The sequence below is a fragment of the Anomaloglossus baeobatrachus genome, chromosome 6 (assembly GCF_048569485.1).
Source record: "Anomaloglossus baeobatrachus isolate aAnoBae1 chromosome 6, aAnoBae1.hap1, whole genome shotgun sequence".
Lineage (NCBI taxonomy): Eukaryota > Metazoa > Chordata > Amphibia > Anura > Aromobatidae > Anomaloglossus > Anomaloglossus baeobatrachus.
In genome coordinates, this window is record NC_134358.1 from 548,524,959 (window position 1) to 548,595,596 (window position 70,638).

General features: G+C 46.7%; 1 protein-coding gene across 1 annotated transcript; it reads right to left on the minus strand.

Moving 5' to 3' along the window:
- Window positions 1-24,310: 24,310 nt before the first annotated feature.
- Window positions 24,311-60,596, minus strand: LOC142243980 (uncharacterized). The gene is made up of 11 exons (XM_075316167.1): window positions 60,521-60,596; window positions 58,885-58,999; window positions 58,657-58,791; window positions 54,952-55,072; window positions 53,759-54,719; window positions 51,784-51,958; window positions 42,676-42,798; window positions 42,450-42,584; window positions 40,986-41,106; window positions 40,018-40,806; window positions 24,311-25,165 (listed from the first exon to the last, which is right to left on the minus strand). The coding sequence occupies exons 2-11, from the start codon at window positions 58,960-58,962 to the stop codon at window positions 24,369-24,371; spliced, it is 3,435 nt and encodes a 1,144-aa protein (XP_075172282.1). The 5' UTR covers window positions 58,963-58,999; window positions 60,521-60,596; the 3' UTR covers window positions 24,311-24,368.
- Window positions 60,597-70,638: the final 10,042 nt, after the last annotated feature.

Sequence of the window (70,638 nt, forward strand, 5' to 3'; positions counted from 1 at the left end):
TGGGGGTCGGAGCACAGTCTAAAGCCTTTGCTCCTCCGTGGCCGAATTTATCCAAAACAGGTATGAGGTTATGTAAGCTGAAGTGCGCCGGAGTCCGGCCTGGCACAACGCTTTGTTTTGGAAGTTGCTAATAGTTATGGTTAATTTAGCTGTGACAGACCTACCTCCACAAAAAAAGAAAAGATGAGAGTATATAGGCGTTTTTGATAAAGCTCTCCCAATAAAGGTTTATATTTTTGGTTACATCTGTGTGTTTAATCGGACATGGGAGGGTTTGTTAGGGGAGATATCAGGGCCATATTACAAGGTGTGTGGGGGCCCATGCTGTGCTGCATGTACAAGCCTCATACTATGCAGAGGGGAATTATATTTGTGAGGACTCAGGAGACCTTAAGTGGGCACCTAAGCAGCTTTGTTATAGGTACACTTGTGAAACGGTTACACTTTTCTAGTAGGCAAGATGTGGTGACTGTTTTCTAGGGGGCTCAAAGGAGGCAATTTACTTTTCAAGAGGCACCGTGGTGGACATGATGTGGTGCAGTAAGGACACATGACAGCAGTGGTTCAATGTTCGTTTATCAGTAGGATGAGACAATTTTGCAGGTTGGGAATAGAGGTGGATGGTGCTGTATGTGTGAAGTCAAATTGTGTTGGGGGGGGGGGGGGACCTCCTGGTATAGTAATAGATGAAGCTATACCACCAGTGGGCAGGGTCTACTGTGCAGTGATGGCAGAACTGCAGTTGGTGGCACAAGGCCCTACTGAAACCCAACAGTGACCCGGTAACTAAGGTACTCTATGTTACAGGTCACACAGAGGTACCGGCAGATGTAAAGAGACTCTGTCCCGTCACAGAGGACCTGTGTATGCAGTAACCGTGTTCTAAGCCACACGATACTGCAGTGTGTATACTGAACTCTATTAAATGACAGAATCAGATAAGGAAATAATATTATAGTAAATAAACAGAACTCTTAACTCAGTCTATATGGCGCATTACACTTCTGTTCCTTCACAGAAGGTAATATATGTAGCATACACTATGTATAGGAACGGACAAGCAGAACACTAGCCGTATTCCGCTAGCAGGGCTCAGGGTATATGCAGTGGTGAGTGTACAGGGTACTGCTCCTATATCAGCTTGCTATATGGTACAGCTGGTTAGCCACCGGTCCCAAAGCCGCCCAAGCCCGATATCACTGGAGCCTAGCTTCGCGAGCTACTGACCCGAACTGTCCACGGATATGACCGCAACGCCTCACCCTAACCTGCCTTCTGACCCTCAATCAGTCCGGTGGGACTTCGCCGCCTAACCCTATCTAAGATGTGTACAGCAGTATGCACAAAGACGAGTGCACACCTCCATGTGGGCGTCAGGGCTATTTATCACCACTGTACCGCCCACAAGATGGAGGAACCACATGTAGCCAGCCCCTTTGGCCAATGAGAGCCCTACACATCACTGATTTCACGGGGGCCAAAAGAACGTGCCACATCACTGATAACGTCACTGACCAATAGGAATGTGCCACATCACAGATTATGTCACGGCGGCCAATGAGAACGTACTACATCATCGACATGTTCAGATAGTGGCAAAAGACCCATAGGAATCCCGCACATGGTCAGTAGGCTCTTTTTTTGACAGTGTCAGAATGCCAAAAAGTCCTGATCAGCATCCGTGGCTCAGAAGACCGGACTGAGCGACTTCGGGTACGGGGAGGAACTGCTCCAGAAGGCAAACGAGGAGCCCCTGTACCCCGGTTCGTGACAAATTGTTTGTTGTAATCTCTACAGATAAGTTGTGACAGAGAAGTTGTCAGTCTGTACCAGATTGGGAGGAGATCGATCCGCTCCTTTCTTCAGCTCAAAGCTACCTTTCTCTGCCAGCTGCCATGTCCTTGCCACCTCCACTAGCCTGAAGTGTGGTGAGGTCACAGTGATTACCTCATCACACTGCTCCGTGCTGGGCCACATGATGACATGCCAGAACCCTGCTCCACTGACCTTGGCCTTCAGCACATGGCTAATTTGCATGTATGACTTATTCAAATTAGCCATGTGTAGTGGCCAAAGCAAAAGGCTGGGCCCCCACTGCTGCGACTGGGGCCTGGTGAAGAGGGGGACCCAAGCCAGGGCTTAATAAAGCTAAGTATAATAGCAAATCTGCCAAGCAGAGGAATAATGCCCAATAGTCCAAAAAGCATCAACAATAATAATAGCAGGGACTAAAACATAACTTTTAATCTAACAATAAAAACAGTGATAAAGTGCTTGTGCATAAGTAGTGCAAGAAACAAAATGCCACATGGTTTGATCTCACCCAAGCTTCATCCATGGGCTGGACTGCACACCGGTGGCAACAGTGGTGCAACTGTTTGCCCAGTACACATAGGTTAATCACAGTTATTGGCCTGTGCTGATCCCTGCCATTGCAGGTTGATCTCCCCATTTTTTTTTCCCTCCATCTCCCCTGAGGAACTCTTGATATTGAGAGGGAAACGCGTCGGGAGGCTTCTCTCTCTTTTCTTTATGGTTGCGGGGCAGACATTTATTTGGGTGCTGCCCTTGTCAGGGCGGAAGTCCATCCACGGGGCACGACAGGGGTCATTTACCACACTTGTCCACCCTATCCTTCCAGCCTGTGACCTCATTTTGGGACCGGTGTGCAGTCCAGCCCATGGATGAAGCTTGGGTGAGATCAAACCTATGTGTTGCCATGTGGCATTTTGTTTCTTGCACTACTTAATAAAGCTAAGCAATTAGCCCGGGCCCCATACACCAGTCATTGTCATGCCCGGATTGTAAATAAACCATTGTGGAATTGCACAGCACTTTTTTTGCCCTCCCACCTCCCTCCTATGGCTCTTGGAAGAAGATGAGAGAAAGCCTCAATCCACTGTCAGCTCTCCCACATATTAGATTGTAAACAGTTCACAAAACGTCTGGCTGGTTCTGCCAACATTAATGTTTATGGGAAGCCTAAAATAATGACAACACTAGATTACGGTGTGGCCACACGCATTACCAGATGAGGTGGGTCGGTCTTTTTTCTTCAGAATGTCAGTGTAATAATCTGTGCGACCTTCCAAGTATTTCCATTCTTCTGGTGAGAAAACAATAGCGGACTCTTCACAACGCACGGGAACCTGTTAATACAATACATTCATCATTTGCTAACGAATTCAAGAACCATAGCTGAGGGAATAGATTCTTTCAGTAAAGTTTGTGCACCCCTTATCTGAATTTATGGCCACACGAGCAGTGTGCAATTAGAGTTCTGTGCAGATTGAGATTCTGAAAAAACACACAAACACACAAACACACAAACACACAAACACACAAACACACAAACACACAAACACACAAACACACAAACACACAAACACACAAACACACAAACACACAAACACACAAACACACAAACACACAAACACGCCAAGGGTTTCCATAATTGCAGGACCACTTTCCATATATTTAACCCGTCTGTTCCGATTGTTTCGTACAGTACAGAACGCCATATGGACACGTGGTTCTTGCAGCTTCGTTTACATGCCCAGTTTAAAGTATCATTCTAATACCTGGACTACAAAGGAAGGGAAGTTCAGGTAAATTTCTATTAAAAAGCAGCAGTTTTGGGGCTTGTCCTGTGCAGGGCTGAAATAGTGGAATTTGATTTTTCATGTCCAATCCCCATATAGTCACCTCTCCAGAAAGAAGTTGAGTTATTTGATTGTTGACTTCTCGAATCTTATCTGTGTGATCCTGTATTCGTGGATAGAACTGAGGCGCCGCGTTTGGGGTCCCTGTACCTCCACTTGAGCCATGAAGGTTTCTCATAAATAATTCTGCACTGGACACCTTCTTCACCAACATGTACTCCTGTATATTAAGAAGGGCAAAAGTACATTACTATTCAGGAGTCCGTTGATAGGTGTGGGTTGGGGGAAGTCAACAACTACAGCTCTCCCCATTACAGAAATAGGAGATGGCAATTGGTGCTTTTAAACTTCTATGGAGAACTAACTGATTTCAAGACAATGAAGCAGAATATAACATCTGCCTCCTTCCCCCTTCATAACATTTTTAAAGCACCAACCAAATGTTCTCATTAATATGGAAATATGTCTTCACCGACAACAGATTTTACTTGAAGATTTAAAAATCAATTTGAGAAGAAAGAAGCAGATAACTGATAAGATATGACAACACTGCGCATTTTCATGCCTATTCAATAAAAAAATAAAATTGTGGTTACCCTTTAAAAAAAAAAAAAAAAAAAAAAACAAAAAACAGTGAGTGGCTCATAGTACGGGGATTTTCTCACCTCTCCAGTCAGCAGGTAGATTATGTAGAGCGATCGGTTTAATATCTTTTTAGCAATGTCACCTTGGGCACTGGCCATCGCGAAGCACTGCTGAGCCAAATCTCCAGGTTACTTCTCTTAGTAAAAAGATCTGGAACGAAAAGGAGGAGGTGTGGAATTCCATCACCATGTCATTTACCATACTGAATGGTTGATCAGGCGATGGCTGTTCTCTCCTCTACGGGCCCTGACCTTCAGGAGTGATGGCTGATATTGGAGAGGGCTGTTGTACACCATTGTGGCTAGTGGTGGAGGCCAATTCTGCACATAAGCATATCTAGTTGTCCAGGGACCATCCTGTATCCAAAAGTCATGGACAGTGGCAGGAGTTGAACACCTGGAACCATAGCAACCCGGGATCGGCCATTGCAGCAGGATATTGGGGCATACAGATAAAATAAAGGAGCTCCGGCTCTGGGCCTCTTAGCTGGGGCAGAAAACCACTACTCAGGGTGCACTTGCTCTAGAGAGGGGCATCTTTAGCTCCCCCAACACGATCGGAGTTATATGCCATAGAGCAGAGATGTCAAATACAGAGGGCTAAAGTTAAACTTGGACAGAATAGTGAGCCAACATAGCCCCGGGCTACCTCCATACAGCCTAATGGGCCCCACATAGCCCCCGGTCCCCTTCCACTCCATACAGCCTAATGGGCCCCACATAGCCCCCGGTCCCCTTCCTCTCCATACAGCCTAATGGGCCCCACATAGCCCCCGGTCCCCTTCCTCTCCATACAGCCTAATGGGCCCCACATAGCCCCCGGTCCCCTTCCTCTCCATACAGCCTAATGGGCCCCACATAGCCCCCGGTCCCCTTCCTCTCCATACAGCCTAATGGGCCCCACATAGCCCCCGGTCCCCTTCCACTCCATACAGCTTAATGGGTCCCACATAGCCCCCGGTCCCCTTCCTCTCCATACAGCCTAATGGGCCCCACATAGCCCCCGGTCCCCTTCCTCTCCATACAGCCTAATGGGCCCCACATAGCCCCCGGTCCCCTTCCTCTCCATACAGCCTAATGGGCCCCACATAGCCCCCGGTCCCACCCCCCCTCCATACAGCCTAATGGGCCCCACATAGCCCCCGGTCCCCTTCCTCTCCATACAGCCTAATGGGCCCCACATAGCCCCCGGTCCCCTTCCTCTCCATACAGCCTAATGGACCCCACATAGCCCCCGGTCCCCTTCCTCTCCATACAGCCTAATGGGCCCCACATAGCCCCCGGTCCCCTTCCTCTCCATATAGCTTAATGAGCCTCACATAGTCCCCGGTCCCCTTCCTCTCCATATAGCTTAATGAGCCTCACATAGTCCCCGGTCCCCTTCCTCTCCATATAGCTTAATGAGCCTCACATAGTCCCCGGTCCCCTTCCTCTCCATATAGCTTAATGAGCCTCACATAGCCCCCCAGTCACCTCCTCTCCATGCAACTTAATGGGCCCCACATAGCTTTGTGCTCACATTGCTTTTTTTCCTTGCCTCTTTTAATCAATAAGAGACAGGAAAAAGCAGCCCACCAGTCTGAGAATCGTGACTTGCTGTGCACACATTGCTTCCTTTTTTACTTGCAGTTTTTGTTGCTACGGCTATGTTCACATTTCCGTTTAGTATCAGTCACAATCTGTCGCTCTGATAAACAACGCAATCAGTTTGGCGGATTCCGTTGTTTCCCATAGACTTTTATTTATGAGCGGCGGATTGTGACTGATGACCCTGCGTTGCATCCACTGCGCAGCGCATTGGTCGTTTACTGAAGACCGTTGGGCAGGAGGGATGCGGCATGCAACGTTTTTTGCAAAAAAAAAAAAAATATATCGCACCCCGCAGGATTTCGTTGGAATTAGTTAGGAGGCATAATGCAAGTCTATGATGCAGGATTCCGTTATATGACGCAAAATTCCAGTGCAGGAATGCGTCACGTTTTACTGAGCATGTCAAACAGAACGTCTGAAATCATGTAAAATCAGTTCCTCTCCCCCGCCCTTCCAGATTTTAAACTGAATTTATTGGCTTTTGAGAGCGATCAGTTGATCGTTCTCTCTCTCAACAGAATCCGCTTTCTCATTACAAGAAATTCCATTTCTTGTCACCCATTGTACAACGTATCAGTCACAAGCGTTAAGCATCGCAGGTGACTGATGCAAAAAAAAAAACAAAACCCCAAAAAACGGAAATGTGAACATAGCCTAAAAAAAAATAAAAAAATAAAAAAAACACAGCATGTCAGTTTGTTGCTCTCCTGCATTTTCCCCTATAAGCATAAAAAAAAACCACAACACACACACACACACACACTTTGATTTTTCAGCAACACAAACTGCAAGGAAAAGAAGCAGCGTGTGCACAGCAGGTCAGGATTCTCAGACTTTGCTAGGATGGCTTTTCATTGCTTTTATGGATTAAAAGAAACAAGGGAAAAAGCAACATGGGCACAAGGCCACTAAATATCAAGTGCTGAGTAACATTTAATTTTTGCATGACACAATGCACACATTTCTACAGTGTACAATGCATGCTCCCAGACATGCAAAGTTACCGCATACAATTATATCCCCTTCCCCCCTCCCTGGCAGTCTCAGCATGCAGCCCCTCCTATACTATTGAGTTTTGCTAAATTTCCAATATAATTTTTCCAAACATATTACTGACATTACCGCAGCCATTCCTCTTGCAGCTCCCAAAGCTTTTTCCCTACCTTACTGCAATGGTGCACTGCTGGGAGGCCTGCATGCCGGGCGTGCCTACTTTTAAGAATGGCCCTTAATTGATGCAAATAGGTGTAAAGTTGTGAAGTGCACTGTTCAGGCTGAATTCAGACCTGTGCAAAATTGTCGGATTTTCATCCATAAATAACAATATTTCATCCGTATTGTCATCTGTGTGTCCATTTTTTATTGCCATATGACATTCGTTTCATACATCAACAATTTAAAAATTTACTAAAAGACCAAATACCGTTTCCTATTTTAATAATTATAATGTATCTGTAAAAAATCTGAAGCCGTATGGATGATAACCGGAATGTGATCCGCATTTTTGCACACCTATTGACGTATAATGGGCAGGTCTGATCCGAAATACAGATCTAAAGCGCCGCTCACATCAGCGGTATTTTGCCGCGGGGCCGGATCCGGTTCAAATGCATTTCAGCTCAATTCACCTCCAATGGAGTTGCGGCGGGATGTGGTCACATGCACTACATGTGACCGCATGTTGCCGCAATTCCATAGGAAATTAATGGAGCTGAAACGCATTTGTACCGGATCCAGCCCTGCGGCATAATACCGCTGATGTGACGCGGACTAAGTAGTGCAGACTATCACTGTGCATGACATCTTCATGTGAACCACCACATTGACCTCCATTGTTCCTGCATTGTCCGTATACTATTTGTTTTGCACACTGACCAATTATGCACTCATCTGAACACGTCTAATGCCAGTATCGCACTTCTTTATTTTTTTCGGTGTGTGGGATCCATTTTTGGTTCATATGCGTCAGTTTCAATCCACATTGACTGTTCATTCATTCATTCATTCATTCATTCATTCATTCATAGTCGTATCATCCAGAAATTTCTCGTATTGATATAAGGCTAAGTTCACACTTCCGTTGTTTTAAATCGGTCAGGTCCGTCGTTGCGACACAATGACGGATCCATCGTTTTTTGGCCGTCAACTAACGCAACAAATGTGTTATTTCACAGGATTCCGTTCACAGGAATCCTGTGAAAAAATTGATCCGTCGCGTCCGTTACATCCGCTGTGCGTCTCTTTTTTGACGGATCCGTCGTGATCCGATTGTGTTTGGGACAGCCCATTGGGTATGCCAAACATGCTGGGCATGCTCAGTAGAGCATGACGGAATCCAGCAATGGATTCCGTAGTGTGACAGTTTACGGCGGAATCCAGCACCATAGACAACCATTATACCTCTTGACGGATTGCGACGGACACCTGCGGAGTGTGATTTTTTTTTTTGCCGCTCCTAAAAGCTTTACATGCAGCGTTGCTCGCACCTGACGGTCAGTCAGTAAATGACTGATCCGTCACGCGGCGTATGCAACACAAGGCTATCAGTCACAATCTGTCACTAATAGAAGTCTATGGGGAATAAACGGATTTCTGCAAAATATTTTATAGGATACCATAATTCCTCAAGGCGACGGATTACGACGGAAGCAAAATAACGGAAGTGTGTACTTAGCCTAAGGTTCACTATATGACATGTTGCTTTTTTGTGTCTGGAAGCCCGTGTTCACATGTTGCATAAATCCTGTGTCCGCACCAAATCATAAAATAATAATCTTCTCTGGTTATTGCATTTTTGATGCATTTTTGATGCCTTTTCCCCATTCTTTGATGTGTATTTAGGCGGGGTTTTTTTTTTAGTACAGAAAAGCTTGGATTTTGCACTTAAAAAGTATCTGCAGTTTTCTCCTTTCGTTTTTTTAAGCTACACTTATAAAATAAAAAAGCACCAAAACTGCAGATTTCAGCGGCGTCTTTTCAAAAATTCTCATCCGCTTTCCTTGGACAATTAAACACAGCAGAATTTCTTTGCAAGAAAAGCAGCAGAAAAAAACAGCATTTATACTTCATGTGAATACGGACTAAATGTCCAAGTGGATGAGATGTCATGAACTCTCCGCCCACTGAACATCTAAAAACGCCGCTGAACTGTGCAGATTTGGTGGGTTTTTTTTTTCTCTATAGGCTTCTTTGTGGAGACTTAAAAAAATACAAGCAAAAAAAAAAAATGCCGTTGTATTTTTAAATGCAGAATCAAACCTTTTCTAAAGTATTAAAATGCATTAAAATCCCAGATTCACATCTGCAGCAAACATATATCAGATATGGGGAAAAATGCATTATAAATGCAGCAAATACACAATAATCAGAGAATATTGTTATTGCGTTGTGTGGGGCGGACACCTGCAGAAAAAACGTAGCATTTATGCTATGTGGGAACACGGCCTCAGCGATACATTATTACATTTTTTATGGGTTTTAATAGAGAAAAATAATCAATTGCGCCATGTTTTTCGCCATTTGCCAATTCCCATAAATAATCTGATCACTGTGTTTTTCGTTTCGTTCCGATTACAGGGACGCCAAATATGTCCATGTCATTTGCTGAATTGTGATGTTTATTATTTTTAAAAAATATGCAATAAAAATGGCATTATTCTATTTTTTTTTATTTTTAGTAATTTTATTAGAAAATAAATCTTTTACTCTCCCTCTAGAATACAGATATATATATATATATATATATATATATATATATACAGAGAGAGAGAGAGCGACAGAGAGACAGAGAGAGAGAGAGAGAGAGAGAGATAGATAGATGCTGCTCTGTAAAATAGAGCTCTGTGTCCAGTGTAATCTGCTGTGAAGTCAGAGGCTGCATTGCAGGCTCATCTATATAAAATCTTTTCTCTGATTGCAGCAGAGCCTGTGGCTCCACAGCTAGAGGCGCTTTAATGTACTTGAAAGTTGTTGGTTTGATTCCCAAGGAGGGTGGAAAATAGAATCATATTTTTGTCAATTTTCTCATTTCTTTATAGTAGTTTTCTAGGAATCAAAGAAACTGACTTCTTCCTTTACCTACATAGAAATGCAGTATATATCTATCTATATCCCTATGTAGCTAAATAATTTGCTTTTGGCTTCTCTGTTTGCAGTACAGGTCTTTCAGTACAGGCAGTGGCTCAATGCTAAAACTGCTTCCTATGGACAAAGAGCTCATGAGTTCTAGTCCCGTTGTGGGAAAACAGATCAGATGTGAAATTAATTTATGCACTGCTCTTCTTGAGTTAATTTATTCAATAAACTGCAAGGAGGAGCCGGGACAAAAGCAGTGAACACCGGGAAAGTGGGAGTAAGCCCTCGAATCGGGACAGTCCCACTGAATTCGGGACGATTGGGAGGTATGTCTATATATTGTATTGGGTTTGTGATCTATCTGCAAAAATAACACATAGCACATGTTAGGGGGCTTTCACACTGTGGTGCTCTAGCCATTCAGCGGTTCTGTCTGCTCTTCCGTCCGAATCCCTGGCAAAAAGGGATTCGGACGTATGCACAGACGGGACCATTGACTAAAATGGTGCAGGTGGAGTCACCGTGTGTGTTTCCAGTGTTTCCAGTACGTGTGGCGTCCATTTTCACATGTAATGGGGACATGTTCACACTCGTACTAATTAAAAGGTGATCCTCACACTGTCAGTGTGAACCACACGTGTCAATTTTTCCTGTCAGATTAGACACATGGACCCATACAAGTCAATGGGTCCGTGAAAAGCACCAGAATAAAATACATCCAAGAAATTAATGTTTTTATGTGTTAAAGATGTGCACAGAAGATAGACAGAGAGAGATAATTGATAGGTAGATAGCTATATAGATTTTACAGTGATGGGTGGACCCGGACTGTAAAAGTCCGGATCCACGCGGTTTCAAACGTACCCGAGTGCAGGGTATGGAAATAATAATCAGGATGGGGCACTCGGAAAAAAAAGGGAAAATGAGAATGAAGCAAGCGCTTCATACTTAACGAGGCTCCGACGCGGCTGGAACTGCACCGTGGCTGCTCATTCTTCTTCCGGGGCTACTCATTATCGCTAATGTACTAATGCATATGTACTGCTTTTCCTCGCCCACTGGCCGACATGGCGTTTGTGATTGGTTGCAGTCAGACGCGCCCCCAGCATGTGTGACAGTGTCTGCCTGCAACCAATCACAGGCTCTGCGTGTCACGATCATGATGTAAAAAGAAATAGATAAAACAACTGGCGTAGGTTCCCCCCATATTATGATACCCAGCACAGATAAAGCATGTGACTACAGTCTGCATCCCCCAGCCGTGAGCTTATCTTGTCTGTGTTTCAAAATAAGAGGGACTGCATGCGGCTTTTTAAGAAATAAATCTTAAAAAAATAATTTAAAAGACAGCATGTGGTACCCCCCAATTTGGATACCCAGCTAAAATAATGTCTGACAGTTGGGGGTTGGTATTCTCAGGCTGGAGAGACCCATGGTTATTGAGCCCCCTCAGCCTAAAAATAGCAGTCTGCAGCCACCCAGAATTGCCACATCGATAATCCCGATGCTTTACCTGGCTCATCCCGATTGCCCTGGTGCGATGGCAATCAGGGAAAAAAGGAGTTATTCGCAGCTCACAGCTGCCACTAGGTCCAAGATTAGTAATGGGCGTCGTCTATGAGACCCCACCATTACTAATCTGTAAGTGAAATGAAATAGACACAAACATCCAAAAATCCTTTATTTGGAATACAAGACAAAAAAGTACCCTTTTTAACCCCCAGAACACCCCGTAATCCACACAAGGTCCCATGATGATTCCAGCTCTGCTACATCTGAATTCACAACGAACAGCCATAGAATATGACCGCATGCTGTGAGTTTCAGGCAGAGACTGAGTGAGCTGCGCGATCACCGGTGACATCACTCAGGTGATTTGCGGTCACAGCTGGACGTTCCCACAGTGTTGGTTTTACATGGCTGTGCATTATGTTCATTTTGCTGCGGTGGATTTGTGGTGCTTTTTTCAGGCAGAATCCAGTTGAAGACTTTGTCCTGTAAACTTAGCCTAAAAGTTTTGCATCTTATTCGGATAAATTGCAACTGGAAATCTGCTCCTGGTTGAACCCGTCCTAAAGGATGTAGGATGCCTTCAGGTAGAATTAGGATTTTTTTGTGCATGTGGATCTTCCTCTTGTCTGCGGCACTGCGCATTTGTTGCTGGTGACATGTAACAGTGTCAATCCTATTTTATTCATGGAATTTTTGGTGCATCTAGATCAGGGAGCTATGGGGTCAATTGTTTGGTTTTGATTACTCCTTTATGAGGGCCCTGGATGTGGTTATCTGCTATTTAAGTGCCTAGGCCTCTGACTTCCACTGCCAGTCAATGAGTTCTGCTTTCCTGGGTTGTAGCGCTAGTCCTTGTGTGACGCCCCTGGACTATCAGGTCGACACAGGGTTTTGCACAATCTACCCTCCCATGCAGTATCCGCCTCCCTTTTAGTTATGGGTCCCTAACCAAATGGGTTTTGCCTACATCAGCTAATCAAATCCTAGATACACCCTGCACCACACGCACCAGACACACAAGTGGACGGCTTGAGTGGAATAGTCACCCACCTGAGGGGTCAGGGAGGGAAGGCGAGGAGTGTAGTCAGTCGGTTAGAGAGTTGGTTAGTGAGTGGAGGTTGGAGAGTACCCCTCGAGCTGTGAGGAGCTCTGAGGAGGCCGGGAGCGGGGACTCCCATAAGAAGACTGTCTAGGTGGCAGACAGTGGTCTGGGCCTAGAGGAGCTGGACCCCCTGTCACAGGGGATCGTGGCAAGGTGCACGGATGTGTCGAGCAAGACAGCCGGCGGCCTTGCACCATCACCGGGCTGGGACCAAGGCACTACGGGGTACGTGGACCCTAGGTCGGGTAGTAGCTGCATGCAACCCAATAATTTACCCGTGGAGAACGGAGCCTTTAAGATTCGTTCCCAACCGCTCCAAAATCAGGGTACTAGCGCAACGAGGGAGATATGACTTTCCACCCAAAACAGTCCAGAAAATCCCAAGCGTGAACCCTGAGAGCAAGCTCCCACACTTAACCGTAGTGGGGAGTGGGACCCGGCAAGTTTCACACTACCGGGACCACCAAAGAAGTAAACTTAGTGCCAGGAGGAAGGTCACGGATCATCAGGCAGCACCATTGGGGACGGGACCTGAACTAGCTCCCCTCAGCGGCAGCGGTGTCCAGAGATTTGGTTTACTTGGTTGACGGTGTCTGCTTAATGGACTGAAGGAGTACAAGAGTGATCCCTGCATCCTACGGCCTTATTCCTCACACATCGAGTCCCGGGGCATTATCCCTACCCGTGGAGGGTTTTAACACCTTGCTGCCCCGTTTCATCATCCCTGGGTACTCCCAAATGCAGCGGTGGTACTCCTAATTACCACACACCACGGATGGCGTCACAAACGCTATAATCCCTTGTAAATACCCCCTTCATTTGAGTGGCTGCATGACCCCGAGGTCCGGAGACCCTTGAGCCACTGAGAACCCGGATCCGAGCAGCTCAGCTGCTGGCACGGGGCGGCACACTCTCACTTATGTTGCTTCCTGATTTCTCCTGTTTTCTGACTTTAGCTTGAACTTTAATCTGCTTGATTTACAATTTTGTACTTCCATGTTCTCACTCGGCAATCTAACTAGTCTTGGCAGCTTGCACCACTAAACAGCACTGACTCTATTGGCAGGACTAGGGGTCCCTGTGTAAGTCCCTATACAGGGGTTAAAGGGTAAAGGACAGGGCAGCCCCTGGAATCTGAGAAGTGGAGTAGTTATTGCCAAGCCTGTTTGTCGTAGACATTTTAGAGCTACCAGGTGACTATGAACAAGGCCCTCGTGAAAAGCAGGACATGTTCATCATACACGCCAATCATGAAATTCTCTCGCCAGGTATTTGTAGGCTTGACATCATTGGCATTGGACATGTGGAGGATAATTTCCAAATGTGTAGGAGTCATGGCAGGTATGTCTAGATGCAACATCATCGGCAACGCTTATCTCCAGATAAAGAAGTGAGTGATGGCAGGCAAATTACATAAGAACTTTTCAGTTTGGACCAATGCTATTAGCTGATGTGTTTTCACATGTAGAAGACACGCCTGTTATGATGGAGTAAGAAATGACAGGACAGGGGCTCCTCAGCTGGCCCTCAGACTTGAGACCATGCGCTGTCCCTTATCTCAGAGGTAGGCTCGATAGTAGCGAGGTCTGAGCCCCCACCATGACCCTGTCTCCTGTCTGAGCCCTGATCTTACTCCCCCTCTCCCCCACCCATGAGGCGGGCTGGAAACACAATAACAAAACTCCATAGAAATGACACGGAAAAAGGAGAACAAAAACGAGTGTGGAATTGAACACCACATGACACCTGGGGTGCTATAAATAATTGTAGATGCTAACACCACTATGAGCACACTGAAGGAGTATGCAGAATAGATAGTAGCAGCACCTTTTACCTGCCACATTTACTTGTTCGTAGACCAATACAATCAGGCTCCACAAAAAAAACTAAATTAAATTCACATTTTTGGAGTATGGTAGGAAACTAAAGAGCCTCGTGGAAACCCACACAAATGCAGGTCAACTTTAGAGGCAATGGAACCAGAACGTCTCTGATCCGACAGGGGCAGGCACAATGAGTTCAGCATGGCCGTCGACAGTCGACGGAACCGGGGATTTCTAGCCAATCTCCCACATTGGTACTTTCCAGGCAACGTTTGCGATCTGACGAGGGCAGGCACAATGAGTTCAGCATGGCCGTCAACAGTCGACGGAATCGGGGATTCCCAGACAGTTTTCCACGCTGGTACTTGCCAGACCTCAAAATAATTAATGTCTGTGATCCGACAAAGGCAGACACAATCAGTTCAGCATAGTTTGAGGCCTGGCAAGTACCAGCATAGGACACAGTCCGGGAATCCCCGGTTCCGTCGATGTTCGATGGCCATGCTGAACTCATTGTGCCAGCTTTAGAGGCAAGGCTGCTATAACAGCAAATGGAGAGCACAGTGTGGGCCACCGGTGAAACCATGACGCTGGTCTGAACTATCAATCAAGCACAGGCGTCTACCTTGTCCCCAACAAGCAGGAAGCTGGGATGGATGGGACAGTCAACTTCAACTTTCACAGCTGGCTTCAGATGGGCATATTTCACAATCCGTACATGGACCGCTAGGCTGTGGGTCTCCCAACCCACACATATAGGCATAATAAGTCAGGAGATTCATGGTCAGTATATGGACAATGAAATACAACCATCTGAACACCCACATATTTGATAGGAAGCCACTTAACATACAAAGCTAGAAATGTCACGGCTTGTACTAAATTATTGTATATCTTTCTTTATTTACCCGTGTTGCACTTTTTTGAGGATTTTTAGAGACCAGTTTACACTGGAAGTCGCTATTCGTACTCTTTAGGACGTTGAGATTGTTTAGAGAAGCCTTTACCAGCCATAATGTAACATAGCCGGACCTCTACACTCAGCATCTGTGATCTCTTTCTTTGGCCAAGTTCACACGAGCGTCTAAAAAAAAAAATAATATGGAAAAAAACGGATGATTTTTACTTCTTATTGTGTTTTTTTGTTACATCCGTATCGCCTAGGATTTTATACGTCAGCAGCCATTAAAATTACCAAAACTAAATGCAGTTTCCTGTATTAAGGCCGCTTTACATGCTGCGATATCGGTACTGATATCGCTAGCGTGGGTACCCGCCCCCATCTGTTGTGCGACACGGGCAAATCGCTGCCTGTCCCGCACAACATCGCCCAGACCCGTCACACTACTTACCTGCCCGGCGACGTCGCTGTGACCGGCGAACCGCCTCCTTTCTAAGTGGGCGGTTCGTTCAGCGTCACAGCGACGTCACAGCTGCATCACTGAACCGCCGCCCAATAGAAGCAGAGGGGCGGAGATGAGCGGGACGTAACATCCCGCCCACCTCCTTCCTTCCGCATAGCGGCCGGGAGGCAGGTAGGGGAGCTTCCTTGTTACTGCGGCATCACACGGAGCGATGTGTGCTGCCGCAGGAACGAGGAACAACCTCGTTACTGCTGCAGTAACGATTTTTGAGAATGGACCCCCATGTCACCGATGAGCGATTTTGCACGTTTTTGCAACGATGCAAAATCGCTCATAGGTGTCACACGCAACGGCATCGCTAAAGCGACCGGATGTGCGTCACCAATTCCGTGACCCCAACGAGTTTACATTAGCGATGTCGCAGCGTGTAAAGCCCCCTTTAGCCCTTTAAGGACAAAGATTTTTTTTGTTTTTTTGCGCTTTTGCTTTTTCTTCCCTTTTTTCAAGAGCCACTTCTTTTTAACGATTCCATTGACATAGACATATGAGGACTTGTTTTTTTTGCAAGACAAGTTGTAGTTTTGAATGGCTCCGTTCTTTTTACCGTATAAAGTACTGAAAACCGAAGTGTGGTGAAATAGTGGAAAGAAATTGGGTGGTGGTAGAGGGGTTAGGGCATTCACTTTGTGGTAAAAATTACCTGCAAACATGATTGACCGCATCATTGTTTTCTATTAAAGGTACGTTACCACCATGAGCTTTTGTGTTTTTGATGTTGCATATTTTCCGCACCCATTATGTAAATTAGGTTACTTGCGTTTTCGTTTTTTACCTACGTTTTTTAGCACATTTTTTTATGCTGCAGTTTTTGTCTCTTTTTGGTATATCATTTTAATCAAGGCTACTTTGTTTTAGATGCCATCATGTGTGGATACAGGCATTTATAAAGTAATTCCGCAGTGGAACAGCACTTAAAACTCACGTGCATTTCTTCCCTGCAGATTTTCCGCATCTAATGCAAGTCTATAGGGAGAATCTGCACAGAAAGAAGGGAATTTTGTTTACTTACCGTAAATTCCTTTTCTTCTAGCTCCAATTGGGAGACCCAGACAATTGGGTGTATAGCTATGCCTCCGGAGGCCACACAAAGTATTACACTAAAAGTGTAAAGCCCCTCCCCTTCAGCCTATACACCCCCCGTGCTGCCACGGGCTCATCAGTTTTGGTGCAAAAGCCCGAAGGAGGAAAAAATTATACACTGGTTTAAAGTAAATTCAATCCGAAGGAATATCGGAGAACTGAAACCATTTAACATGAACAACATGTGTATACAAAAACAGGGGCGGGTGCTGGGTCTCCCAATTGGAGCTAGAAGAAAAGGAATTTACGGTAAGTAAACAAAATTCCCTTCTTCTTTGTCGCTCCTTATTGGGAGACCCAGACAATTGGGACGTCCAAAAGCAGTCCCTGGGTGGGTAAATAATACCTCATAATAGAGCCGTAACGGCTCCGTCCTACAGGTGGGCAACTGCCGCCTGAAGGACTCGCCTACCTAGGCTGGCATCTGCCGAAGCATAGGTATGCACCTGATAGTGTTTCGTGAAAGTGTGCAGGCTCGACCAGGTAGCTGCCTGACACACCTGCTGAGCCGTAGCCTGGTGTCGCCAGGCCCAGGACGCTCCCACGGCCCTGGTAGAATGGGCCTTCAGTCCTGAGGGAACCGGAAGCCCCGAGGAACGGTAAGCTTCGAGAATTGGTTCCTTGATCCACTGAGCCAGGGTTGACTTGGAAGCTTGTGTCCCTTTACGCTGGCCAGCGACAAGGAGAAAGAGTGCATCCGAGCGGCGCAGGGGCGCCGTACGAGAAATGTAGAGTCTGAGTGCTCTCACCAGATCTAACAAGTGCAAATCCTTTTCACATTGGTGAACTGGATGAGGACAAAACGAGGGTAAGGAGATGTCCTGATTGAGATGAAAAGTGGGCAAGGCAAATGGCCAGGGAGAAAACCCCTGAGCAGAGCACCACGACCGGAATATTTTCCACGTCCTGTGGTAGATCTTGGCGGACGTTGGTTTCCTAGCCTGTCTCATAGTGGCAATGACCTCTTGAGATAATCCTGAAGACGCTAGGATCCAGGACTCAATGGCCACACAGTCAGGTTGAGGGCCGCAGAATTCAGATGGAAAAACGGCCCTTGAGACAGCAAGTCTGGTCGGTCTGGCAGTGCCCACGGTTGGCCGACCGTGAGATGCCACAGATCCGGGTACCACGACCTCCTCGGCCAGTCTGGAGCGACGAGGATGACGCGGCGGCAGTCGGCCCTGATCTTGCGTAACACTCTGGGCAACAGTGCCAGAGGAGGAAACACATAAGGAAGCCGAAACTGCGACCAATCCTGAACTAAGGCGTCTGCCGCCAGAGCTCTGTGATCTTGAGATCGAGCCATGAATGTTGGGACCTTGTTGTTGTGCCGTGACGCCATTAGGTCGACGTCCGGCATCCCCCAGCGGCAACAGATCTCCTGAAACACGTCCGGGTGAAGGGACCATTCCCCTGCGTCCATGCCCTGGCGACTGAGAAAGTCTGCTTCCCAGTTTTCTACGCCCGGGATGTGAACTGCGGATATGGTGGATGCTGTGGCTTCCACCCACAGCAGAATCCGCCGGACTTCCTGGAAGGCTTGCCGACTGCGTGTCCCACCTTGGTGGTTGATGTAAGCCACCGCTGTGGAGTTGTCCGACTGAATTCGGATCTGCTTGCCTTCCAGCCACTGCTGGAACGCTTTTAGGGCAAGATACACTGCCCTGATCTCCAGAACATTGATCTGAAGTGAGGACTCTTGCTGAGTCCACGTACCCTGAGCCCTGTGGTGGAGAAAAACTGCTCCCCACCCTGACAGACTCGCGTCCGTCGTGACTACCGCCCAGGATGGGGGTAGGAAGGATTTCCCCTTCGATAATGAGGTGGGAAGAAGCCACCACCGAAGGGAAGCTTTGGTTGCCTGAGAGAGGGAGACGTTCCTGTCTAGGGACGTCGGCCTCCTGTCCCACTTGCGTAGGATGTCCCATTGAAGTGGACGCAGGTGAAACTGCGCGAAAGGGACTGCTTCCATTGCTGCCACCATCTTCCCCAGGAAGTGCATGAGGCGCCTCAAGGGGTGTGACCGACCTTGAAGGAGAGATTGCACCCCTGTCTGTAGTGAACGCTGTTTGTCCAGCGGAAGCTTCACTATCGCTGGAAGAGTATGAAACTCCATGCCAAGATATGTCAGCGATTGGACCGGTGTCAGATTTGACTTTGGAAAATTGATGATCCACCCGAAACTCTGGAGAATCTCCAGAGTAACGTTGAGGCTGTGTTGGCATGCCTCTTGAGAGGGTGCCTTGACCAGCAGATCGTCTAAGTAAGGTATCACTGAGTGACCCTGAGAGTGGAGGACCGCAACTACTGTAGCCATGACCTTGGTGAAAACCCTTGGGGCTGTCGCCAGGCCGAACGGCAGTGCCGCGAACTGAAGGTGTTCGTCTCCTATGGCGAAGCGCAAGAAGCGCTGATGCTCTGGAGCAATTGGTACGTGGAGATAAGCATCCTTGATATCGATCGATGCTAGGAAATCTCCTTGGGACATTGAGGCGATGACGGAGCGGAGGGATTCCATCCGGAACCGCCTGGTCCTTACGTGTTTGTTGAGCAGTTTTAGGTCCAAAACAGGACGGAAGGACCCGTCCTTCTTTGGAACCACAAACAGGTTGGAGTAGAAACCGTGACCCTGTTGCTGAAGAGGAACCGGGACCACCACTCCTTCTGCCTTCAGAATGCCCACCGCCTGCAGAAGAGCTGCGGCTCGCTCGGGAGGCGGAGATGTTCTGAAGAATCGAGTCGGAGGACGAGAGGTGAACTCTATCCTGTAACCGTGAGACAAAATGTCTCTCACCCAACGGTCTTTTACTTGTGGCAGCCAGGTGTCGCAAAAGCGGGAGAGCCTGCCACCGACCGAGGATGCGGTGTGAGGAGGCCGTAAGTCATGAGGAAGCCGCCTTAGTAGCGGCACCTCCGGCGGTCTTCTTAGGACGTGATTTAGACCGCCATGCGTCGGAGTTCCTCTGATCCTTCTGCGGCCTTTTGGACGAGGAGAATTGGGACCTGCCCGCACTCCGAAAGGACCGAAACCTCGACTGTCCCCTCCTCTGTTGGGGTGTTTTTGGTTTGGCCTTGGGTAATGATGTTTCCTTTCCCTTGGATTGTTTGATGATTTCATCCAATCTCTCACCAAACAAACGGTCGCCAGAAAATGGCAATCCAGTTAAGCACTTTTTGGAAGCCGAATCTGCCTTCCATTCCCGCAGCCACAAGGCCCTGCGTATTGCCACCGAATTGTCGGCTTCAACCGCCGTTGTACGGCTCGCAGTGTCCAGGACAGCATTAATAGCGTAGGACGCAAATGCCGACGTTTGAGAGGTTATGGACGCCACCTGCGGCGCAGACGTACGTGTGAGTGCGTCAATTTGCGCCTGACCAGCTGAGATAGCTTGGAGTGCCCATACGGCTGCGAATGCTGGAGCAAAAGACGCGCCGATAGCTTCATAGATGGATTTCAACCAGAGCTCCATCTGTCTGTCAGTGGCATCCTTGAGTGAAGCTCCATCTTCCACTGCAACTATGGATCTAGCCGCAAGTCTGGAGATTGGAGGATCCACCTTGGGACACTGAGTCCAGCCCTTGACCACGTCAGGGGGGAAAGGGTAACGTGTATCCTTAAGGCGCTTGGAAAAACGCTTATCTGGACAAGCTCGGTGTTTCTGGACTGCCTCTCTGAAGTCAGAGTGGTCCAGAAACATACTCTTTGTACGCTTGGGAAACCTGAAACGGAATTTCTCCTGCTGAGAGGCTGACTCCTCCACTGGAGGAGCTGAGGGAGAAATATCCAACATTTCATTGATGGACGCAATAAGATCATTCACTATGGCGTCCCCATCAGGAGTATCAAGGTTGAGAGCGGCTTCAGGATCAGAATCCTGATCAGCTACCTCCGCTTCATCATACAGAGAGTCCTCTCGCTGAGACCCTGAACATTGTGATGATGTCGAGGGGATATCATAGCGAGCTCGCTTAATCGGTCTGGGGCTGCGGTCCGTGTCAGAGACCTCACCCTGGGATCCATGAGACACCCCGGGAGGACATTGCTGTTCCAACTGAGGGGGACCAGGGGGCAATGATTCCACAGTGCCCCTGGCTTGAGATGCCGGCCTGGACTGCAAGGCTTCTAATATCTTAGCCATAGTCTCAGAAAGTCTTTCAGTAAAAACTGCAAACTCCGTCCCTGTCACCTGGACAGTGTTAACAGGTGGTTCTCCCTGGGCCCCCCTTAGCAGAGGCTCCGGCTGAGAAAGTGCCACAGGGGCCGAGCATTGCACACAATGAGGGTCAGTGGAACCTGCCGGCAGTATAGCCGTACATGCTGCACAGGCAGCATAGTAAGTCTGTGCTTTGGCACCCTTGCTATTTGTGGACGACATGCTGTTGTCTCCTCTGAGCAATACAGGAGGGTATATAGACAAAAATCAACAGTGCACCATACAGTGTAAAGTATAGTCTATAATCATATAATCTATAAGTACACTTCTGCACTAGTGGGGCCAGCACCACAGGTGCTGCTTACCGCCTGCGCAAAGCGGTTGTGTGGGCACCAGAAATCCTGCCTGGGTCTCCCTGAGCTTGTCTCTCCTCTCCAGTGTTAGCAGAGCTGAGAGGAATGGCTGCCGGCGTCCTGAGGAGAGGAGGGAGCCGTGGGCGTGACCCAGAAAAGTGCGGGAACTGGTGCCCCACTGTGCAGAGTGAGGGGGGTGGAGTATGCAAAGCATGCTCTAGCCCTCAGTGCTGCCGTCCTGTACAGCGTCCCGCCCTTCCCCTGATTGGCAGGGCTGGGGGCGGGAAGAAAAACGAGACTAGGCCGCAAAAGCCGGGGACTCGAGTTATAAGCGCGGCCGCCGTATAAGCGCGGTCGGCGCGGAAGTCCCCGGCGCACTAACAGTCCCAGCCGCGCCGCAGTGATAACCATGGCAGCGGCGGTCAGCGCGGCAGTCCCCCTACACGAACACACTCAGCGACGCTGAAGTGTGTAATGGCACAAACGCAGTCAGCGCTGCTGTCCCCGGTGCACTAGCACACCCAGCAATGCTGGAGTGTTGCTGTGCGCGGTCCCCACGGGGACACAGAGTACCTCAAAGTAGCAGGGCCATGTCCCTGAACGATACTCGGCTCCTATCCAGCATGGTCCTCAGGAGCTGTGGATGGAGCACGGTCTCCTGTGCCTGGAGACCGAAAGGATCCCACTTCACCCAGAGCCCTAATTGAGGGATGGGGAAGGAAAGCAGCATGTGGGCTCCAGCCTCCGTACCCGCAATGGATACCTCAACCTTAACAACACCGCCGACAAGAGTGGGGTGAGAAGGGAGCATGCTGGGGGCCCTGTTATGGGCCCTCTTTTCTTCCATCCGACATAGTCAGCAGCTGCTGCTGACTAAGCTGTGGAGCTATGCGTGCATATCTGACCTCCTTCGCACAAAGCATAAAAACTGATGAGCCCGTGGCAGCACGGGGGGTGTATAGGCTGAAGGGGAGGGGCTTTACACTTTTAGTGTAATACTTTGTGTGGCCTCCGGAGGCATAGCTATACACCCAATTGTCTGGGTCTCCCAATAAGGAGCGACAAAGAAACTCAGTGTAGCCACAGGAAAAAATTGACATGTTGCAGATCTGAAACACGCACCACAGGTCGGTTTACATGGATTAATAAAGAAGCGCAGACCGCAGGAGATTTCTATAAATCTATCCACTTTGCTAGAACTGGAAGACGTTGCGTTTTGTCGCAGCGAAAATATGAAGCGTCAAAAATTCACTAAACGCGCACTGTGGGCAAACAGCCTAAAGGGGGTGTTACATGCAGCGATATTGCTAGTGATGTCGCTGGTGAAAGCACCCGCCCCCGTCGTTTGTGCGTCACGGGCAAATTGCTGCCCGTGGCGCACAAAATCATTATGAGGCATCATACGTACTTACCTGCCTAGCGACGTCGCTGTTGCCGGCGAACCGCCTCCTTTCTAAGGGGGCGGTTCATTCGGCGTCACAGCGACGTCACTAAGCGGCCGCCCAATAGAAGCGGAGGGGCAGAGATGAGCGGCCGTAACATCCCGCTCACCCTCCTTCCTTCCTCATTGCCGGCGGCCGCAGGTAAGCGGTAGGTCGTCGTTCCCGAGGTGTCACACATAGCGATGTGTGCTGCCTCGGGAACAACGAACAACCTGCGTCCTCAAGAATCAACAATTTTTTGAAAATGAACGACGTGTCAACGATGGACGATAAGGTATTTTCCATCGTTAACGGTCGTTCGTGCGTTTCACACGCAACGACGTCGCTAACGATGCCGGATGTGCGTCACGGAATCCGTGATCCCAGCGATATCTCGTTAGATCCGTCGTTGCGTGTGACGGGGCCTTTAGGCCTCCTTCACACGTCCGTGAATAACCACACACGTTTTCCACGGAGGTGTAAAAGGGGCGTATGGCCCTCCATGTGCCGTGATTTTGGCACGAGTGTTCTCAGTGTGCTATCCGTGATAATACAAGGAGAACAGGAACTTTATGCTCACCTGTCTCTGGCGCTGCTGTCCATGGTGCTGATGTCTTCCGCACTGCAGTCTCCGGCCCTGTTGTCTCTGACGATGCTGCTGCTTCCGGTCTTCGGTGCAATAAACATACAATGAGCATAATGAGTGGGGGTTGGAAGCAAGTGACAGCAGCGGCAGAGACAGCAGCGCTGGAGAAGGTGAGTGTAGAAAATAATTTTATTTCACAGAAACGTGGTTTTCTCCAGTACGTGTCACACTGATGTCACATGGACCACATCTGTGCGGTCCGTGTGACACCTGTGCAGCCAGAGAAAAATGGACATGTCTCCGTGTGGAGCACACAGGCACACATATGCTGCACACGGACACACGGTCCATGTGAAAACACACACGTATGCGCAGACCCATTGATATTAATAGATCTACGTGTGTCAGTGTCTCCAGTACGTGCGAAAACGGATGTCACACGTACCGGAGACACAAATGTGTGAAGGGGGCCTTAAATGGGTATTACCTTCTCCCAATATGTAGTAGGTGTGATAATAATATTAGCAAATACCTACAAATAAATATGAACTATAGCTCTCCTGATATAGCCGTGTCTCTTACCTCATTGCAGCTTAGAAATCCATGATTATGTCCACGAGAAACTAACTGTGACTATATATATATATGTATATATATATATATATATATATATATGAGTGGACTTAGCCAGGGACACCTAGGCTGCAATGCCCTGCACATGAGGTAAGAGACATGGCCATGTAAGGAGAACGCGGACCAAAAATATGGCTACTGGTCTGGTGAGGGTGCACCCGATAGACAACCTGGAGGACCAGTAACAGTTACTAATGGAATATGAATGAATTGGGAAATAAGGACAGAGACGTAAACGGAGGATGTGATGGAAGCATTGTATTAGTAGTCAGAGGCACATCAGTGCTGGGTAAAAATAATACTGTATTTATCATGAAAGTATTTTCTGTCCTAGAAGAGTTTTTTTTGCAGGGCAAAAATAGTGATGCTGAATAAGAGTGGATTTATGCATGAATTTATTCCCACAGTAGGAGCATGAAACTGTGTTTTCACCGGTATGAATTTTTTGATGTGCAATAAGATAATCTTTCTTCGTGAAACTCGCACCACAATCTGAACACGAGAAAGGCTTCTCTCCTGTGTGAGATCTCTGATGGCAAACAAGAGCTGTTCTAGTTCCAAAATGTCTCCCACAATCCGAACAACCGTATGGCTTCTCCCCCGTGTGAATTCTCTGGTGGCTCCGAAGACCGACTTTATGTCTGAAGCACTTTCCACACTCGGAACAAGGAAACGGCTTCTCCCCGGTGTGAATTCTTTGGTGATCGAGGAGGCTCCGCTTATGGATGAAGCTTTTCTCGCACTCGGTGCAGGACAGAGGTCTCTCCCCTGTGTGGGTTTTTATATGCGTGACAAGACTTTTCTTCAGTTTAAAGCGTTTATCACATTGAGGGCAAGGAAAGGTCTTTACACTGTGATCTGTGTTCTCCGGATTAAAATTTGGAGTTTGGACCACACATTTGTCAGATTTAGGATGCAATTCAGTACTTGTAGGAATATTATCCAGTGGAGATCTCCACGGCATAAGTGAATCCAAAGCCAAAGGTGTGGGATAGAATAATGGAATATTGGGGATTTCGCTGTCAAATTCTGGCGCGATTCCTATATTTTCATTTAAAGGATCATTGGAGACATATTCATGATTCTCCACAGGTTTCTCCGGTTGTCCTAATTAAAAAAAATAAATATATATATATATACTTTAGTTAAATTTTTCATTACTTATTAAGATCTACTTCTTAAAAGGGATGTCCGTGATAAGAAAAAATGGCTATTTTCTTGTTCAAATGCTAAACAACCGCCGTATGCAATTAAAGGGAACCTGTCACCAGATTGGTCCCCTATTACCTGTGGCCACCACCAATGAGCTCTTATACACAGCATTCTAGAATACTGTATATAAGAGCCCAGGCCGCTCTGTATAACATAAAACCTTTATAATACTCACCTAGGGGGCGGTTGGGTACGATGAGCGTCGCTGGTTTCGGGTCCGGCGCTTCCTCTATCCTGTGCAGTCGCCGTCCTCATGCCTAGCTACATGTGCATGACGCGTCCTACATCATCCACAAAGAGGCCTCCATTGCGCTCCTGCACAAGTGCACTTTGGTCTGCTAAGGGCAGATCAAAGTATTGTAGTGCGCATGCGCGTGTGGTCTTTGAACTTTCCCTGCACATGTACATTACAGTACTTTGCTCTGCCCTCAAAGTGTGCATGCGCAGGAGCGCAATGGCGGTCTCTTTATGGATGACGTAGGATGCGCCATCCACATGGAGCTATGAAGGAGGACGGCGATGGAAGGAAGAGAGGAGGCACCAGACCAAGACCAACAACGCTCATTGGACCCCGATCTCCCCCCAGGGGAGTATAATAAGGGTGTTTTTTATATTATACAGATTGGCCTGGTCTCTTATATACAGTATTCTAGAATGCTGTATATAAGAGCTCATTGGTGGAGGCCGCAGCTTATAAGCGAAAAATCTGGCGACTGGTTCCCTTTAGAAAAGTATTCAAAACTGCAATATAAAAAGTTTATTTTTGTTTATAAAGGACGCCGGCTTTATCTATCTGTACACTCACTTTCTATCAGACAGGGGAGTTTTTTTTACAATGAACTAAAAATATAACAAGCAGGTAGTTGCTAAAAACTTAGCAACTACCTGGTGTTTTATCGGACGTGGCTCAGGACTGTCAGTGACCACTCCTGACGGCAATACAGCTGCTCCACATCAACAGAGCAGCTCTTCTTCTGTCAGGCTACTCTGTTGATAGGGCGTGACTGCCGATGTCATGCTCATTGACAGCCGTCTTCCACAGTTATGCAGCGGTGAACGGCTGGCAATCACCATGACATCGGCTATCACAGCCTGTCAACAAAGCAGAGCGGAAGAGAAGCCACTGCTCTGTCTATGTCACATCAGCGAAAATCACAGAATCATCGACAGGAGCGGTCAACTGCTCTGTGTAGAGGTCAGCACTGGGCACAACAGGTGGGCATTTAGCAATTACCTGCCTGTTCGTTCTTAAGGACATTGTAAAAAATGAATATTGTCCTGGATAACCCCTTTAATGGACGAGTTTGACCCAAACATATTAGTCTAGATCACTGCATTTTTTCATGTGAACTGTAATGCTAGTCACAACCTTACAGGGTCGCATGGACGGAAAGGTAGTCAGGAGAGTCAAGTGGGAGGTTATCCTGATACGATGGTGGGGGAGCAGAACACCTTTTGTAGCCAGGGATAGCCTGCGGGAAAAAATTCTGCCCATTGGCATGACACGACAGGCGAATACTAGAAGGCCCAACAAAGATTGCATCTGATGGAGGGTCACACTCCGGACAGCACAAAACCCCATTATCATGGATAGCAGCTTCGACATCTTGAAGTCGAAAAACCATCGCATTTGAATCGAACTCGATACCTAGGAAAGACAGGACTGGAGAAGGACCAATAGTTTTGTCCTCTGACAACGGGACACCAAATCTGGCACCAAATCAGAGTCGGGGTCTGGTAACAGGAGGTAACGTATAATCATAAGGGGTAAACAGAGACGTAGTCAGGGCACAATCCGAGGATCACAATACCAGAAGAGCATGTAGTAGATAAAGGGAGCAAGCAAAGACGTAGTCAGATAACGGTCTGGGGTCCAAGACAGGAATGCACGACAGGAATAGGCAGCGGGCAGAGAGAGGTCCAATAACAGTCCGGGATCAGAATACCAAGATCAGAATCAGAATACAGCAGACACACAAACTATGGCAACACAGCAGAGCCAGCGAATACAACTGGCAGAGTTCTGGGGGAGCATTCTCAGTAAAGAAGCCTGAGCAATTACCCGGAAGATGAAACAGCTGAGTTCATTATCAAGGATGGTGCCGTAGAGCATCTCCAAGGGCAAGATGCTCTGCACAAAGGAATAGACACACTGCCAGATCTATAAGTGCCGCAGAGCATCACCAGATCTGTGAGATGCTCTGCACAGAGAATTGTGACATGAACTAGCTCATTCACTTGCATTGGTCCATGTGCACAAGGATGGCATACAGACCGAAAGAAGGGAATTTTGTTACTTACCGTAAATTCCTTTTCTTCTAGCTCTTATTGGGAGACCCAGACGATTGGGTGTATAGCTACTGCCTCCGGAGGCCACACAAAGCATTACACTAAAAAGTGTAAGGCCCCTCCCCTTCTGGCTATACACCCCCCGTGGGATCACGGGCTGCTCAGTTTTAGTGCTAAAGCAAGAAGGAGGAAAGCCAATAACTGGTTTAAACAAATTCACTCCGAGTAACATCGGAGAACTGAAAACCGTTCAACATGAACAACATGTGTACCCGCAAACAAACCAAAAATCCCGAAGGACAACAGAGCTAGAAGAAAAGGAATTTACGGTAAGTAACAAAATTCCCTTCTTCTTCGGCGCTCTATTGGGAGACCCAGACGATTGGGACGTCCAAAAGCAGTCCCTGGGTGGGTAACAAAATACCTCAAGTTAGAGCTGCAAGACAGCCCTCCCCTACGAGGAGGCAACTGCCGCCTGCAGGACTCTTCTACCTAGGCTGGCGTCCGCCGAAGCATAGGTATGCACCTGATAATGTTTGGTGAAAGTGTGCAAACTCGACCAGGTAGCTGCCTGGCACACTTGTTGAGCCGAAGCCTGGTGTCGTAATGCCCAGGACGCACCCACGGCTCTGGTTGAATGGGCCTTCAGCCCTGAAGGAACCGGAAGCCCCGCAGAACGGTAGGCTTCCAGAATTGGTTCTTTGATCCATCGAGCCAGGGTGGCTTTAGAAGCCTGCGACCCCTTGCGCTGGCCAGCGACAAGGACAAAGAGTGCATCAGAGCGGCGCAGGGGCGCCGTGCGGGAAATGTAGATTCTGAGTGCTCTCACCAGATCTAACAAATGTAAATCCTTTTCATACCGGTGAACCGGATGAGGACAAAAGGAAGGTAAGGAGATATCCTGATTAATATGAGACGAGGATACTACCTTAGGGAGAAACTCCTGAATGGGGCGCAGCACTACCTTGTCCTGGTGGACCACCAGGAAGGGAGCCTTGGATGACAGCGCTGCTAGCTCAGACACTCTCCGAAGAGACGTGATCGCTACCAGAAAGGCCACTTTCCGTGATAGTCGAGAGAGTGAAACATCCGTCAGAGACTCGAAAGGCGGCTTCTGGAGAGCAACTAGTACCCTGTTCAGATCCCATGGATCTAACGGCCGCTCGTACGGGGGGACGATATGACAAACCCCCTGCAGGAACGTGCGTACCTGCGGACGTCGTGCTAGACGCTTCTGAAAAAACACCAATAGCGCCGAGACTTGCCCTTTAAGGGAGCCGAGCGACAAGCCCTTTTCCAACCCAGATTGCAGGAAGGAAAGAAAAGTAGGCAATGCCAATGGCCAGGGGGACACTCCTTGTACAGAGCACCAGTAAAAGAAAATCTTCCACTTCCGTGGTAGATCTTAGCAGACGTGGGCTTCATAGCCTGTCTCATGGTGGCAACGACCCCTTGGGATAATCCTGAGGACACTAGGATCTAGGACGCAATGGCCACACAGTAGGTTCGGGGCCGTAGAATTCAGATGGAAAAACGGCCCTTGGGACAGTAAGTCTGGCCGGTCTGGTAGTGCCCACGGTTGACCGACCGTGAGATGCCTGTCGCCAGAGCTCTTTGATCGTCATGAAAACCGGGACCTTGCTGTTGTGCCGATTCGTGAAACCCGTCCGGGTGCAGAGACCATTCTCCTGCGTCCACGCCCTGGTGACTGAGGAAGTCTGCTTCCCAGTTTTCTACGCCCGGGATGTGAACTGCGGATATGGTGTATGCTCTGTCTTCCACCCCTAGCAGAATCCGGCGGACTTCCTGGGAGGCTCGCCGACTGCGTAGTCCGCCTTGGTGGTTGATGTATGCCACCGCTGTGGATTGTCCGACTGAATTCGGATCTGTTTGCCTTCCAGCCACTGCAGGAAGTCTTGCAGGGCAATATACACTGCCCAGAGCTCCAGACAATTGATCTGAAGAGTGGACTCCTCTGAAGAGAGTCCTTGATCGTCTGAGAAAGGGGGACGTTCCTGTGTAGGGACATCGACTTCCCCTCCCATTAGCGAAGAATGTTCTATTGAAGTGGACGCAGATGAAACTGCGTGAAAGGGACTGCCTCTGGATGAGGTGTCTCCTTGAAGGAGAGACTGCACCCCCGTCTGTAGTGACCGCTGTTTGTCCAGTGGAAGCTTCACCATCGCTGAGAGAGTGTGAAACCCCAAGCTAAGATATGCCAGCGATTGGGTTTAACTTTGAAAAGTTGAGGACCCACCCGAAACTCTGGGAAGTCTCCAGCGCCATGTTCAGGCTGTGTTGGCATGCCTCTTAAAAGAGTGCCTTGACAAGTAGATGGTCTAAGTAAGGGATCACAGGGTGACCCTGAGAGTGCGGGAGTGGTCCCACTGCTGCCATGAACTTGGTGAAAACCCGTGGGGCTGTCGCCAGACCGAAGGGTAGGGCTACGAACCGAAGATGCTCGTCTTCAATAACGAATCGTAGCAAACGCCGGTGCTCTGGAGCAATCGGCACGTGGAGATAAGCATCCTGATGTCTATTGATGCTAGGAAATCTCCTTGAGACATTGAGGCAATGACGGAGCGGAGGGATTCCATCCGGAACCGCCTGGTTTTCACGTGCTTGTTGAGCAGTTTAAGGTCCAGAACGGAACGGAAGGAGTCGTCCTATTTTGTCACCCCGACCAGATCGGAGTAAAAAGTGTCTCTTGTTCCTGAGGAGGAACCGGGATTACGACTCCTACTGCCTGCAGAAGAGCCTCGGCTCGGCCGGTGAGGAAGTTTTTGCGACAAACTGTCTCTCACCCACCGGCCATTGACCTGTGGCAGTTAAATGTCGCTAAAGCGGGGGAGTCTGCCACCGACCGCGGACGCGGAGAGAGAGGGCTGAAAGTCATGAGGAAACCGCCTTGGTAGCGGTTCCTCCGGCTGCCTTCTCCGGGCGTGATTGAGCCCGCCAGGAACCTGCGCCCCTCTGAGCCTTTTGAGTCCTGTTGGACGAGGGCAATTGGGACGTGCCCGAGCCTGGGAAGGACCGAAACCTCGACTGTCCCTTCTCCTGATGGGTCTTGTTTGATAGCTGGGGTAAGGAAGAATCCGTACCCTTGGACAGTTGAATGATTTAATCCAACCGCTCACGAAACAGTCTGTCACCAGATAAAGGCAATCTGGTTAAGCACTTTTGTGGAAGCAGCATCTGCTCCAATCCCTTAACACTAGGAGCGTAACAACACGGAGTTGGCGGACGCCACTGACGTACGGCTCGTAGAGTCCAGGACAGCATAAACAGCTTGAGTCGCAATGCCGACATTGCGAGGTGAAGGACGCTACTGCGGCCAAGATGTACATGTGACCGCGTCCCTCTGCGCAATACTAGCTGAAATAGCTTGGCGTGCCTCTATGGCTGCGAATGCCGGGGCAACCGACCCGCCGATAGCTTCATAGACAGATTGCAACCAGAGGGCTATCTGTCTGTCAATGGCATCTTTAAGTGAAGTCCCATCTTCCACTGCAACTATAGATCTAGCCGCAAGCCTGGAGATTGGGGGATCCACCCTTGGAGCGCTTGAGCACGTCAGGGGGGAAGAGACAACGCGTATCCTCAATACGGTTGGAGAAACGCTTATCGGGATAAGCGTGGTGTTCCTGGACTGCTTCTCTGGAGTCAGAGTGACCAGAAAAGTACTCAATATACGCTTGAGATACCGAAATAGGGATTTCTTCTGCTGTGAAGCTGACCCCTCCGCTGGAGGAGTTGAGGGAGAAATACCCAACCTTCCATTGATGGACGCTATAAGATTATTCACTATAGCGTCACCATCCGGTGTATCCGGATTGAGAGCGGTCTCAGGATCAGAGTCCTGAACAGCTACGTCTGCATCATCATACAGAGAGTACTGTGATGAAGTCGAGGGCCGTTCTTAGGGAGCTCGCTTAGGCCGTCTGGGACTGTCGTCCGTGTCAGAGCCTGCACCCTGGGATGCATGGGACCCTCCTGGAGCCATGATTTGTTTCGAAATCAGGGTGGCCAGGGGCATTGAATCAACATTGCCCAAGGTCTGTCTGGACTGCAAAGTCTGTAAGATGTTAGTCATAGTCACAGACAATATATCAGCGGAAACTGCAACTCCGTCCCTGTCCCTGGACAGGGATCACAGGTGGTTATTTTGGCCACCTGTAGCAGAGACCCCGTTGAGTAATTGCACACACTGGGGGTCCTGGAACAGTATCGCATGCAGTACAAGCAGCATAGAAAGCCTGTGCCTTGGCACCCATGCTTTTTTTTTTTTTTTGCTGTTGCTGTCTAGCCATCTAGGAGCATTAGCCAAGAATAGCGACCGTACAGTGCAATGTATAGCATACAAGCATGAAGTACAATAAACACTTCAGCACATGCAGTACAAGGAGCATAGAAAGCCTGTGCCTTGGCACCTTTGCTTTTCTGCTGCCGTTGTCTAGTTATTCAGGAGCATTAGCCAAGAAAAGCGACATACAGTGAGTTATAGCATACAAGCATGAAAATAACCACTGCAGCACATGCAATCCAAGCAGCATTGAAAGCTTGTGCCTTAGCACCCTTGCTTTTCTGCTGCTGTTGTTTAGTCATCAAGGAGCATTAGCCAAGAATAGCGACATGCAGTGAATGTACAAGCATGAAAATAAACTATGCAGTACATGCAATCCAAGCAGCATTGAAAGCTTGTGCCTTAGCACCATTGCTGTTTGCTGCCGCTGTCTAGCCATCTAGGCGGGTAGACAGCCAAGAATAGCCCTTACAGTGCAATGTAAAGCATACAAGCATAAAGGACACATGACACTGCAGCACATGCAAGACAAGCAGCATATAGAGTCTGTGCTTTAGCACCCCTGATCTTTTGCTGCTGTTTCTAGGTCTGCATCCTGAATAGCGACCGTACAAAAGTACAACAGGACACTTCGGCATTAGTGGGTCAGCACTTTAGTTGCCGCTTACCGCCCGCACAAAAGCGGGTGTGTGGCGCCGGAATCCTGTGCTGGTAGCTCAGCGCTTGTCTCCGTTTTCCCGCTCTGCGTGCCGGAATGGCTGCCGGCGTCCAGAGGAGAGGGGCGGGCCGAGGGCGTGCCCGAGACAAGAGCGGGAACCCGGCGCCCACTGTGTCTAGTGAAGGGGGCTGGAGAATGCAAATAAGGCTCCAGCCCTCGGCGCTGCTATAGAACAGCGTCTCTCCCTTTCCCTGAGTGACAGGGTGGGGGCGGGAACGAAGCGGCGCTAGGCCGCAAAAGCCGGGGACTAAAGTTAGAAGCGCCGCCGCCGTAAAAGCGCGGTCGGCGCGTCCCCGGCGCACTACAAGTCGCAGCTGCGCCGCCGCTCCAGGGGCGGTCGGCGCGGCGGTCCCCACACGTAAAGTCCCCCAGTAATCTGCAGGGACTATAAGCCCAGCGCACAGCGCTACAGTCCCCGGCGCACTAGCACACCCAGCAAGCCTGGAGTGTGCGTGGCCTGCCATACGGGGACACAGAGTACCTGAAAGTTGCAGGGCCTTGTCCCTGAACGGCACTCCCGCTCCACATCCAGCAGGTTCTATGGGTCTGTGGATGGAGCCCGGCCTCAGGGCTTGGTGGCCGGAAAGATCCCACTTCCTCAGAGCCCCTCAGGGGGATGGGGAAGGAAAACAGCATGTGGGCTCCAGCCTCCGTACCAGCAATAGGTACCTCAACCTTACAAACCGCAAGTGGGGTGAGAAGGGAGCATGCTGGGGACCCTAGTATGGGCCCTCTTTTCTTCCATCCGATATAGTCAGCAGCTACTGCTGACTAAACAGTGGAGCTTATGCATGGATGTGTGCCTCCTTCGCACAAAGCTTGAAAACTGAGCAGCCCGTGATCCCACGGGGGGTGTATAGCCAGAAGGGGAGGGGCCTTACACTTTTTAGTGTAATGCTTTGTGTGGCCTCCGGAGGCAGTAGCTATACACCCAATCGTCTGGGTCTCCCAATAGAGCGCCGAAGAAATATGCTTGTCTCAACACACCGGGAATGAAATAAAGCTGTAATGGACCAGGTAACCTCACAAAATTGCTGTTTAGGGAAGCATTGAAGCCATTCATGAGCTGTGGTGAAGCTGTGACTGACTACACTGACTCATGGGGAGAACAAATATGGACCACTAGGTTATAAAGATGATATGAAAGTGTGTTAAGCTATATATAAAGTGTAGTGTTAGGAAAGTTTGCTTTGGTCAATAAGGCCCAAAAGAAGGGAATTTTGTTACTTACCGTAAATTCCTTTTCTTCTAGCTCCTATTGGGAGACCCAGACGATTGGGGTGTATAGCACTGCCTCCGGAGGCCACACAAAGCAATTACACTAAAAAGTGTAAGGCCCCTCCCCTTCTGGCTATACACCCCCAGTGGGATCACTGGCTCACCAGTTTTAGTGCAAAAGCAAGAAGGAGGAAAGCCAATAACTGGTTTAAACAAATTCACTCCGAAATAACCTCGGAGAACTGAAAACCATTCAACATGAACAACATGTGTACCCGAAAAACAACCAAAAATCCCGAAGGACAACAGGGCGGGTGCTGGGTCTCCCAATAGGAGCTAGAAGAAAAGGAATTTACGGTAAGTAACAAAATTCCCTTCTTCTTCAGCGCTCCATTGGGAGACCCAGACGATTGGGACGTCCAAAAGCTGTCCCTGGGTGGGTAAAGAAATACCTCATGTTAGAGCTGCAAAGACAGTCCTCCCCTACGGGGAGGCAACTGCCGCCTGCAGGACTCTTCTACCTAGGCTGGCGTCCGCCGACGCATAGGTATGCACCTGATAATGTTTGGTGAAAGTGTGCAGACTCGACCAGGTAGCTGCCTGGCACACCTGTTGAGCCGTAGCCTGGTGACGCAATGCCCAGGACGCACCCACGGCTCTGGTAGAATGGGCCTTCAGCCCTGATGGAACCGGAAGCCCAGCAGAACGGTAGGCCTCAAGAATTGGTTCTTTGATCCATCGAGCCAGGGTGGCCTTAGAAGCCTGCGACCCCTTGCGCTTACCAGCGACAAGGACAAAGAGTGCATCCGAACGGCGCAGGGGCGCCGTGCGGGAAATGTAGATTCTGAGTGCTCGCACCAGATCTAACAAATGTAAATCCTTCTCATACCGATGAACTGCATGAGGACAAAAAGAAGGCAAAGAGATATCCTGATTAAGATGAAAAGAGGATACCACCTTCGGGAGAAACTCCTGAATGGGGCGCAGCACTACCTTGTCCTGGTGGAAGACCAGGAAGGGAGCCTTGGATGACAGCGCTGCCAGCTCAGACACTCTCCGAAGAGATGTGATCGCTACCAGAAAGGCCACTTTCTGTGACAGTCTAGAAAGTGAAACCTCCTTCAGAGGCTCGAAGGGCGGCTTCTGGAGGGCAACTAGCACCCTGTTCAGGTCCCAGGGATCTAATGGTCGCTTGTACGGGGGTACGATATGACAAACCCCCTGCAGGAACGTGCGTACCTTAGAGAGTCGTGCTAGACGCTTCTGAAAAAAGACGGATAGCGCCGAGACTTGCCCCTTAAGGGAGCCGAGCGACAAACCTTTTTCTAACCCAGATTGTAGGAAAGAAAGAAAGGTAGGCAATGCAAATGGCCAGGGAGACACTCCCTGAGCAGAGCACCAGGATAAGAATATCCTCCACGTTCTGTGGTAGATCTTAGCGGACGTGGGCTTCCTAGCCTGTCTCATGGTGGCAACGACCCCTTGGGATAATCCTGAAGACGCTAGGATCCAGGACTCAATGGCCACACAGTCAGGTTCAGGGCCGCGGAATTCCGATGGAAAAACGGCCCTTGGGACAGTAAGTCTGGTCGGTCTGGTAGTGCCCACGGTTGGCCGACCGTGAGACGCCACAGATCCGGATACCACGCCCTCCTTGGCCAGTCTGGGGCGACGAGTATGACGCGGCTGCAGTCGGATCTGATCTTGCGTAGCACCCTGGGCAAGAGTGCCAGAGGTGGAAACACATAAGGGAGCCGGAACTGCGACCAATCTTGCACTAAGGCGTCTGCCGCCAGAGCTCTGTGATCGCGAGACCGTGCCATGAAGGTCGGGACCTTGTTGTTGTGCCGGGACGCCATTAGATCGACGTCCGGCCTTCCCCAGCGGCGACAGATTTCCTGAAACACTTCCGGGTGAAGGGACCATTCCCCTGCGTCCATGCCCTGGCGACTGAGGAAGTCTGCTTCCCAGTTTTCTACGCCGGGGATGTGAACTGCGGATATGGTGGAGGCCGTGGCTTCCACCCACATCAGGATCCGCCGGACTTCCTGGAAGGCTTGCCGACTGCGAGTCCCCCCTTGGTGGTTGATGTATGCCACCGCTGTGGAGTTGTCCGACTGAATTCGGATCTGCTTTCCTTCCAGCCACTGCTGGAAGGCTAGTAGGGCAAGATACACTGCTCTGATCTCCAGAACATTGATCGGAAGGGTGGACTCCTGCTGAGTCCACGTACCCTGAGCCCTGTGGTGGAGAAAAACCGCTCCCCACCCTGAGAGACTCGCGTCTGTCGTGACCACCGCCCAGGACGGTGGTAGGAAGGATCTTCCCTGTGACAATGAGGTGGGAAGAAGCCACCACTGCAGAGAGTCTTTGGCCGTCTGGGAAAGGGAGACTTTCCTGTCCAGGGATGTTGACTTCCCGTCCCATTGGCGGAGAATGTCCCATTGAAGCGGGCGCAGATGAAACTGCGCAAACGGAACCGCCTCCATTGCCGCCACCATCTTCCCGAGGAAGTGCATGAGGCGTCTTAAGGAGTGCGACTGACTTTGAAGGAGAGCCTGCACCCCAGTCTGTAGTGACCTCTGCTTGTCCAGCGGAAGCTTCACTATCGCTGAGAGAGTATGAAACTCCATGCCAAGATACGTTAGCGATTGGGTCGGTGACAGATGCGACTTGGAGAAGTTGATGATCCACCCGAACGTCTGGAGAGTCTCCAGTGCAACATGCAGGCTGAGTTGGCATGCCTCCTGAGAGGGTGCCTTGACAAGTAGATCGTCCAAGTAAGGGATCACAGAGTGTCCCTGAGAGTGCAAGACTGCTACCACTGCCGCCATGACCTTGGTGAACACCCGTGGGGCTGTCGCCAGACCAAATGGCAGAGCTACGAACTGAAGATGGTCGTCTCCTATCACGAAGCGTAGAAAACGTTGGTGCTCTGTAGCAATCGGCACGTGGAGATAAGCATCTTTGATGTCTATTGATGCTAGGAAATCTCCTTGAGACATTGAGGCAATGACTGAGCGGAGGGATTCCATCCGGAACCGCCTGGCGTTCACATGCTTGTTGAGCAGTTTTAGGTCCAGAACAGGACGGAATGAGCCGTCCTTTTTTGGCACCACAAAGAGATTGGAGTAAAAACCTTGTCCTTGTTCCTGAAGAGGAACAGGGACCACCACTCCTTCTGCTCTTAGAGAATTCACCGCCTGCAGAAGGGCATCTGCTCGGTCGGGATGTGGGGAAGTTCTGAAGAACCGAGGCGGAGGACGAGAACTGAACTCTATCCTGTACCCGTGAGACAAAATGTCTGTTACCCACCGGTCTTTGACCTGTGGCAGCCAAATGTCGCAAAAGCGGGAGAGCCTGCCACCGACCGAGGATGCGGAGGGAGGCGGCCGAAAGTCATGAGGCAGCCGCCTTGGAAGCGGTACCTCCGGCTGCTTTCTTGGGGCGTGAGTGAGCCCGCCAGGAATCAGAGCTCCTTTGCTCTTTCTGAGTCCCTTTGGACGAGGCGAACTGGGGCTTGCCCGAGCCTCGAAAGGACCGAAACTTTGACTGCCACTTCCTCTGTTGAGGTTTGCTTGATCTGGGCTGGGGTAAGGAAGAGTCCTTACCTTTGGACTGTTTAATGATTTCCGCCAATTGCTCACCAAACAGTCTGTCTCCAGATAATGGCAAGCTGGTTAAACATTTTTTAGAAGCAGAATCTGCTTTCCATTCCTTTAACCACAAGGCTCTGCGCAAAACAACAGAGTTGGCGGAAGCCATTGCGGTACGGCTCGTAGAGTCCAGTACCGCATTAATAGCGTAGGTCGCAAACGCAGTCATTTGCGTAGTTAAGGACGCCACTTGCGGCACTGCTGGACGTATAAAAGAGTCCACCTGTGCCAAACCAGCTGAAATAGCTTGGAGCGCCCACACGGCCGCGAATGCTGGAGCAAACGACGCGCCAATAGCTTCATAGACAGATTTCAACCAAAGGTCCATCTGTCTGTCATTGGCATCTTTAAGAGAAGCCCCATCTTCCACTGCAACTATGGATCTAGCTGCAAGCCTGGATATTGGAGGGTCCACTTTTGGACACTGGGTCCAGCGTTTGACCACGTCAGGGGGAAAGGGATAACGTGTATCCTTAAGACGTTTGGAAAAACGCTTGTCCGGATTAGCATGGTGTTTCTGGATTGAAGCTCTGAAGTCAGAGTGGTCCAGAAAGGTGCTCAATTTACGCTTGGGATACAGGAAATGGAATTTCTCCTGCTGGGCAGCTTCCTCCTCTGCTGAAGGGGCTGGGGGAGAGATATCCAACAGCCTATTGATGGCCGCTATAAGGTCATTTACCATGGCGTCACCATCTGGCGTATCCAAATTGAGTGCGGTGTCAGGGCTAGACTCCTGATCACCCACCTCTGTCTCATCATATAGAGACCCTTCTCGCTGAGACCCTGACCCGCGTGAAGACGTGGAGGGTCTCTCCCAGCGAGCTCGCTTAGGCGGCCTGGGACTGTCATCGGAGTCAGAGCCCTCAGCCAGTGATGCCTGGGACCCCCGTGAAGTACGGATTAGTTCCAACTGAGGGGGACCGGGGAACATAGGGACAGTAGTGTCCATGGTCTGAGCAACTGGCCTGGACTGCAAGGTCTCCAGGATTTTTGTCATAGTCACAGACATCTTATCAGCAAAGACTGCAAATTCTGTCCCCGTCACCGGGGCAGGGTTCACAGGCGACTCTGCCTGGGCTACTACCACCATAGGCTCTGGCTGACGAAGTGCCACTGGGACTGAACATTGCACACAATGAGAGTCGTTGGAGCCTGCTGGTAGATTAGCCCCACATGCTGTACAAACAGTGTATACAGCCCGTGCCTTGGCACCCTTGCGTTTTGTGGATGACATGTTGTTGTCTTCCCAGAGCAATATAGGGTATACAGCCAAGAAGCGACCGTACAGTGCAGTTATATCTATAGGTATCTGGTACAGGAAAAAGTACACCAATACACACTGTGGCACAAGAGGGGCTAGCACTAAAGTGCTGCTTACCGCCCGCTAAACGCGGGTGTGTGGTCCAGAAATCCCTAGTCTTGGGTCTCCCAGAGCCTGTGTCCGTCCTCCAGCCAGAACTGCATGCAGGAATGGCTGCCGGCGTCCTGTGGAGGGGGGGGCGGGCCCTGGGCGTGCCAGACCAAAAGCGGGAAACCTGTGTCCCACTGTGCCAAGTGAGAGGGCTGGAGCATGTAAATAAGGCTCCAGCCCTCGGCGCTGAGTAAACGTACAGCGTCTCTCCCCTTCCCTGATTGACAGGGAGGGGGCGGGAACGAAGCGGAGCTAGGCCGCAAAAGCCGGGGACTAAATTTATAAGCGCCGCCGCCGTAAAAGCGCGGTCGGCGCTAAGTCCCCGGCGCACTACAAGTCCCAGCCGCGCCGCCGCTCCGAGAGTGGCCGGCGCGGTAGTTCCCAGCACATGAAGTCACACAGCTAAGCTGCTGTGACTCAAACCCCAGCGTTACTGTCCCCGGCGCACTAACACACCCAGCAAGTCTGGTGTGTGCGTGCCCGCCTGAACGGGGACACAGAGTACCTGAAAGTTGCAGGGCCTTGTCCCTGAATGGTACACAGCTCCGTATCCAGCAGGTTCTATGGGTCTGTGGATGGAGCCCGGCCTCAGGGCTTGGGGGCCGGTAAGATCCCACTTCCACAGAGCCCCTCAGGGGGATGGGGAAGGAAAGCAGCATGTGGGCTCCAGCCTCCGTACCCGCAATGGGTACCTCAACCTTACGAACCACAAGTGGGGTAAGAAGGGAGCATGCTGGGGGCCGTATATGGGCCCTCTTTTCTTCCATCCGACATAGTCAGCAGCTACTGCTGACTAAACAGTGGAGCTATGCGTGGATGTCTGACCTCCTTCGCACAAAGCAGAAAACTGGTGAGCCAGTGATCCCACTGGGGGTGTATAGCCAGAAGGGGAGGGGCCTTACACTTTTTAGTGTAATTGCTTTGTGTGGCCTCCGGAGGCAGTGCTATACACCCCAATCGTCTGGGTCTCCCAATGGAGCGCTGAAGAAATACTGGATTCATGAATGAGTTAAAGTATTCCGATCTCTGACATTTATAGCTTATCCCACCCCCCGGGTACCTATGTTGAGAACATGACCCCAATGCCATCAGGTGAGTTAGCCAGAATTAATGGAGTTATGGAAATAGTCGACCATGCTTTTTTAAACTTACGGGTGTAATTCTGTGCCGGGCAGACAACCTGATGCTGAATAAGAGTGGATTTATGGGTGAAACTCTTCTCACAGAAAGAACATGAAAATGGTTTTTCGCCAGTGTGAATTTTCTGATGTTCGGTGAGATATTCTTTTCGTGTAAAATTTGCGTCACAATCGGAACATGAAAATGGCTTCTCTCCAGTGTGCGCTCGTCGGTGACGTTTCAGAGCCGTTTTCCCTGCAAAGAATTTCCCACATTCGGAACAGCCATACGGCTTCTCCCCAGTGTGGGTTCTCTGGTGGCTGAGAAGACCGACTTTATGTCTGAAGCATTTTCCACATTCGGCACATGGGAACGGCTTCTCTCCGGTGTGAATTCTTTTGTGGTCAAGAAGACTTCGCATATGGAGAAAACTTTTTCCGCATTCAGAACACGATAACGACCTCTCGCCTGTGTGAGTTTTAATATGTATCGAAAGACTGTTTTTGTGTTTAAAAGATTTCCGGCATTCGGGACACGGAAATGTCTTATTCAGCGTAAAAGGTGTTTTCTGGGATATAAGTGTTGGGTCGTCAGATTCATCCGGCTCGTAATGTGTAAATGTGAAATTGTCAGAGTTATCAAGTGAAGGTTCCAAGGGTTCAGGAGAACGTGAGGACAAATCTGTAGGAAAAAGAGCGGTAAAAGGAAGTGGGAAATTGAGGTTGTCTCCTGGAAATTCTTGTAGTATTTCTTCTTCTTCCAATTTAGAATCAGAAGACGCAATCGCATGTTCTTCCACAGTTTTCCAGCTGCAGTGTTGACCTGGAATAAAAGAAGTAGATTGTGTTTTTAATAACTCTATTTTAATAAAATTGGTATGGATGAATCTGAAACATCTTCAAGCATTAGAGGAAGTGATGGCATAATTCTAAAACCTGAGCAAGCAACAGAGTTAAGAAATTATTTTCCCATTGATTAAAAACATAAAAACAACACATTACTTGATGAGGAGATTTGGTCAACATCCATCAAGACGTCCTGGTACAGACTCTTGTGTCCTTCTACGTAGTCCCACTCCTCCATGGAAAAATAAACCATTATGTCGTCACATCGTAGAGGAACCTGCAAAAACAAAACGATAAAATAATAAATCAATAAATAGAGATGGGCGAACCCGCAGGTGTTCGGGTTTGGCGGGTTGGGCCAGGAGATGCAGATTTGGTGCAGAAATTTCTGCAACCAAATACTCAACGAGAGCACATAGTCTAAACAGGTACTCTGACATTGAGTTCAATGAGTTTGCCTGAGGTGAGTTCACCTGAAGTCAAAGCTGGGGCACAGTGAGAACCGACAGCTGTGACTTCAGGTGAACTTACTAACATCACTGCTGCGGCTCTGTCAGTGTGTCCTGCCGGCCACAGTGATTGGTCACGTTTTCTAATGTGACAGCAGTGCAATCACAGGATGTAGCAGAGCTAAAGTCATCATGGGACGTCCCTGTATACTCCGTCGGACCTGCAGGGATGTTTTGGGAGCTATTAAATTGGAGAGAGGATTTAAAAAAAAAAAAAAGAATTTTTCTCTGTGTTTTGGGATTATTTATTTTTACTTAATTATTAATGGGGGATCCCATGGACCCCTAACCATTACTGATCCAGGGTCTCATGGCAGCTGTGATTTTTTTTGACAGCTGTCATTAACTCCTTATATTACCCTTATTGCCACGGCACTAGGGCAATCGGGATGAGCCGGTTAGGTGCCAGGATTCTGGGGCAGCTGCAGGCTGCTATTTTTAGGCTGGGGAGGGCCCAATAACCATGGGTCTTTCCAGCCTCAAATTACCAGTCCCCAGCTGTCTGCTTTACCATGGCTAGGTATAAAAAGTGGGGGGACTACACACCATTTTTTTTAAATTACTTATTTAAATAATTTAAAAAAGCAGAGTGGCATCACTTGTATTTTAATACATAGCCAACATAAAGCACACATAGCTGGGGGCTGCAGCCTCCAGCTGTCTGCTTTATCTGCGCTGGGTATCAAAATACGGGGGACCCTATGCCATTTTTTCTAATTATTTGTTATACTTCACTTCGGGGACCCAGACAGCTAGTGTAAGGGCAACCAATCACAGATGCTGGCAATGAGGGTCCAATCACAGACGCTATCACAGAGGATAGGTGGGGGAAGCAGTGAATATTCATAAGATTTAATGAGAGGCCCGGAAACAGTGTGACAGCCACATGGAAACTGGGCGGCCGAACCCAAACAGTAACATGGACTTCCCTGAGAAGTCTGTGTTCAGGGTTTCTGCACGGACACTAGGTGTCCGGTATGGACCTTGAACTTACAGTTCGGATTCACCCATCACTAATCAGTAAATAAAGTGAGGAGGAAAAGTCTGTGAGATAATTGGAGAATTATTTCCAGAATTATTTTAGAAATTGTTAAAATATATTTTTATATACCTCTCCAGTAATCAGCTGACTGATCCGCTCTGTGACTTGTAGAATCTTTTTATCGTAATCTTCCCTTTGTATCACGGAGGGCGGCCGAGGGGTCGTGACGGGCTCTTCTGATGTTTTTTTTACTACGATACAGTCCTTTATATCGGATATAAAAAGACACACACGTTATAAAATACTGATGTAGGAGATATAGTGGCTTCATGGTCACATTCTCTGAATCCCTCACCTCTCCGGTCAACAGGTAGATGATCTCTAGAGTTAGTTTTAGGATCTCCTGAGACAGGTGACCGCTGAGATCCTCCATCCTGAATAATTGCGCAAATGACCTCTTGTGTTCATGGGTTGAATTCTGTGGACAGAAATTGGTTATTTGAGATGATGCTTCTAAGTTCTCAAAAAAAGGAAGTATTTTTCATTTAAAAGGGTCTGTTGAGATTTAAAAATGAGGTACAAAAGCTTGTAGTAGAGTGACATACGGACAGACAGACAGGTGTAACTAGAGGTAATGTCTGAACTCAAAAGTATCATGGAAAATGTAAGCTAGGACTCGATGGAGCTGCACCCTATAGTATATAACAGAGGAATGGGGTGAACGCAACATTGATGCCCTACATATCTGGGCAAGAAATGCCACCGAGTTTATACAGACATCAGACAAGACTCTTCTCCTGGCCACATCATAACTGCAAGTGCATCTTAATAAATCAGAATATCCTCAAAAAGTTAATTTATTTCTGTAATTCAATACAAAAAAGGAAACTTGTATATTATATAGAGTCATTATACACAGAGGGATCTATTCCTATATATTATATAGAGTCATTACACACAGAGGGATCTATTCCTAAATATTATATACAGTCATTACACACAGAGGGATCTATTCCTATATATTATATAGAGTCATTACACACAGAGGGATCTATTCCTATATATTATATAGTTATTACACACAGAGGAAACTATTCCTATATATTATATAGAGTCATTACACACAGAGGGATCTATTCCTATATATTATATAGAGTCATTACACACAGAGAGATCTATTCCTATATATTATATAGTCATTATACACAGAGGAAACTATTCCTATATATTATATAAAGTCATTACACACAGAGGGATCTATTCCTATATATTATATAGAGTCATTACACACAGAGAGATCTATTCCTATATATTATATAGTCATTATACACAGAGGGATCTATTCCTATATATTATATAGAGTTATTACACATAGAGGGATCTATTCCTAAATCTTATATAGAGTCATTACACACAGAGGGATCTATTCATATAATATACAGTCATTACACACAGAGGGATCTATTACTATATATTATATAGACTCATTACACACAGAGGGATCTATTCCTATATATTATATAGAGTCATTACACACAGAGGGATCTATTCATATATTATATAGAGTCATTACACACAGAGGGATCTATTCCTAAATATTATATAGAGTCATTACACACAGAGGGATCTATTCCTATATATTATATAGAGTCATTACATACAGAGGGATCTATTTCTATATATTGTATAGAGTCATTACACACGGAGGGATCTATTCCTATATATTATATAGAGTCATTACACACAGAGGGATCTATTCCTATATATTATATAGAGTCATTACACACAGAGGGATCTATTCCTATATATTATATAGAGTCATTACACACAGAGGGATCTATTCCTATATATTATATAGAGTCATTACACACAGAGAGATCTATTCCTATATATTATATAGAGTCATTACACACAGAGGGATCTATTCCTATATATTATATAGAGTCATTACACACAGAGGGAGCTATTCCTATATATTATATAAAGTCATTACACACAGAGGGATCTATTTCAAGTGTTTATTTCTGATTATGGCTTACAGACAATGAAAACCCAAAAGTCATTATCTCAGAAAATTAGAATAATAAACACAAAACATCTGCAAAGGCTTCCTAAGCATTTAAAATGGTCCTTTAGTCTGGTTCTGTAGGCTACGCAATCATGGGGAGGACTGCTGACTTGACAGATGTCCAGAAGGCAGTCATTGACACACTCCACAAGGAGGGTAAGCCACAAAAGGTCATTGCTAAAGAAGCTGGGTGTTCTCAGAGTGCTGTATCCAAGCATATTATTGGAGAGTTGAGTGGAAGGAAAAAGTGTGGTAGAAAAAGGTGCACAAGCACCGGGATAACCGCAGCCTTGATAGACTTCTTAAGAAAATGCCATTCAAAGATTTGGGGGAGATTCACAAGGAGTTGACTGCTGCTGGAGTCAGTGCTTCCCTCTACCCGTGAAATATTCCCTGTACCATTGGCTGCTACACAATCCCAATGCATGACTGATCCACCCCCATGCTTAATGGTTAGTCTATCTCTGACAATGACAGACAAAATAGGAATAAATGAAGACCATGTCTAAAAAATGTTTCCATGAATTTTTCTTTGTTAATGTGCATGAGTGTCAGCAGAGGTATTTTTGGGTTTAACTAGTGATGCAGGATACTTTTTCTACTGGCTGAAGCCCATATCGTTAGGATGCTTTTATTCGTCTTGGTATGTTCTGTTGAAACCATCATACTGTGTTGAGGTCACTGTGGCTGCATCATACTGTGTGGGCGGCAATGTGGGGGCATCATACTGTGTGGAGGTCACTGTGGCAGCGTTATACTGTGTTTGGTTACTGTGGGTGCATCATACTGTGCGGAGTTTACTGTGGGGGCATCATACTGTGTGTGGGGGTAATCATACTGTGTGTGGGGGTAATCATGCTGTGTGTGGGGGTAATCATGCTGTGTATGGGGAGGCTCTGTGGAGGCATCATACTGTGTGTGGGGGGTCATGTAGGAGCATCATACTGGGTTGTCGTCACTGTGAGTGTATCATACTGCGTTGGGGTCACTGTGGGTGCATCATACTGCGTTGGGGTCACTGTGGGTGCATCATACTGTGTGAAGGTTACTTTGGGGGGCATCATACTGTATGTAAGTCAGTGTGGGGACAGCATACTGTGTCAGGGTTACTGTGGGGGCATCATACATTCGGGGGTCACTGTTGGGGTCACAGTACGGGCATCAATCATACTGTGTGTGGGTTACTGTGGGAGCATCATACTGTGTGGGAGGCACTATGGGTGCATCATACTTTGTGGGGGATCACTGTAGGAGCATCATACTGTGTGTGCGTTACTGTGGATGCATCATACTGTGAGAGCATGATATTGTGTGTGTGGGATTAATCATACTGTTTCGGGGTCACTGTGGATGTAGCATGCTTTATTAGGGTCACAGTAGGGGCATCATACTTTGTGCGGGTTACTGTAGGGACATCATACTTTGTGGGATGGGGTCACTGTAGGGGCATCATACTGTGTGTGGGTTACTGTGGAAGTATCATACTGTGTGGGGGCACTATGGGTGCATCATATGGTGTGGGGGACCTTGTGGGTGCATTTTACTGTGTCGGTGCAGCACACTGTGTTGCTGTCATTGTGGGTGTATCATACTGTTGGGGCAATGTGGGGCTTTATAATGTCAGGGTTCACAGTGGGTGCATCATACTGTTGGGTGTCACTGTGGATGCATCACACTGTGTGTGGGTTACTGTGGGAACATCATACTATGTGAGAGGCACTGTGGGAGCATCACACTGTGTGTGGGGAATCGTACTGTGTGGAGATGCACTATGGGAGCATCATACTGTATGGGTTGCACTGTGGGAGCATCATACTGTGTGAGAGGCACTGTGGAAGCATCATACTGTGTGTGGGGAATCATACTGTGTGGAAATGCACTATGAGAATATCATACTGTGTTAGGTGCACTGTGGGAGCATCATACTGTGTGAGGAGCACATCATACTGAGTGAGGGGCACTGTGGGAGCGTCATACTGTGTGTGTGGGGGGGGCACCGAGGGAGCATGATACTGTGTGGGGGGTCACATTGGCACATCATACTGTGTGGGGGGCACTGTGGGCGCATCATAATGTGTTGGGGGCACTGTGGGAGCATTATACTGACTGAGGGGAACTGTGGGAGCATCATACTGTGTGGGAGGTCATGTTCAACACATCATACTATGTGAGGGGTCACGTTCGACACATCATACTGTGTGGGGGGCACTGTAGGGGCATTATACTGTGTGGGGGTCACTGTGGGAGCAACATAATGTGTGGGGGGTCATGTTCAACACATCATACTGTGTGGGGGGTCACATTGGCACATCATACTGTGTGGGGGGCACTGTGGGCGCATCATAATATGTCGGGGGCACTGTGGGAGCATTATACTGACTGAGGGGAACTGTGGGAGCATCATACTGTGTGGGGGGTCATGTTCAACACATCATACTGTGTGGGGGGGGTCATGTTGGACACATCATACTGTGTGGAGGGCACTGTAGGGGCATTATACTGTGGGAGAATCATACTGTGTGGGGGCACTGTGGGAGCATCATACTGTTGGGGGTCACTGTAGGTATATTATATTAAATTAAATATATTATATATATATTAAAAGAACCTCATGTTCTATTTAATTTTTTGCCTAGCGGCTTTAGATCAATGTATTTTCGGGATGTGCGATCCATGTCTTTTTCTTCATAGTATGATATTATACTGTGTGTAGGTCACTGTGGGAGCATAATACTGTGTGGGGGATTCTGTGTGGGCATCATACTGTGTGGGGTGGACTGTGGGGGCATCATACTGGCTGTATAATTATACTGTGTGTGTGTGTGTGTGTGTGTAGTAATCAAAAGAACAAAAGTTTTGGCACCGTGCTAGCCAGTTGAAAAATGATTGATTGCTCTCAGTGAGGGAAACAACATTATAATCTTGTAGTTCTGATACCTTTTAATGGCTAACAAAAGATGTGTAGTAATAATGCTGTGTGTGTCCTTTTACAAAGTTGTGATTTATAGAAATAACAGCGCTGTATACATAGAATGTGATGAGCCGGCAGTGCATGTGTATATGAGACTCCTATGTAAAGAATCCTATGGCTTCTATACTAGAAATATCCATTAAACAACAGTAAACATTCCCCCATTGTGTATATTACCGGAGTGTCCGCTTCGTGCGTCACTTTCTAGGGCACATCTCTGGGGACGTCACCTTCTCTTACGTCGCTGGGTCTAAGGCAGATATGAAAAGCTAAGTAGCTTTGTGGGCTCGAGGACCTGTGGTGACACCATGAGCACATGACCTGAGCACGAGCAGGGATGACGAGAGGATCATGTGATCACTCTCTCTGCGGTGGAGAGCGGCCGCTAGTGGAAGATTTAAGAAATGTTTGTAGAGATCAGATTGTCTCTTCAGGGAGGAAGGAGAAGAACCCTAGTGCCACCTAATGGAAGCAGCAATCCTAAAAGTCAAAAGTGACCCTTCAACGAGCATTTTCATATGACTCCTAAGTCATATAAGTATGCCAAATCAGAACCTCAATTTGCAAACACGGTGTTTTGGGATGATTGTCCCTCGTCAGTGCAAAGTATGTGGTCTGATCTGGCTGTATGAGAAGCTATAGTTGGGTCTAAGGGGAAATCTTTTCTCCTAGAGAAGAGAAACCTGAGAAACTGATATACCTGGCCAAGACACAGTTTGGGTCCTCAGACATTAGACCTCTTTTAATACCAATCAGTGATAAGTGAGCGTGCTCGCCACTGTTAGTTACATCATCGAGCATCGGGGTTCTCAGGTGTGACTTGAGTACCAAGTATAATGGAAGTCAATGTGAAACTCACGCATTTCAATGGTGAGCATTAAGTGTATACCCTCGAAAATGGTGCACAATAGAGTACACAGTGACGCCGTCTGCACCACTATAGTCAGTGGCCCCGTTGGCACATACATCCAAATCCCGTTTTGCCGGGGATTCGGACAGAAGACTCAACGGGACCACTGAATGGGGAGAGGAACGCAGTGTGGCTATGTGCACACGGTGTCTTCTTCTGTTGATTTCCCTCCGGAATCCTCCTGAAAAAGTGGCACAAAAAATGAACATACAAAACAATGTTAAGAAAAAAGACATTGTGCACATGTTCCTCTTATATCACTTCTTGCAACCGCTATAGCTTTCGCAAACCTTGAACCAGTTAAAAGAAGTATAATCACGGTGAAGACGCTTCAGGAAAATGATAGTATCTCACCAGCTCTGAAAAATTGAGGCATGTTCGTCAAAGTTTTAAAGATACCCTATGGGTTACTTTGCACACTACGACATCGCAGCTGTGATGTCGGTGGGGTCAAATCGAAAGTGACGCACATCCGGCGTCGCTGTTGATATCAGAGTGTGTAAATCGTTTTTGATACGATTAACAAGCGCAAAAGCGTCAAAATCGTATGATCGGTGTAGCGTCGGTCATTTCCATAATTTCGGAAGGACCGATGTTGCGATGTTGTTCCTCGTTCCTGCGGCAGCACACATCGCTGTGTGTGAAGCCGCAGGAGCGAGGAACATCTCCTACCTGCGTCCTGCAGCTCACGCCGGCTATGCAGAAGGAAGGAGGTGGGCGGGATGTTTACGTCCCGCTCATCTCCGCCCCTCAGCTTCTATTGGCCGCCTGCTGTGTGACGTCGCTGTGACACTGCACGACCCGCCCCCTTAGTAAGGAGGCAGTTCGCCGGCCAGAGCGACGTCGCAGGGCAGGTAAGTCCGTGTGATGCTGCCGTAGCGATAATGTTTGCTACGGCAGCTATAACACAATATCGTATGTGCGACAGTGGCGGGGACTATCGCGCCCAGCATCGCAAGCATCGGCTTGCAATGTCGTAGTGTGCAAAGTACCCCTAAGTGTATGTGCACACATGGATTTTTTTTGGAGGTGGTCTGCTTAAATATAGGCTTGAAAAACCTCTTCAAAAATCGCTTGCAAGACTCATTCATTTCCACTTTGTGGCTCATATGTTCAGCCTTTTGACCATTTTTCGAAACCATCCCCCCCAAATCCTCTGCACATAGCCTGTATAAGGTGAAATAAAGACCACACAATAGTTTTTTGGTTGATAAGCTAATATCTCTTTTATTTTGAAGATTACATGGGATTATCTACTTACTTGCCATAATCTTCCCTACTATTGCAGGAATTTGCTGTCCTCCTTGGTGTATCTGCACAGACAGCAGGTTCAGGAGCTTTTGGTGGGGTTTGTACACTTGGTAGCCCCTTGCTGGGCTGATACTTTCCACAGCAATGCTGTATATATTAGGGTACTTTCACACCTCCGGTTTTTCTTCTGCGGTACAATCCGGCACTTTGCAGGAAAATCGCAACCGTTTTTTTTTGCTGCCGGTTGCGATTTTCCTGCATAGACTTTAATTAGTGCCGCATTGTGCCGCATTGCCTTGCGTTCCATCCGGTTTTTGCCGCATGCGGCAGATTTAGCCGATGCGGCGGCCGGATGGAACGTTGCCTGGCACGTTTTTTCGTGCGGCAAAAAAAACCGCATTGCGCCGCATTCGGCCGATGCGGCGCATCTCTCAATGCATGCCTATGGCGGCCGGATGCGGCGCGATGCGGCAAATACCGCATCCGGCCGCCGCATGCGGTTTTTGCCACTGCGCATGCTCAGTAGCATGCCGCAAGCGGCAAAAACCGGGCGGGCCGCATGGGAAAAACTTATGCAAAGGATGCGGTGTTTTCACCGCATCCGTTGCATAGCTTGCACAGCCGGATTGAGCCGCAGGGCTCAAGCCGGATGTGTGAAAGTAGCCTTAGAAATCACAGTCTCCTTTGAAGCCCAGCAACAGGCAGGTTTCAGAGGAGAGCTCTTATGACAAGCATGGAGGTGTTCAGTAGACACCCTGATGTCATAACAACCCATCGGCGTTACACGATCACGTGACAGGTATGCCGATAGGCGCTGAGTATAGTGCGCACCTATGCCAGCGCGTGTTAAATCCGGGCTGTCCAAGTTTGACAGCAGAATTTAACAGGGTAAGAATCACAGGTGTAACTCCGCTCCACCCGTAATTGTTAGCGGCAGGTCTTAGCTGTAACACACAGCCATTATCTGCAGGGTATAGACCGAGTGCACCCCATGAGCATGCTCCATACACCATCTTCCAACATGTGCCGTACATGTAAGGCGGCTGTCGTGAAGAGGTTAATGTTGAATTATCCTTTTCATCAGCATATCAGACCAATGGTTAGACTGAACGTGCCAAGGAAACACTCGAGCAATTTCTTTTGGTGCTACATCTATGACCATCAGTCCGATTGGGTTGAAGAACACTTGTCATTAGCCGAATTTACCATAAGTAATCAATAAATAATCCATTAAGAGATTTCCATTCTTCTATAATAGATATCATCCATATTTTGGTTTTGATACCTCTGAAGTTGACATTCCAGAGACTGATAAATCTATAGACAAGTTGAAGATCGTCTGGTCTGAAGTCAGAGAAAACCTTGTGTCCTAGTGACTTCTCCACCTAATGCCCAACGCCTTTCCCCCCACAACCACCAGAAACTTCTTACCCACCATTAGTAAAAGCATGCCACCCTTCTGTACATGTTGCACCTCACCACCTGTGCGCTTTACCTTTTCTCATCCCCAACCTTTCCACTGTGTTTATCCCAGACCGAACCCATCTCTTCAACTAGTATCTTCCCATCCTTCTTCATACACACAACTCTCATCCGTTATCAATATCCAACCAACACCCCATATTACCTCTCCAATTTGTCTCAAAACTATTCAGATAACATGTCCACCTTAAATTCTCCTTCCACTTCTCATCCAACTCTACAATCTGTCTTCTGCCCCACCACTCTACAGATACAGCCTACTAACTTCCAAAGCCAATACTTGGTACTCCTCTTCGTAGACTTGTCCCCCACATTTGACTACTCCTTCTTTCTACAGATTTTCTCATCCCTTGGCATCACAGACGTTGCCCTTTCCTGGATCTCCTCATATCTCCATGCTCTTCTTACCGGCCATGCCAACCAATACTTGCTTCTATCCAGTCTTAGAACAGGAGGCATGGCAGGATTGTGGCCGCGGGCTCCATGCTCTTCTTATCTGAAAGCCCCTTGATATCTGCTTCTGGGTCTATGGCCCACTCCCAGGGTAAGGGGAGTAAGATCAGGGCTCGGACAGGAGACAGGGTCACGTTGGGGGCTCGGACCTGGCTACCATCAAGCGTACCTCTGAGAAGAGAGACAGCACAGGGTCTTGAGTTTAAGGGCCAGTTTAGGAGCCCCTGGTCCGTCAGTACATTCCACGCGACATTTTATTAAACTTATATGGAATTATGTGTATCCCTAAATTAATATTCACCATTGATACGAGACTCTGCACAGTTACCATTAATGTCAGGTGCTTTGTTGTTTGGCAGCTGAGCACCCAGTCCATTTCACTTTTCAATATGTCCATTTTTGGTTCCTCTTGGCCCCAATGATCTTCGTGTTGGTTAGTGCTCGCTTTGGCAGATGGTTTCTCTGTGTGCTGTTTCCATCTCTTCTTGATGTCCTGCTGGTCACTAATTTCATTCCCATCTTCATCCCCATTCCATTTCTTCACTTGTTACACTATGACAAATAACTCCCTGGTGTGACCACTTTTTCTAGTTTCATGCATCAGGTATTCAGGAAATAGTTCTTGTCTCTTCTGGCGTCTCTTTGGAAGTCGGCATTGAGTCTCCTTGCCTCATTCAACCTCCCCTTAATTTTGGACTCTCTCCTCTCCCTAGTGATCTGAAGGGTGGTTATAGTTAACCAATGTCCACCATGTGGCTTCTTGTGTGGCACATGCTTTTGAGTAATATCAGGTACTCTTCTTTTGAGCTGGTTGAACCTGATACTCACTTTGACTGCATACTATACAGGGATCTTACTGACATCAAACTTCTGCATGGCTGCATGCTTCATCTTGACTATGACTTTGGCTAAAAGGAGTTGTGATCAGACCCACAATTTGTGCCTGGTAGTGTTTTTGCAGAGAAAATTGATCCTTTCCAGTTTTGCTCGCTGTCACAATGACTATGGGATAGTGGGGAACCGGGGCTCCTAAGCTGACCCTCAAGCTAGCGGGCCCTATGCTATCCCTAACCTCAGGGATACTCCTGATGGTGGAGAGGCCTGTGTCTCCTTCTTGGCCCTGCTCCTGACCAATCCTGACCTAATTCCCTCTCCTCCACCCAGGGAGGTACAGGACAGGGGTGTGTTGAAAACCACAGATAAAGACAGAAAAGGGAAAACCAGCTCTCTTGTCACACAGCACGCACACACAAAGGTGAAGACAATAAAAGATTCAGGAGGAAAAACAACAGCAGGAAGGAAGCTACAAAACAACAGGGGTAAACTCCAAAACTGCCACTAAGCAATAGGCACAACTTAAGGACAACTTTGACCAGAGAGTCTGAGACACAACACCTCACAGACCAACATAGAATATACTATAGCTGACATGGGTAGAAGGATTCAACCAGCATAAATAGGAGGGGAGCAGATGTGATAGTCCTCCCCACAACACACGATTAAACATGTCTAAAGGAGCAAACAGACTAGCATAGATTAACTGTGATGCTCGCTGCCGGAGATGGTAAAGCTTCGAGCTAGATTTGACCCACTGGACCACAGGGGGAACCTTGGCTTACCCTTTAGTAGAAGGGGTAAGACTAAGCGCCTACTGCAAGCCAGATGCTAGGTGCAATTTCCAGGGAAGAGATTGGAACTATGGCAGCTGACCCCCAGGACAAGGATGGACACAGATGCAAAAAGGCAGACTCTTTAATGTAGACAGGAATCACCGGGACGGCTGAGGCAGGTAGCATGGACAGGTACAGTCACTAGTATATACAGGAACAACCAGGACGGCTGGGGCAGGTAGCGCGACCAGGGCAGACCGGCACAGTCACTAGTATAGGTATGATTCATCGGGACGGCTGAGGCAGGTAACACAGCCAGGACGGACAGGCTCAAAGTACCAACAGGGCAGGATGTACAGGAACAAGGTACTAACTGGGCAGGACGGACAGGAACAGGGGTACCTGACAACTACACGGCTAGGGAACAAACTATTTACTAATAGCGTTGCTCAGGCCCCTACCCTAGTGGGAGAGTGCCTTAAGTACCCAGTATCTCTCAGCGATTTATTCAATTTTAATTGTAAAACGAATTATTATAATAATTTATTAGCACAGTAATATTTTTATTAGTATAGTTTTCTTTTTCTTCTGAGTGGAAAGTTTTGCTGGTCACATTCTTTGTAACATTTGACCAAAATGCTTTTGACAAAAGTAACATGAAAAGGACAAAAGTCTGGACTTTCTAATGTTCACCATGATTCTTTCTGTGTGAAATTTAGGCCGCATATATTACCCAAAAATGGCTTAAATCCAGCATGAGTCCGTAAGTGACGATCAAGACTGATTTTCTGCGCAAAGCGTTTTCCACATTCGGAACAACCGTACAGCTTCTCCCCTGTGTGAGTTCTCTGGTGTCTTAGAAGACCGACTTTATGTCTGAAATATTTTCCACATTCGGAACATGAAAATGGCTTCTCGCCAGTGTGAATTCTCTTGTGATCTACAAGACTTCGGTAATGTCTGAAACACTTTTCGCACTCGGAACAAGAAAAAGGCTTCTCCCCGGTGTGAATTCTTTGGTGATCGAGAAGGCTGCGGTAATGTCTGAAACACATTCCACACTCGGAACAAGAAAACGGCCTCTCGCCGGTGTGAATTCTTCGGTGATCGAAAAGACTACGGTAATGGATGAAGTGTTTTCCACATTCATAGCATACTAGCGGTTTCTCCCCTGTGTGGGTTTTCATATGTGTAGCAAGGCTTTTCTTACATGTAAAGCTTCTATCACATTCAGGACATGGACAGGTTTTCGTAGAATTATAAATTATGTTTTTTGTAATAAAATTTGGATTTTGGATGATGTAATTATCGGATTTAGGATTCGCAGTAGCAACACTGTTTGCCAAATCTGATGGCGAACTTCGGTCTGGAAGAGAATCTAAAGGCAAATCTATTAAGTCCTGGATAACATAATCACTAGGTTCAGGATGGGTAAATGTTCCATCGCTTATAAGAAAAATATTGGACGCATTCAGTGAAGGTCCCATGCATTCAAAAGGAATCGAGGACAAATCTGCAGAAAAATCAGTGGTGGCAGGAGAAGGAATTTTGAAGTTGTCTCCCTGGAGTTCTTGTAGAATGTCTTCGTCTTTCCATGAATGATCAGCATTCATGATCACATCATCTTCCTTGGTTTCCATGCTGTAGTGTTGTCCTGAAAATTAAAAATTAAATTGAGTAAAAAAAAAAAAAAGTGCAAATCATTGGACGCCGTTATACAACATCAACGTAAAAACTGTCGGGTTCACATCAGTAATTTGTTAATGAACCACAATAAATAGGAGCAACTAGTGGCAGATGTCAAAACCTTATAAAAAAATATGGAGAACAAGTTAAAAAATCCGTATCAATAGGAAGTTTGGAGGGTAATTGGAACACAACATTACCCAATGAGAAGGGTTGGTAATCGTCCATCAGCATGTCCTGGTATAGACTCTTGTGTTCTTCTACGTAGTCCCACTCCTCCATGGAGAAAAAAACTGTTATATCGTCACATCGTAGAGGAACCTGCAGAGACAGAACGATAAAATAGTAAATCAGTGAATTAAAAGAAATGTGGAAAACACTTAGGGCCCGATTCATCATTTAAGATTTGTTATTTAAATAACTTCTATTTTTGTGTTGTGTTATTCATTGACTTTTTGTTTCACATTCTTTGAAATGATGAATGCAGTTTGTGAATATTGCACAAAATAAAAATGCTCTTTTTCTCTTTTATTATTTACTATCTGTAGTACCCGACATTGCCCGGGATAGTAACTGTCTCTCTGTCTGCCTCTCTCTGTCTGTCTCTATCTCTCTGTCTGCCTCTCTCTGTCTGTCTCTATTCATCACTCTATCCATCTTTCTCTGTCTGTTTCTCTTTCCATCTCTCTGTCTGCCTTTCTCTATCTATTTCTTTCTCTCTCTGTCTGTTTTTCTCTCTGTCTCCCTCTCTGTATTTCTTTCTCTCCCTCCTCTCTTCTCTCTCTCTCCTCTCTCCCCCCTCTCTCTCTCCTCTCTCTCTCTCCTCTCTCCCCCCTCTCTCTCCTCTCTTCTCTCTCTCTCCTCCCTCCTCTCTCTCTTCTCTCTCTCTTCTGTCTCTCTCTCATCTCTCTCTCTCCTCTCTCTCTCCCCCCTCTCCTCTCTTTCTCTCTCTCCTCTCTCTTTCTCTCTTTCTCGCTCCCCTCCCCCCTCTCTCTCTCTCCTCTCTCTTTCTCTCTTTCTCACTCCCCCTCCCCCCTCTCTCTCTCTCCTCTCCCTCTCCTCTCTTTCTCGCTCTCCCTCCTCTATCTCTCTCCTCTCTCTCTCTTCTGTCTCTCTTCTCTCTCTCTCCTCTCATCTCTCTCTCTCCTCTCTCTCTCTCTCCCTCTCTCCCCTCTCTGTCTCCCCCCTCTCCTCTCTCTCTTTCTCTCTCTCTTTCTCGCTCTCCCTCCTCTCGTCTCTCTCTCTCTTCTCCCCTCTCTCTCTCCCCTCTTTCTCCTCTCTCTCTCTTCTCTCTCCTCTCTCTCTCCCTCTCTCTCCTCTCTCTCTCCTCTCTCTCTCTCCCCTCTCTCTCTCTCCTCTCTCTCTCTCCTCCCTCTCTCTCTTTCTCGCTCTCCCTCCTCTCTCTCTCTCTCTCCCTCTCCCCTCTCTCCTCTCTCTCTCTCTTCTCTCTCTCTCCTCTCCCTCGCTCTCCCTCCTCTCTCTCTCTCTCTCTTCTCTCCCCTCTTAAATTCAAATTCAAATATGCTTTATTGGAAGGACCAAAATACAATTAGTGTTGCCAAAGCAAGAGAAATACAGTAAGTGTGGTGGGAGGAGATCAAGGTTATGGGGAGTTGGGGGCACAATTTGGGCTCTGAAAGTCCATTTAGGGGCCTTATGTTGCCCTCAGCTTGTGACATGTGGTGACATATTGGGCGGCGATCTCCACCATTGATTCCTCTTCCCCCAGTAGGATGCGGAGTTTCCTCTCCTTGTCCATGGATGGAAAGTTCGGGTATGAGTGGTAAGTTTCTGGAAGTGGGAGGCTCTAACTGCTGAGTATTTGTCACAGTGCAGCAGGAAATGCGCCTCGTCCTCCAGAGCCCCCTGCTGGCAGTGCTGGCACAGTCTGTTCTCCCGCGGCTTGTATGTCTGTCGGTGCCGCCCTGTTTCCACCTCTACGCTGTGGGCACTCAGTCTGTACAGGCTCAGGGTCTGCCTGTCTTTGGGGTGGCGTAACCTTTCCAGATATGGGGCCAGAGTGTAGTTCCTCCGCAGTGACCGGTAGATGGTGAGTTTCTGGGAGTTCTCTAATTCACTCTTCCAGTCCTCTATGTATTGCATCTTGCAGCTCTCTGAGATCTCTTTTATTTGGGCTTTTGTCAGGGTGTGTTGCTGACTTTGGCTGGACTGGCTGCCGGGGTTCCTCTCTCTTTCTCTCTATCTCTCTGTCTCTCTCTCTGTTTCTCTATCCGTCTCTGTCTGCTTTTCTCTATCTCTTTCTCTCACTCTCTGTCTCTATCTCTCTGTCAGTCTCTATCTCTCTTTATGTCTCTCTCTATCCGTCTCTCCACTGAAATCATATTACCTCACACATAAGCTTCTTATACTAAAAATGTCCTCCGTTGCCTATAGCAACCAATCACAGCTCCTATTAATGACCTGTAGCTTCAGTTCCATTGCCTAGAATGTAAGCAGGTTTTTTATCAAATAACTGTAAAGCGCGGGCGTCAGTGAAAAAATTCATAATTGTAAATGCGACGGTGCGGATTCCTTTAGCGGACATATACATAAAGTACAGACCAAAGGTTTGGACACACCTTCTCATTCAAAGAGTTTTCTTTATTTCCATGACTCTAAAAATTGTAGATTCACATTGAAGGCATCAAAACTATGAATGAAAACATGTGGAATGAAATACTTAAAAAAGTGTGAAACAACTGAAAATATGGCTTATATTCTAGGCTCTTGAAAGTAACCACCTTTTGCTTTGATTACTGCTTTGCACACTCTTGGCATTCTCTTGAGCTTCAAGAGGTAGTCACCGGAAATGGTTTTCCAACAGTCTTGAAGGAGTTCCCAGAGATGCTTAGAACTTGTTGGCTCTTTTGCCTTCACTCTGCGGTCCAGCTCACCCCAAACCATCTCGATTGGGTTCAGGTCTGGTGACTGTGGAGGCCAGGTCATCTGGCGTAGCACCCCATCACTCTCCTTCTTAGTCAAATAGCCCTTACACAGCCTGGAGGTGTGTTTGGGGTCATTGTCCTGTTGAAAAATAAATGATGGTCCAACTAAACGCAAACTGGATGGAATAGCATGCCGCTGCAAGATGCTGTGGTAGCCATGCTGGTTCTGTATGCCTTCAATTTTGAATAAATCCCCAACAGTGTCACCAGCAAAGCCCCCCCACACCATCACACCTCCTCCTCCATGCTTCATGGTGGGAACCAGCCATGTAGAGTCCATCCGTTCACCTTTTCTACAAAGACACGGTGGTTGGATCTAAAGATCTCAAATTTGGACTCATCAGACCAAAGCACAGATTTCCATTGGTCTAATGTCCATTCCTTGTGTTCTTTACCCAAACAAGTCTCTTCTGCTTGTTGCCTGTCCTTAGCAGTGGTTTCCTAGCAGCTATTTTACCATGAAGGCTGCTGCACAAAGTCTCCTCTTAACAGCTGTTCTAGAGATGAGAAGGTGTGTCCAAACGTTTGGTCTGTACTGTATATGCATACACAAGTATACACACACACACACACGTACACACACACGTACACACACACGTGTATACACACACACACACATACATACACTCAGCTTTATATATTACATTGTTTGCACATTTTTAGTGCCAAAAACCACTGTTTGCTAAAATGTTGTACAACTTGCACCAAAATTTCGTACCAAAAAGGTGTGAGTTTGTGTGTGGGGGGTAAATTGCGGTACATCTGTGCAAAAAAACAGGTAAACATCTACAATAGGCTTAAAAAATGTCTCAAAATAATAAGCTAAAAACACTAAAACCTAGACAAAAAAGCGTAAATACGATACTGAACCGATACAACATTGTTTACAAGGTGGTCAATTCTTAGATATTCAAGAAAAAATTACTCTTGAGTTTTAAGAAGTTTTTTCTTTTTTTTTACCTCTCCAGTAATCAGCTGACTGATCCGCTCGGTGACTTGCAGAATCTTTTTATCGTAATCTTCCCTTTGTATCACGGGGGGCGGCCGAGGGGTCGTGACGGGCTCTTCTGATGTTTTCTTTACTACGATGCAGTCCTTTATATCGGATATAAAAAGACACACACACGTTATAAAATACTGATGTAGGAGATATAGTGGCTTCATGGTCACATTCTCTGAATCCCTCACCTCTCCGGTCAACAGGTAGATGATCTCTAGAGTGAGTTGTAGGATCTCCTGAGACAGGTGACCGCTGAGATCCTCCATCCTGAATGCTGGGAGTCGATGTTCGTGGAGGTAAATTCTGTAAATAAAAATTGTTTTTGTTCAAATTTTATTGGACGACATTTTCTGCTTTATATGTATAGATAGATGTATCTATTAGATCTCTGATCAGTGCGAGGTGATCACTAAAAGTCATAACACTTCGGACTGTTTTTCGATTTCGTCCGTGTTACGACAAATTTGAAAAAAAATAAACAACTGTTAGCGCCAAACTAAGAAAAAAAAGTGGGAAAAAAAACAAAATTTAACCTCTTCACGACCTGGGGTGTACTGGTATGTCCAAGGTCGAATCTGTCCCATTAATGTGGGAACCTGAATTAGGCTGCTTTCACACATCCGTTTTTTTGCAGTGCGGCTCAATCCGGCTCAAAAACCTATGCAACAGATGCGGCGAAAAAAAACGGATCCGTTGCATAAGTTTTTCCATGCGGCCCGTCCGGTTTCTGACGGATGCGGCTTGATACTGAGCATGCACAGTTAAAAAAAACCGCATCCGGCGACCATAGGCTTGCATAACAAATTGCAACGCATCGCGCCGAATCCGGCGCAATGCGGTTTTTTCGCCGCACAAAAAAACGTGCCAGGCAACATTCCATCCGGCCGCCGCATGGGCTAAATATGCCGCATCCGGCAAAAAGCGGACGCAACGCAAAGCCATGCGGCACAATATGGCGCTAATGCAAGTCTATGCGAAAAAAACGCAACCGGCGGCAAAAAAAAAAAACGGTTGCGTTTTTTCTGCAAAGCGCCGTAATGTGCCGCTCAGCAAAAAACGGATGTGTGAAAGCAGCCTTATCAGCTAACATGTGCAGCTAACAGGCATGGATCTGTTAACCAGTTAATTTCTCCTTTGAATCTGTGACAGTGGGATTTAACACGCATAGGCATGGAGTATCTAATTTCCAGCCCCCATTGGTGGCCACGTGACCTGATCTCGTGGCTCTGATGGGTTGGCATGACACCCGGGGGTCATCTGATGACCCTTGTCACTGTCATGATGTAGTTCCTGTGAACGCCGGCATTCATAGATCAGAATTTCTGCTGTACAGAGTGATGCAGATCGGAGGATCGCAGCTTAAAGTCCCCTAGTAAAAGCAATAAAAAGTGTAAAAAAAATAAGTTTTTAAAAACATAAAAAAATAGAAAAAATAGCAATAAAAATGAAAATAAAACAAACAAAACAACACATATTTGGTATCGCCGCGTTCAGAAACACCCGATCTATCAAAATATAATATAAATTCATCTGATCGGTACACGGCATGGCGAGAAAAAAATCAAAACGCCAGAATGATGTTTCTTTGGTCGCCCAACATTGTATTAAATGCAATAACAGGCGATCAAATCATCACATCTGCCCCAAAATGGTAACATTAAAAACATTAACTCAAGATGCAAAAAATATGTCGTCACTGAGCCCCAGATCCCAAAAAATGAGAACACTACGGGTCATGGAAAATGTAAACATAAACAAAAACACATTCTGGGTGTAAAAGGCGGAGTGTCATGGTAATTAGGGGGTTAAGCAGTGATAAGATACCGTCACCGAGCAGCAGGGGGCGTCACCTGCTCTTATGTCGCTGGCTCCATACAAGAATAACGGAGGAATTGACAGATTGGGAAAGCTGAAAGGACCTGTGGTGACATCATGAGCACGTGATCCATCACATGAGCAGAGGGACAGGAAACCCCGAGCAGAGCAATGAAGAGACGGTGGAGAGCGGCCCCTAGTGGACGAGTAATGAAAGTTCAATTAGGAATTGCTGTGTTAAAGAGAAGTAATGATTATTATTTTTTTTATATCCTTCTCCTGTTCTGTAGTCCCGAGGTTACTTCCATTTAATGTATACGCAGCTATAGGATTACTCCGTCCTAGGTGCATTACTCTACATTTATCAACATTAAATCTCATTTGCCAAGTATCTGCCCATTCTGACATCTTATCCAGATCTTTTTGTAATATTGTACTATCAAGGTCCATTTTTAATATTCTACATAGTTTGGTGTCGTCAGCAAAAACTGACTCTTTACTATCAATCCCATCCACAAGGTCATTAATAAAGAGATTAAAAAATATCGGTCCCAGTACAGATCCCCATTGCTTCCAGTACAGATTCCTGTGGTCCCCACTGCTCCCAGTACAGATCCTTGGGGTTCCCACTGCTCCCAGTACAGATTCTTGGGGTTCCCACTGCTCCCAGTACAGATCCTTGGGGTTCCTACTGCTCCCAGTACAGATCCCTGGGGTCCCCACTGCTCCCAGTACAGATCCCTGGGGTTCCCACTGCTCCCAGTACAGATCCTTGGGGTTCCCACTGCTCCCAGTACAGATCCCTGGGGTTCCCACTGCTCCCAGTACAGATTCTTGAGGTTCCCACTGCTCCCAGTACAGATCCCTGGGGTTCCCACTGCTCCCAGTACAGATCCCTGGGGTTCCCACTGCTCCCAGTACAGATTTCTGCGGTGCCCACTGCTCCCAGTACAGATCCTTGGGGTCCCCACTGCTCCCAGTACAGATCCCTGCGGTACCCACTGCTCCCAGTACAGATCCCTGCGGTACCCACTGCTCCCAGTACAGATCCCTGCGTTACCCACTGCTCCCAGTACAGATCCCTGCGGTACCCACTGATCCCAGTACAGATCCCTGCGGTACCCACTGCTCCCAGTACAGATCCCTGCGTTACCCACTGCTCCCAGTACAGATTTCTGCGGTCCCCACTGCTCCGAGTATAGATCACTGCAGCACCCACTGCTGTCTATATCCCATTTAGAGAATGTTCCATTTATGACTACTCTTTGTTTCCTATCTTTTAGCCAATTCCTTACCCAGTTGCATATAGTTTCCCCTAGTCCCTGCTTCTGGAGCTTTAGTATAAGGCTATTATGTGGTACAGTATCAAATGCCTTTGCAAAGTCCAAATAAATCACATCAGCTGCATTGCATTACTAATATCCAGGTTTGCAATTACCCCCTCATATAAACTCAACGTGTTAGTTCGACACGACTTATCTTTCATGAATCCATGCTGTTTGTCAGTTATTATATTATTCTCTTTAATATATTGTTGCACATCATCTATTAAAATGCCCTCAAAAACCTTGCAGACCACTGATGTCAGATTTATCGGACGGTAGTTGCCTGGATCCACCTTCTAACCTTGCTTAAATATCTGTACCACGTCAGCCATTCTCCAATCCTGATTCACCAACTCTGTTACAAGAGAGTCTAAGAAGATGAGATACAGCGGTCTGTCAATTACTGAGCTCAATTCCCTCAATATCCGTGCATGAATGCCATCTGACCCGGGGAATTTGTCAATGTTTAATCAGACGCAGGCGTACTTCTTTTTGTGTTAAATTAGTTATATTGAGGGGGGGGGCTTTGATTTTTGACTTGTTGAATGATCTCTGGAACAGTCAGTTCCTTGATGAACACAGATGAAAAGTGCCTGTTTAATATCTCAGCCTTTTATTTGTCCTCTATAATTATCCTGCTATACTCTTTTACCATCCTTTTTTTCCTTTTGGCATTGATTTATTTATACAAATTTTGGAGGTTTATTTTTATGTCTTTGGCAATTTTTGTTTCAGTAGCTAATTTTGCCAGGCATTTATAAAACAAAGATTTTGAATGCCTTTTTGTTTTTATTTTAGTAAACTTTGCACTGTCTTATTTATTTATAGTAATTTCTTTTCATTACAATAATATTGACCAACATTTACCACTAACATAAAGTACAGCATGTCATTAAAAACAGCCTCAAAATCACCAGGATATGTTGAAGCGTTCCAGAATTATTACCACATAAAGTGACACTGGGCATACTTAAAAAATGAGGCTCAGTCATTAACATGCAAAGTGGCTCAGTCCTTAAAGGGTTAACAAAAGCATTAAAAACCCGGATTCACATCTGCACCAAATGTTCCTCAAATAAGGGGGGAAAAGCCTAAAAAAAAAAGCAGCAAACACACAATAATCAGAGAAGATTGTTATTGCATTGTGTGGACACCGAAAGAAAAAAGCAATGTAAAAACACATGACTTACACTATGTGTGAATTTGGCCTAGAAAAAAATAATTTTATAATTTTTTTTCATTATTTTATAAAAGTTTTTTAGTACCCAAAAAATCTGAATTTTTCTTTCATTCTGAAAGACAGGGATGTAGAAATACACTGCTGTGTACAGATGTATCTCTATGTACCTGTATAATCTGCTTTTGACTACAATACAGGTCAAGCATACCAAATCCTTCTATCTCTCTAAAGGGGGCTTTACATGCAACGACATCGCTAACGAGATGTCGTTGCGGTCACGGAATTTGTGACGCACATCCGGCCTTGTTAGCGACGTCGTTGCGTTTGACACGCACGAGCGACCGCTAACGATGTAAAATATTCACCAAATCGTTGCTTGTTGACACGTCGTCCATTTCCCAAATGTCATTGCTGATTTTGGACGCAGGTTGTTCATCATTCCTGAGGCAGCACACATCGCTACATGTGACACCCCAGGAACGACGAACAACACCGTACCTGCGTCCTCCGGCAACGAGGTGGGCGTGACTTTCATGCGGCTGCTCTCCACCCCTCTGCTTCTATTGGACGCCTGCCGAGTGATGTCGATGTGACGCCGCACGAACCGCCCCTTTAGAAAAGAGGTTGTTCGCCAGCCACAGCGACGTCGCTAGGAAGGTAAGTATGTGTGAGGCGTCCTACCGATTTTGTACACCACGGGCAGTGATTTGCCCATGACGCACAAACGACGGGGGCGCGTGCTTTCACGAGCAACATCGCTAGCGATGTCGCTGCGTGTAAAGCAGCCTTTAGTCTGGGCAGTGGCTCATTGGTAAAGCTGCTGGCTATGAATAAGGAATTCACAAGTTCAAGTCACTGGGGAGACTAGTGGAGAGAAGAATTGTTCATTAATTTATGCGTGTGCAGAGAGATGCTGCCCCGACCCTCGAGGAGGAGGAGGTACAGAGTCAGAGAGGTAAGAGGAAGTCGGGACAAAGCCATGACTGCTGGGACATTGGGATTGAGCCCTCAAATCGGGACAGTCTTGCTGAATCCTGGACATTTGGGAGCTATGTATGCTACTGGCAGGATCAGCCAGGTAGCCCCCAACATGACTAGATGTAGCATATAATGTGGTGGATCCAGAGTAGAAGATCCAAGGGAAGGAGTCAGGTAGGGCACCTAAAGCAGATGTGGCTGGTGACTGAGGAAAATTGCTTAGTTGTATTTTGTTTCTGTGGAGAAAAAAAAGTCAGAAGTTTGTAAAAAAACAAAACCCCAAAACGCATTGTACCTGGAGGCAGCTGTGGGGGTTCATACTATGTAGAAGGCTATGCTGGCAGCATACTGTGTAGGAGAGTGCACTGTTGGGGAAGAGGCAGATCTAGGTTTTCTAGCACCCGGAAGAAGAATTCAGTTTGGCACCTTCCCCCCATGCAGTTTGAGTGGTGACTGCTCATATGCAATTTGCACACTTACAACCATGTGCCGACGAGCTGCTCTTCATATTTCTCTCAAAGCTAGATGTCGTATGACTATATGTATGAAAATTGCATATGGGATGGGAATTTCGAAAATCCAAAATGCCCTATATTATTTTGCCTTTTACCCTTTTTTCAGGCAGCTTTTTAGCTCAAAGAGTCACATGTTCCTCTTAAATGCCTTCAAAAATTCCCATATATATATACATATATATATATATATATATATATATATATATATATATATATAAAATCTCGCCTCAGGGTGTGACTGGAGAACAATTGTACACATTTTTTTTTTTTAAAAAAGCTGAAATTGATGAATCAACTGTAAATATCTGGAAACTTAAAAGCTGAACTACGATGACCAAGATATAAAAAAAAAAAAAAAAAGGCAAAACACATGACATAGATTTAAAAAAAGAGCAATTTAAAAGAAGGCAAAAAATGAAAAACAGGTGAAAAAAACACAAAAAAATGACAAAAAAGTGAAAATGCAATAATGGATTGGGCCCCAACTGTATCCGTTTTACAGAGATTTCTCTTTTTGGATAATTATTTCAGAGGTTTCATGGATCGGTGTGTGCGCTCCACCATGAGGAGCAGCTTAACTCCTTCATACCCAAGAATCTAACCAATGACGCACCGCCATTGTATAAAATAGCGGCTGATGATTTGGCAGCGCTGCTGTTATTCACTTTGGGTAGATGTCTTATATTTGCAGTTTGTACGGAGACAAACATACTGGATCCTACATAATTTACATATGACGAGATATATTACTGTATATTTTCAGGTAGGCAGAATAATTAATGCTCCGCAAATGATTCTATCATTCTTTTTCACAAATTTAATAAAAAAAAATAAAAAATTATATGCAAAACATTCTGCATACCTCCACTTTTTCATAGACATACATCATATTCCTTATATCTTAACACAGTTGTCGAACACAGTCCATCTGGCATGGAATCGCACCAGCTGCCACTTGTTGGCAAGGATGCCAACTCCACACTCTATCATTCTGCGTGCACATGTCGGCCTGTAGGTGTAGATCTCATTTTCTCTTTGGACCCGAAAACCTTCAGCAGTGTCCTGCCACATGTCCCGATGGCTTTTTTGATCACTCTTCCCTTTAGCTCCTTGCTGGTTAATTTTGTTACAACCCAAATGTTGGACCGTCAAGAAATCGGGGCTTAAAGACGACTAGCCAACAGGATTTTCATATAGAAACTAAACCCTGTGCTATACTGGTGCTATCATACTGATTCTATACATACCTTTAGTTGTGAGATCGGATGTATACTTTTTCAAATACAGGCAAGTAAAGTTTGTGAAATGCCCTGTTAGTTGATTGATAGGTGCAACAGAATATCTAATCAGTGGATTGTGTTTTGCTACTTATTCCTGCCCTATCTGCCTGCCTGTCCTTCCTCCCCCTGTCCTTCCTCCCTCCTTCCTTCCCCTATAACAGAGACAGGGGTAGAAGGGACAGACAGGAATACAGGGGCGGGAATAACTAGCAAAACCCAACCCACCTATTAGATAGGCTGTTGCACCTATCAATCAACTAACAGTGCATTTCACAAACTTTATTTGCCTTTATTTTAGAAACTATACATCCGATCTCACAACTAAAGGTATGTTTAGAATCGGCAAGATAGCGCCAGTATAGCACTGGATTTAGTATATATAGAAATCCTAGCGGTTGGTTCTCTTTAACTAGACATACTGTAAGGCTTATAGGTTTTATTCCAAACACTGCAGGTTATAACCTATCCACAGGGTTGGTGGGGGTCCAAAGGCTGGGAACCACAATGATCCCAAAACTAGATCTGGTAAATAATGGTGGCGCAAGCACAAAACTACTTCATTAATTCTCTATAACGCTGCCAGAAGTGGGGGCACTGCATTCTTATAGGGCATTTCTGTGCCCTGTTGTCGGAACTGATGGGGGACCATTAAGCTCCCACTGTGTGATAACTTTTAAGGCTTCAATTTGGAGAGCTGCACATGCTCAAACTCCGCTCTTTTTCAATGTCTAATTCTGCACAGAAGGCAAGGGATGTTACAGAGTAATAACACAATGACATTCTGTTCTTTGGTCTCTGACTGAACATTTTATAACTGTCACGAGGTGTAATAGGGTATGTTATGATAGGACAGGTGACCCCAGGCTGGCCCTCAAACTAGAGTCCCAGTGCTGTCCCTTATCTCGAAGGTAGGTTTGATGGTAACCAGGTTCGAGCCCCCAGCATGACCCTAATCTTGCTACCCCTCTCCCACATCCTTGGGGCAGGCTCGAAAACACAAACACAAAACCCCACAAAATTACACCAACAAAGGAAAGGTAAACCTGTACACATAGCACTCAAAACACACAGGAGAGACAATATATATATTGGGGAACAACGAAAAAGGGGAGGAAGTAACACACAACAGGGGAACGCTCACACCACTCAGAAACGCAACACAGATCACCATTAGCTGGATAACCACTAAGACTGGGATCACTGGAGGAAAAAACTGAAGCCATCATTGGCACCTCCTGGAAGTCCCTCATGTCTGTATGTGCTATGAAGACAGGAGAGCAGGAGTCCCTCATGTCTGTATGTGCTATGAAGACAGGAGAGCAGGAGTCCCTTATGGTTTTGTATGCTGTATGAAAGGCATAGCAGCTTGTCTTCGTCAGCTAAAGACAACTTAGAGCCTGTTAAGTTGAAAATGGGTGAAAAATGCATGATACAAGTCATATAATGGCCAGAAATAGTTTGATACGTCATGTGTCACGTAATAATCCAGCCCTAATATCCTGCATTACAGCTAATGAAAATTCCTATTACATTTGCTCCTGTTTTTGTTTTTATTTCACCTGTTTTTGATTTGAACCAAATTATTCTTGTAATTTGCGCCTTTTTAACCCCGTCACCCCTAGGCGCTTTTCCATTTTTTCGTTTTTTCCTCCTCTTCTACCAAGAGCCATAACTGTTTTATTTTTCCATCAAAATAGCCATATGAGGGCCTGTTTTTTTGCAGGACGAGTTTTACGTTTAAACAACACCATTCATTCTGCCTCATATTATACTGGAAAATGGGAAGAAAATTCCAAGTGCTATGAAATTGCAAATAATTTGCAACTCCATAATAGTTTTTGGGTTTTTTATTTATCATATTCATTATATGGTAAAACTGACCTGGCATTATGATTCCCCAGGTCAGTGCGATTATTTAGATACCAAACATGTTTAGTTTTTTTTTAAGTGGTGAACGAAAATTCAGAAATTTGTCAATTTTTATTTCCCTTTTGTCACTATTTTCCCAGACCTGTAGCATTCTCATTTCTCAAGATATGGGGCTAAGTGATCTGATTTTTTACTGATACCATTTTTGGGTAGATATAATGTTTTGATCACCTTTTATTGCATTTTATTACAATTGTCCGGCGACTAAAAAAATTGTAATTCTGGCATTTTGATTTTTTTCTTAAAACAGAGATACCAAATATGTGTATTTTTTTTAATTATTTTTAATGGGGGCAAAAGGGAGGTGATTTCAACTGTTATATGTTTTTATTTTTTAATATTTTTTCAAACTTTTTTTTTTTACTGTATTTACGTGTTCCTTAGGAAACTTGAAGCTTGCTTGTTCCATACATAGCGGTGCATGAGCACCGCTATGTACAGGAGAAATCACGGTCTCCTATGAGTGTCCACAGGAGGATCATGGTGACAGATACAGGGGTCATCAGCTGACCCCCTGCTATTATGACAACCCATTGGTATACATATTTTTTTTTTTTTATGTTCCCCACTGTGAGCAGAGTTTAGGATTTCCAGATGTTTTCACTTGATTCATTACTGTGACTAAAAAAAAAAAAAAATCGCAAAATTTGGTGCCAATCTACTTCTGTCATTTTCCCTCTCGGATTTTTGGTACTTCAAGCAAAAGAAAAAAAACAAACACTTTTTGCTACATTTTGAAAAAGATGCAACTTTTTGATCAAAACAACGCACAAATAGTTAACTACAGGGAAAACAAAAGCCCATTTTTTACTTTGTGCAAAGTTCATGAACCACGTGTGCCATTTTGATGAATTTGGTTTAATAAACATCAGCGGATACTACAAAAAAAGAAAAGAGATAGAGCCTGTAACCTAAATTTAAAGGAAATCTGACACATCAGAAAACGCTATTTACACGCAGATATAGGGTTAGTGCAGGTAAATAGCATAACCATTTGTAACAAGAGAAATAGGGGGTATATGTAGTCCCAGTCATTAAATGACCAAACTATACAAAAGTCACATACACACTTCTTGCAAAAAATTAGAAAGGCTTTTTATTGTGTAAAATCTCATTAGTGATATTCAAGTATGCACAGGGAGCCCCTGAAGAAAAGCCAAAGGCCAAAAAACAGAAACAAAATGGGCGAGAGCATTACTCCAAAATTTCAAAAGATGTAAATGGATGTCATTTAGTATAATATAGTATAACAAATTGTCAAAAAAGACCTCTTGCATAACTGTAGGGCAACATACTGTATGTCATATGTATATACCAAAGGGTTCAATATATTAAGTTAATGTTGATATATGATGTATTGATATACCCACATATGAATCATAATCATCATAACTCTACGCCCATCCATATATAACATTCCAAAAATGATGCCTTTAAACAGATAACCACATATAAAGAAGACAAACTCACCCATAGTAGTTAGATGCCCTAAGTAACGTACCCCGACGCGCACGTTTCGTAGTCTTCCTCGGTGGGCCGTGGTTTACTACATATACACCCTATTTCTCTTGTTACAAATATTCCCTTGTTGGGGTGTAGTCAATACATATTATTATTATGGTTCCATATTCTGCCCTCAAGTGTTCTATTTAAACAGCATAACCATGTCTGGCTGCCTTACCAGGAGAAAATGAACTTATGTCTTCCTGGGAGCTGACAGCTTTAAGTCATGGGTTGGGCACATAACGTATTTAGTCACCACTCACTAAACTCAGAACTTTGGAAAAAAAACCAATTGTCACCAATTTCTGGGACCTGTAACTTTTATATTTCTCATCATACCCTATCATTCAAGCCTGCTGTACCGGACACTGCTGCATTGTACTATTTCAGCCAAGCCTGCCGTTTCGGTTTCACCTACCAGATCCCTGACTGTCCATATCCATACCCCTGGGACCAGCTGTCGCAACACCAGTTTGTGGCACCTGGTTACTATCTGCAGTGTAACACCCTCACTATTAGAGGCTCTGGTGAAAACCTGGTGAGAAACCATAGTCAAGCCCGTCTAGGTTGTCTGTGTGCTGTGGCCCCTTGTGCTGTTCCTATTTGTTTTAGTTAAAACTGTTATTTAATGTTTTTCATGCTGGTCTCTGCTGCCATCTACTGGTCAGACCTTTCGGCTCCTCTGTTTCTTTTGTCCAGCCCATGGGAGTGTCTGCTGATCTTCTTTCATCCCTTCCTGGCATCTTCAGTCCAAACCAGAGATTGTGAGAATCACACGCCTTATTGGAGCTGCTAGAAGCAAAGTATTCTGACTTTAGTGGCTTCAGAAACAAGCATCACAAGAGAACCACAATGCCAGGTACTTGGACTACTGTACTCTGCATGTCCTAACCTTTGGAGAAAATAAACCACCATTGTTTCATCTCAGCATGTGCATGTTTAACTCTGGAGCGCTCTGGTCCTGTCTGCCTCACCTATAGGAAAATGAAGGTAAGATTCTCACACCATCCCAAAACTACGCGCCTTCAATCACCTTTAAGTGGGGACAGAACACCCGTGGATCCACTCCCTGCTCGCACTTGTGAGAATTACAATAATTTATGGAACCTCTAGTGATCAGCTGTAAGTTTAAAATTTTTCTACAGCACCACCACAGGAGAAATAAAGTACTGCACTGTCCCCATCCCAATTAATGGATTGTCTGTGTGACGCCCTGGCCTATCAGGTCGTCACAAGGGTGCTATGCAACCTGCCCTTCTGCATGTTACCCGCTCCTCCTTGGTTACGTGTCCTGTCCCTTTGGTGTTGCTAAGAACAGGTATGCAAAAATCCTGAGGAACACTCTACACCACACCCATCAGACACCCATTGGATAGCCTGAGGGGAATAGGGCCACCCAGATGGATGGATGGTAGAA

Bases quoted from the DNA above. Each gene is read 5' to 3' on its own strand.
- LOC142243980 (XM_075316167.1), bottom strand. From the start codon at position 58,962: ATGGAGGATCTCAGCGGTCACCTGTCTCAGGAGATCCTACAACTCACT. The intron at 55,073-58,656 runs GTAAAAAAAAAG...CTGTCTCTGCAG, and splicing joins GTCAGCTGATTACTGGAGAG to GTTCCTCTACGATGTGACGA. The intron at 54,720-54,951 runs GTAATGTTGTGT...TTTAATTTTCAG, and splicing joins TTACCAACCCTTCTCATTGG to GACAACACTACAGCATGGAA.